This window comes from Rutidosis leptorrhynchoides, chromosome 7 (assembly GCF_046630445.1).
Source record: "Rutidosis leptorrhynchoides isolate AG116_Rl617_1_P2 chromosome 7, CSIRO_AGI_Rlap_v1, whole genome shotgun sequence".
Lineage (NCBI taxonomy): Eukaryota > Viridiplantae > Streptophyta > Magnoliopsida > Asterales > Asteraceae > Rutidosis > Rutidosis leptorrhynchoides.
The window spans coordinates 214211111-214283199 of NC_092339.1; the positions used below are offsets into that span (position 1 = coordinate 214211111).

General features: G+C 33.0%; 1 protein-coding gene across 1 annotated transcript; it reads right to left on the minus strand.

Moving 5' to 3' along the window:
* Positions 1 to 14916: 14916 nt before the first annotated feature.
* On the minus strand, positions 14917 to 53545 carry LOC139859872 (uncharacterized). Its single transcript, XM_071848642.1, has 2 exons — positions 53018 to 53545; positions 14917 to 15321 (listed from the first exon to the last, which is right to left on the minus strand). The coding sequence occupies exons 1-2, from the start codon at positions 53543 to 53545 to the stop codon at positions 14917 to 14919; spliced, it is 933 nt and encodes a 310-aa protein (XP_071704743.1).
* Between the last annotated feature and the right edge of the window lie 18544 nt (positions 53546 to 72089).

Sequence of the window (72089 nt, forward strand, 5' to 3'; positions counted from 1 at the left end):
GTAGTGGGGTGTGCATGTATGGTTATTTATATATCTTTATTGAAGGTGAATAAATTTGACTGAGATACAAAAATGTAGTCGAAATTGTCATAGAAATTGGCCCGCAATTTTTGCTTGTGATCCCCACATCTCAACAATTATTTGACTATAAGAAATAGAATATCAAGTGGGTGTATTATTAATGAAAAAAAAAACAACCACTAAATAATTAAATACAATTAAGTGAAGAAAACGTGTAGTTTGAATGAATTAAATAGTAAGCCATCGCACACTTGGATTTTTATTCAGTCAACATTTACATTGTACATGTATTATTTCGTGGTTCGTGGTTAATCAATAGAGGATAAAAGTCTTCGAAAAAATCCCAAATTTTTACAGTAATTATCTTAATTTATTTCAGTCATTATGGTATAAAATTTAATTATTAACTATTAAATAAAAATTACATTAATTATTCACTCCCAACCCCAAGTAAAATATAAAATTTTTTAAAATTAAACAATTAGTTCCTAATTATATTTTTTTATTAAGCCTAAAATTTATAGAACTTATTTTCGTATCACCGTTTATTTTAGAATTACATAAGTTTGAATTTAACTTGCTTAATATCAATCAAAACATCAAACGAGTATTACAATCATTTAATATTTATTTTTAATATACATTATTTATATATAGAGATATATTTTAAATAATAATTATTATAATATCCTTTTTTTATTTTATTAATTTTTAATAACAACAACATATAATACATCAAATTATATTTTGAATTATTATTTATATATACATACACACATATCTATTTACAATTAATTGTTCGTGAATCGTTGGGACGGGTCAAAGGTTAAATGAATATATGAACAAAGTTCAAAGTTTTTGAGACTTCACATTACAGACTTTGCTTATCGTGTCGAATTCATATAAAGATTAAGTTTAAATTTGGTCGGAAATTCCCGGGTCATCACATTGCATTCTGCGAAATGATCACTACGCGTGGCCACACATAGTGTTTTCGCTTTGTAAAGAAACAACTACTAACACTGAAATTAATTTTGCTTTATTCATTACTTTTTTGCGGTACAAAGTTCTAAAGATGAACGCGACATATTATGCATTAATGCCATTTGCCTTAGCATCTTATTACAACTTTTTCTGTAAATTTTTGCACTATTCTGCGTGAACTGAATGTCCTTCAATACCCATATTAGCATTTACCACAATCATAGCGCAGAATGGCTCTACTTCCACAGAAGCCAGTGTGCCAATTCCCTTATTAGAAGAAAATTTAAGCATGCCATGTATAGTAGAAGGGATTGCGCCAAACATGCGCAAAGCAGTGCGCCCAAGTATCATATTGAATAGCGACTGATTTCGCATTATGTACAGATTCAACAAAGCTTGGCGTCTTAGCGACTCATCGCGATCATCAACTAATTTCATTTGTAATTCCAACTGGCCAATAGGCCAAGTTGACTCCCCTGAGAATCCGGCAAGTGAAACCGTAGTAGGTCTCATCAAAGCCTGAATGTTTGCGGACAGTTTGCTAAAACATTGTTCATACATGACATCTACACTGCTACCAGTGTCCACATGTACCTTCATTACCATAATACCAGTGTTTGCAATGCGGCATGAAACCACTACTGGTTTGTCCACATCCACGGTCAAACTTGCAGGAGGAAAAGTAATGGAAAGACATTTCCAACTTACAAGCTGCTCGGATACTTGAAGTACCGACATTTCTCCCTGCACTTTTGTAGTGACCCGAACTTTTCCATGTTTATATATATTAATTGAGATTAATATTTACATGATTAAATGTTTCCAACATGTTAAGCAATCAAACTTGTTAAGACTTCATTAATTGAAATATGTTTCATATAGACAATTGACCACCCAAGTTGACCGGTGATTCACGAACGTTAAAACTTGTAAAAACTATATGATGACATATATATGGATATATATATATATATATAGTTAACATGATACTATGATAAGTAAACATTTCATTAAGTATATTAACAATGAACTACATATGTAAAAACAAGACTACTAACTTAATGATTTTTAAACGAGACATATATGTAACGATTATCGTTGTAAAGACATTTAATGGATATATATCATATTAAGAGATATTCATACATGATAATATCATGATAATATAATAATTTAAAATCTCATTTGATATTATAAACATTGGGTTAACAACATTTAACAAGATCGTTAACCTAAAGGTTTCAAAACAACACTTACATGTAACGACTAACGATGACTTAACGACTCAGTTAAAATGTATATACATATAGTGTTTTAATATGTATTTATACACTTTTGAAAGACTTCAATACACTTATCAAAATACTTCTACTTAACAAAAATGCTTACAATTACATCCTCGTTCAGTTTCATCAACAATTCTACTCGTATGCACCCGTATTCGTACTCGTACAATACACATTTTTTAGATGTATGTACTATTGGTATATACACTCCAATTATCAGCTCTTAGCAGCCCATGTGAGTCACCTAACACATGTGGGAACCATCATTTGGCAACTAGCATGAAATATCTCATAAAATTACAAAAATATGAGTAATCATTCATGACTTATTTACATGAAAACAAAATTACATATCCTTTATATTTAATCCATACACCAACGACCAAACACACCTACAAACACTTTCATTCTTCAATTTTCTTCATCTAATTGATCTCTCACAAGTTCTATCTTCAAGTTCTAAGTGTTCTTCATATATTCTACAAGTTCTAGTTACATAAAATCAAGAATACTTTCAAGTTTGCTAGCTCACTTCCAATCTTGTAAGGTGATCATCCAACCTCAAGAAATCTTTGTTTCTTACAGTAGGTTATCATTCTAATACAAGGTAATAATCATATTCAAACTTTGGTTCAATTTCTATAACTATAACAATCTTATTTCAAGTGACGATCTTACTTGAACTTGTTTTCGTGTCATGATTCTGCTTCAAGAACTTCGAGACATCCAAGGATCCGTTGAAGCTAGATCCATTTTTCTCTTTTCCAGTAGGTTTATCCAAGGAACTTAAGGTAGTAATGATGTTCATAACATCATTCGATTCATACATATAAAGCTATCTTATTCGAAGGTTTAAACTTGTAACCACTAGAACATAGTTTAGTTAATTCTAAACTTGTTCGCAAACAAAAGTTAATCCTTCTAACTTGACTTTTAAAATCAACTAAACACATGTTCTATATCTATATGATATGCTAACTTAATGATTTAAAACCTGGAAACACGAAAAACACCGTAAAACCGGATTTACGCCGTCGTAGTAACACCACGGGCTGTTTTGGGTTAGTTAATTAAAAACTATGATAAACTTTGATTTAAAAGTTGTTATTCTGAAAAAAATGATTTTTATTATGAACATGAAACTATATCCAAAAATTATGGTTAAACTCAAAGTGGAAGTATGTTTTCTAAAATGGTCATCTAGACGTCGTTCTTTCGACTGAAATGACTACCTTTACAAAAACGACTTGTAACTTATTTTTCCTACTATAAACCTATACTTTTTCTGTTTAGATTCATAAAATAGAGTTCAATATGAAACCATAGCAATTTGATTCACTCAAAACGGATTTAAAATAAAGAAGTTATGGGTAAAACAAGATTGGATAATTTTTCTCATTTTAGCTACGTGAAAATTGGTAACAAAATCTATTCCAACCATAACTTAATCAACTTGTATTGTATATTATGTAATCTTGAGATACCATAGACACGTATACAATGTTTCGACATATCATGTCGACACATCTATATATATTTCGGAACAACCATAGACACTCTATATGTGAATGTTGGAGTTAGCTATACAGGGTTGAGGTTGATTCCAAAATATATATAGTTTGAGTTGTGATCAATAATGAGATACGTATACACTGGGTCGTGAATTGATTCAAGATAATATTTATCGATTTATTTCTGTACATCTAACTATGGACAACTAGTTGTAGGTTACTAACGAGGACAGCTGACTTAATAAACTTAAAACATCAAAATATATTAAAAGTGTTGTAAATATATTTTGAACATACTTTGATATATATGTATATATTGTTATAGGTTCGTGAATCAACCAGTGGCCAAGTCTTACTTCCCGACGAAGTAAAAATCTGTGAAAGTGAGTTATAGTCCCACTTTTAAAATCTAATATTTTTGGGATGAGAATACATGCAGGTTTTATAAATGACTTACAAAATAGACACAAGTACGTGAAACTACATTCTATGGATGAATTATCGAAATCGAATATGCCCCTTTTTATTAAGTCTGGTAATCTAAGAATTAGGGAACAGACACCCTAATTGACGCGAATCCTAAAGATAGATCTATTGGGCCTAACAAACCCCATCCAAAGTACCGGATGCTTTAGTACTTCGAAATTTATATCATATCCGAAGGGTGTCCCGGAATGATGGGGATATTCTTATATATGCATCTTGTTAATGTCGGTTACCAGGTGTTCACCATATGAATGATTTTTATCTCTATGTATGGGATGTGTATTGAAATATGAAATCTTGTGGTCTATTATTATGATTTGATATATATAGGTTAAACCTATAACTCACCAACATTTTTGTTGACGTTTTAAGCATGTTTATTCTCAAGTGATTATTAAGAGCTTCCGCTGTCGCATACTTAAATAAGGACGAGATTTGGAGTCCATGCTTGTATGATATTGTGTAAAAACTGCATTCAAGAAACTTATTTTGTTGTAACATATTTGTATTGTAAACCATTATGTAATGGTCGTGTGTAAACAGGATATTTTAGATTATCATTATTTGATAATCTACGTAAAGCTTTTTAAACCTTTATTGATGAAATAAAGGTTATGGTTTGTTTTAAAATGAATGCAGTCTTTGAAAAACGTCTCATATAGAGGTCAAAACCTCGCAACGAAATCAATTAATATGGAACGTTTTTAATCAATAAGAACTGGACATTTCAGTTGGTATCCGAGCGTTGGTCTTAAGGAACCAGAATTTTGCATTAGTGTGTCTTATCGAGTTTGTAGGATGCATTAGTGAATCTGGACTTCGACCGTGTTTACTTGAAAAATGATTGCTTAACAAATTTTGTTGGAAACTATATATTTTTAACATGTGAATATTATGTGATATATTAATCTCTTAACGCGTTTGATATTATGTGATAGATGTCTACCTCTAGAACAAGTCCCATAGACTCACCTAATAATAATGAAGAGTCAAATGTAAATTGGAATGATTCGTGGACTGATTCACAAGTTCCCGAAGAGGAACCGGAAGAAGAGTCGGAACCGGAAGAAGAATCGGAACCGGAAGAAGAATCGGAACCGGATGAAGAAATAGAACCGGTGGGGGAAATAATAAAACGGTTAAGTAAAAGAAAATCCTCAACCAACCGACCAAGGTTAATTATGGTCAATGGTGTTTCCTCCAAGGAAGCAAAATATTGGGAGGATTACCAATTCTCCGATGAATCGGATTCCGACGAGAATTTCGATGATGTTATAGAAATTACCCTAACTGAATTTAAAAAGGCAAAAGAAAATAATAAGGGAAAGGGCATAAAAATAGAGAAATCTAATTCCAATCCCGATGAACTTTATATGTATCGTCAACCCCCGAAGTCCTTAAGTTGTAACAATGACCCGGGAACCTCTAAACCACCAGGTTTTTCTAAACCAATGGGGAAACTTGGCAAAACGAACCAAAACCGAAGAAGAAGAAGAAACAAGCGAGTCGGAATAAGATAGTTGTATTCGTGTGGTGTAATATATGTAATATAGTGTGCTTATGCTTTATGATATATGTAAAAATTGCTTGTATTAATAAGTATTTTTTTTTATGAATCTAACTCTTGTCTATTTTACAGTATAAAAACACAAAATGGATAGACAACCCAATATTTTAAGAGACCTACCCGGAGACATGATTGATGAAATCTTGTCTAGAGTCGGTCAGAATTCTTCGGCACAACTATTTAAGGCGAGATCAGTTTGTAAGACATTCGAAGAACGTTCCAAGAATGCCTTGGTTTATAAAAGGCTTTCGTTCGAAAGATGGGGGATATCACATTGGGAAATCCATAAGTTACGATGTGTTTACTTTGACGCATATATTGCGGGGAACCCAAATGCTATTTTACGCAATGGGTTAAGAAATTATTTTGACTCAATATATCCGAATATTGGACTTCGTGATTTAGAAAAAGCGGCTAACATGCAACATAAAGAAGCATGTTATGCTTACGGATTAGTAATGTTCGCTTCTCACCAAAGTGAGAACAAGAACGTCGGGCTACAACTATTAAACAAAACGTTCCCACAAGTGACGGAGTCGGTAATTGGGGTAAGAAATGAGGTTTTTAGAATGTTACGGGACTGTTGGACATTACGTAACCCTCGTCCCTTTGACGACGTTACAACACGCTGTCTTATCAACGGCCATAACGGTTATGTTCCACAAGACCAAGGATGGGAAGTAGTCCTAGTAAAATCAGAATGCATGACTTGTTTCTGGATGTATGAATTACGTGTCTTTATTGCCTTTGCTGAACGACTTGTGTACTAGCTAGAATTATCTTCACAACCATATTGTATCAAATTTATTGTGTGCTATATTTCATGCTATATGTAAAATAAGCGGTATTGTAAGTTTGTAAAATATTGTGTAAAAGTTTGAACGCGAAATATTATTATAATCAGTTTTTCATATAGAATTGTAGTAGTTGAATTGTATATTAGCTACTAAGTATGAACTTAACGGGTATGTACTACCCGAATTTAAACTTATAAAACGCTAATATGAAGAAAAAGCTTTTATAAATGAGTTCATATTATGCTACGAAATACTATTAACTACTCTTAATATTCTGTATGATTAACTTGTTCCATTTGACTATTTTGAAGGAAATGGCACCGACTACTCGACACACCGTGAATATGAATGAAGAGGAATTTCGTACTTTTCTAGCTTCAAACATAGCCGCGGTACAGGCTGCGCTACATACCAACAATAACCTTGGATCTAGCAGTACAGGAAATCGTGTAGGATGCACCTACAAAGAATTCACTGCCTGCAAACCTTTGGAATTTGATGGAACCAAAGGACCGATCGGATTGAAACGGTGGACCGAGAAGGTCGAATCGGTGTTTGCCATAAGTAAGTGTACTGAAGAGGACAAAGTGAAGTACGCTATGCATACCTTCACAGGTTCTGCGTTAACATGGTGGAATACCTATCTAGAGCAAGTGGGACAAGACGATGCGTACGCACTACCGTGGTCAGCATTCAAGCACTTGATGAACGAGAAGTACCGTCCCAGAACCGAGGTCAATAAGCTCAAGACAGAACTTAGAGGGTTACGAACCCAAGGATTTGATATTACCACGTACGAAAGACGATTCACAGAATTGTGCCTATTGTGTCCGGGAGCATTCGAAGATGAGGAAGAGAAGATCGACGCGTTTGTGAAAGGATTACCGGAAAGAATCCAAGAAGATATAAGTTCACACGAGCCCGCCTCCATACAACAGGCATGTAGAATGGCTCACAAACTAGTGAACCAGATTGAAGAAAGAATTAAAGAACAGACTGCTGAAGAGGCCAATGTGAAGCAAGTCAAAAGAAAGTGGGAGGAAAACGGTGATAAGAATCACCAATACAACAACAACAGCAATTACAACAATAATCGCAAAAATTATCCCAACAATCGCAACATCAATCGCAACTACAACAAACGGCCCAACAACAACAACAACAACAACAACAACAACAACAACAACAACAACAGCAACTACAACAATCATCCCAATAACAATAATAACCGCAACAACAACAAAAATCAGAAGCAGCTTTGCCAAAGGTGTGAAAAGTATCACTCGGGGTTCTGCACCAAATTTTGCAACAAGTGTAAAAGAAATGGTCATAGCGCGGCGAAGTGTGAGGTCTACGGACCAGGAGTTAATAGAACAAAAGGAACAAATGGTGTCGGAACGAGTAATGGCGGAGCAAGTAGTGTCGGAGCAAGTTATACCAATGTAGTTTGTTATAAATGTGGAAAACCGGGCCACATTATTAGAATTTACCCGAACCAGGAGAACACGAATGGACAAGGCCGCGGAAGAGTTTTCAATATTAATGCGGCAGAGGCACAGGAAGACCCGGAGCTTGTTACGGGTACGTTTCTTATTGATAATAAATCTGCTTACGTTTTATTTGATTCGGGTACGGATAGAAGCTATGAGTAGAGATTTTTGTGCTAAATTAAGTTGTCCATTGACGCCTTTGGATAGTAAATTTTTACTCGAATTAGCAAATGGTAAATTAATTTCAGCAGATAATATATGTCGCAATCGAGAAATTAAACTGGTTAGCGAAACATTTAAGATTGATTTGATACCAGTAGAGTTAGGGAGTTTTGATGTGATAATCGGTATGGACTGGTTGAAAGAAGTGAAAGCAGAGATCGTTTGTTACAAAAATGCAATTCGCATTATACGAGAAAAAGGAAAACCCTTAATGGTGTACGGAGAAAAGGGCAACACGAAGCTACATCTTATTAGTAATTTGAAGGCAAAAAAACTAATAAGAAAAGGTTGCTATGCTGTTCTAGCACATGTCGAGAAAGTACAAACTGAAAAAAAGAGCATCAATGATGTTCCCATTGCAAAAGAATTTCCCGATGTATTTCCGAAAGAATTACCGGGATTACCCCCACATCGATCCGTTGAATTTCAAATAGATCTTGTACCAGGAGCTGCACCAATAGCTCGTGCTCCTTACAGACTCGCACCCAGCGAGATGAAAGAACTGCAAAGCCAATTACAAGAACTTTTAGAGCGTGGTTTCATTCGACCAAGCACATCACCATGGGGAGCTCCTGTTTTGTTTGTCAAGAAGAAAGATGGTACATTCAGGTTGTGTATCGACTACCGAGAGTTGAACAAACTTACCATCAAGAACCGCTACCCACTACCGAGAATCGACGACTTATTTGATCAACTACAAGGCTCGTCTGTTTATTCAAAGATTGACTTACGTTCTGGGTATCATCAAATGCGGGTGAAAGAAGATGATATTCCAAAGACTGCTTTCAGAACATGTTACGGTCATTATGAGTTTATGGTCATGCCGTTTGGTTTAACTAATGCACCAGCTGTGTTCATGGACCATATGAACCGAGTGTGTGGACAATACCTTGACAAGTTTGTCATTGTTTTCATTGATGACATACTTATTTACTCAAAGAATGACCAAGAACACGGTGAACATTTGAGAAAGGTGTTAGAAGTATTGAGGAAGGAAGAATTGTACGCTAAGTTTTCAAAGTGTGCATTTTGGTTGGAAGACGTTCAATTCCTCGGTCACATAGTGAACAAAGAAGGTATTAAGGTGGATCCGGCAAAGATAGAAACTGTTGAAAAGTGGGAAACCCCGAAAACTCCAAAACACATACGCCAGTTTTTAGGACTAGCCGGTTACTACAGAAGGTTCATCCAAGACTTTTCCAGAATAGCAAAACCCTTGTCTGCATTAACGCATAAAGGGAAGAAATTTGAATGGAATGATGAACAAGAGAAAGCGTTTTAGTTATTGAAGAAAAAGCTAACTACGGCACCTATATTGTCATTGCCTGAAGGGAATGGTGATTTTGTGATTTATTGTGATGCATCAAAGCAAGGTCTCGGTTGTGTATAAATGCAACGAACGAAGGTGATTGCTTATGCGTCTAGACAACTGAAGATTCACGAACAAAATTATACGACGCATGATTTGGAATTAGGCGCGGTTGTTTTTGCATTAAAGACTTGGAGGCACTACTTATATGGGGTCAAAAGTATTATATATACAAAAGTCTTCAACACATATTTAATCAGAAACAACTATATATGAGGCAGCGTAGGTGGATTGAATTATTGAATGATTACGACTTTGAGATTCGTTACCACCCGGGGAAGGCAAATGTGGTAGCCGATGCCTTGAGCAGGAAGGACAGAGAACCCATTCGAGTAAAATCTATGAATATAATGATTCATAATAACCCTACTACTCAAATAAAGGAGGCGCAACAAGGAGTTTTAAAAGAGGGAAATTTAAAGGATGAAATACCCAAAGGATCGGAGAAGCATCTTAATATTCGGGAAGACGGAACCCGGTATAGGGCTGAAAGGATTTGGGTACCAAAATTTGGAGATATGAGAGAAATGGTACTTAGAGAAGCTCATAAAACCAGATACTCAATACATCCTGGAACGGGGAAGATGTACAAGGATCTCAAGAAACATTTTTGGTGGCCGGGTATGAAAGCCGATGTTGCTAAATACGTAGGAGAATGTTTGACGCGTTCTAAGGTCAAAGGTGAGCATCAGAAACCATCAGGTCTACTTCAACAACCCGAAATCCCGGAATGGAAATGGGAAAACATTACCATGGATTTCATCACTAAATTGCCAAGGACTGCAAGTGGTTTTGATACTATTTGGGTAATAGTTGATCGTCTCACTAAATCAGCACACTTCCTGCCAATAAGAGAAGATGACAAGATGGAGAAGTTAGCACGACTGTATTTGAAGGAAGTCGTCTCCAGACATGGAATACCAATCTCTATTATCTCTGATAGGGATGGCAGATTTATTTCAAGATTCTGGCAGACATTACAGCAAGCATTAGGAACTCGTCTAGACATGAGTACTACCTATCATCTACAAACTGATGGGCAGAGCGAAAGGACGATACAAACGCTTGAAGACATGCTACGAGCATGTGTTATTGATTTCGGAAACAGTTGGGATCGACATCTACCGTTAGCAGAATTTTCCTACAACAACAGCTACCATTCAAGCATTGAGATGGCACCGTTTGAAGCACTTTATGGTAGAAAGTGCAGGTTTCCGATTTGTTGGAGTGAAGTGGGGGATAGACAGATTACGGGTCCGGAGATTATACAAGAAACTACCGAGAAGATCATCCAAATTCAACAACGGTTGAAAACCGCCCAAAGTCGACAAAAGAGCTACGCTGACATTAAAAGAAAAGATATAGAATTTGAAATTGGAGAGATGGTCATGCTTAAAGTTGCACCTTGGAAAGGCTTTGTTCGATTTGGTAAACGAGGGAAATTAAATCCAAGGTATATTGGACCATTCAAGATTATTGATCGGGTCGGACCAGTAGCTTACCGACTTGAGTTACCTCAACAACTCGCGGCTGTACATAACACTTTCCACGTCTCGAATTTGAAGAAATGTTTTGCTAAAGAAGATCTCACTATTCCGTTAGATGAAATCCAAATCAACGAAAAACTTCAATTCATCGAAGAACCCGTCGAAATAATGGATCGTGAGGTTAAAAGACTTAAGCAAAACAAGATACCAATTGTTAAGGTTCGATGGAATGCTCGTAGAGGACCCGAGATCACCTGGGAGTGTGAAGATCAGATGAAGATGAAATACCCACATCTATTTCCAGAAGATTCGTCAACACCTTCAACAGCTTAAAATTTCGGGATGAAATTTATTTAACGGGTAGGTACTGTAGTGACCCGAACTTTTCCATGTTTATATATATTAATTGAGATTAATATTTACATGATTAAATGTTTCCAACATGTTAAGCAATCAAACTTGTTAAGACTTGATTAATTGAAATATGTTTCATATAGACAATTGACCACCCAAGTTGACCGGTGATTCACGAACGTTAAAACTTGTAAAAACTATATGATGACATATATATAGATATATAGATATATATATATATATATAGATATATATATATATATATATATATATATATATATATATATATATATATATATATATATATATATATATATATATATATATATAGTTAACATGATACTATGATAAGTAAACATTTCATTAAGTATATTAACAATGAACTACATATGTAAAAACAAGACTACTAACTTAATGATTTTTAAACGAGACATATATGTAACGATTATCGTTATAAAGACATTTAATGGATATATATCATATTAAGAGATATTCATACATGATAATATCATGATAATATAATAATTTGAAATCTCATTTGATATTATAAACATTGGGTTAACAACATTTAACAATATCGTTAACCTAAAGGTTTCAAAACAACACTTACATGTAACGACTAACGATGACTTAACGACTCAGTTAAAATGTATATACATGTAGTGTTTTAATATGTATTTATACACTTTTGAAAGACTTCAATACACTTATCAAAATACTTCTACTTAACAAAAATGCTTACAATTACATCCTCGTTCAGTTTCATCAACAATTCTACTCGTATGCACCCGTATTCGTACTCGTACAATACACAGCTTTTAGATGTATGTACTATTGGTATATACACTCCAATGATCAGCTCTTAGCAGCCCATGTGAGTCACCTAACACATGTGGGAACCATCATTTGGCAACTAGCATGAAATATCTCATAAAATTACAAAAATATGAGTAATCATTCATGACTTATTTACATGAAAACAAAATTACATATCCTTTATATCTAATCCATACACCAACGACCAAAAACACCTACAAACACTTTCATTCTTCAATTTTCTTCATCTAATTGATCTCTCTCAAGTTCTATCTTCAAGTTCTAAGTGTTCTTCATATATTCTACAAGTTCTAGTTACATAAAATCAAGAATACTTTCAAGTTTGCTAGCTCACTTCCAATCTTGTAAGGTGATCATCCAACCTCAAGAAATCTTTGTTTCTTACATTAGGTTATCATTCTAATACAAGGTAATAATCATATTCAAACTTTGGTTAAATTTCTATAAATATAACAATCTTATTTCAAGTGATGATCTTACTTGAACTTGTTTTCGTGTCATGATTCTGCTTCAAGAACTTCGAGCCATCCAAGGATCCGTTGAAGCTAGATCCATTTTTCTCTTTTCCAGTAGGTTTATCCAAGGAACTTAAGGTAGTAATGATGTTCATAACATCATTCGATTCATACATATAAAGCTATCTTATTCGAAGGTTTAAACTTTTAACCACTAGAACATAGTTTAGTTAATTCTAAACTTGTTCGCAAACAAAAGTTAATCCTTCTAACTTGACTTTTAAAATCAACTAAACACATGTTCTATATCTATATTATATGCTAACTTAATGATTTAAAACCTGGAAACACGAAAAACACCGTAAAACCGGATTTACGCCGTCGTAGTAACACCGCGGGCTGTTTTGGGTTAGTTAATTAAAAACTATGATAAACTTTGATTTAAAAGTTGTTATTCTGAGAAAATTATTTTTATTATGAACATGAAACTATATCCAAAAATTATGGTTAAACTCAAAGTGGAAGTATGTTTTCTAAAATGGTCATCTAAACGTCGTTCTTTCGACTGAAATGACTACCTTTACAAAAATGACTTGTAACTTATTTTTCCGACTATAAACCTATACTTTTTATGTTTAGATTCATAAAATAGAGTTCAATATGAAACCATAGCAATTTGATTCACTCAAAACGGATTTAAAATAAAGAAGTTATGGGTAAAACAAGATTGGATAATTTTTCTCATTTTAGCTACGTGAAAATTGGTAACAAAATCTATTCCAACCATAACTTAATCAACTTGTATTGTATATTATGTAATCTTGAGATACCATAGACACGTATACAATGTTTCGACCTATCATGTCGACACATCTATATATATTTCGGAACAACCATAGACACTCTATATGTGAATGTTGGAGTTAGCTATACAGGGTTGAGGTTGATTCCAAAATATATATAGTTTGAGTTGTGATCAATAATGAGATACGTATACACTGGGTCGTGGATTGATTCAAGATAATATTTATCGATTTATTTCTGTACATCTAACTGTGGACAACTAGTTGTAGGTTACTAACAAGGACAGCTGACTTAATAAACTTAAAACATCAAAATATATTAAAAGTGTTGTAAATATATTTTGAACATACTTTGATATATATGTATATATTGTTATAGGTTCGTGAATCAACCAGTGGCCAAGTCTTACTTCCCGACGAAGTAAAAATCTGTGAAAGTGAGTTATAGTCCCACTTTTAAAATCTAATATTTTTGGGATGAGATTACATGCAGGTTTTATAAATGACTTACAAAATAGACACAAGTACGTGAAACTACATTCTATGGTTGAATTATCGAAATCGAATATGCCCCTTTTTATTAAGTTTAGTAATCTAAGAATTAGGGAACAGACACCCTAATTGACGCGAATCCTAAAGATAGATCTATTGGGCCTAACAAACCCCATCCAAAGTACCGGATGCTTTAGTACTTTGAAATTTATATCATATCCGAAGGGTGTCCCGGAATGATGGGGATATTCTTATATATGCATCTTGTTAATGTCGGTTACCAGGTGTTCACCATATGAATGATTTTTATCTCTATGTATGGGATGTGTATTGAAATATGAAATCTTGTGGTCTATTATTATGATTTGATATATATAGGTTAAACCTATAACTCACCAACATTTTTGTTGACGTTTTAAGCATGTTTATTCTCAGGTGATTATTAAGAGCTTCCGCTGTCGCATATTTAAATAAGGACGAGATTTGGAGTCCATGCTTGTATGATATTGTGTAAAACTGCATTCAAGAAACTTATTTTGTTGTAACATATTTGTATTGTAAACCATTATGTAATGGTCGTGTGTAAACATGATATTTTAGATTATCATTATTTGATAATCTACGTAAAGCTTTTTAAACCTTTATTGATGAAATAAAGGTTATGGTTTGTTTTAAAATGAATGCAGTCTTTGAAAAACGTCTCATATAGAGGTCAAAAACTCGCAACGAAATCAATTAATATGGAACGTTTTTAATCAATAAGAACAGGACATTTCAACTTTTACCACAATAATGACCTGAATTCCTCGCTGATTTTCTTTCTTGTTCACCATCTTTACACCCAGATTTTTCACTGTGGGAGCCTTTCGCTCAACCAGGTTTGGCGCATTTGAGGTATTGGCTTCTGCAGGCATTATAATTGCATTCGCAGTACTCGCAGTGTTCTGCGCAATTAAATGGTCCAGCTTGCCTTGTTCAAATGCTTCCGCGATGAATTCCGCTAAATCCCTACAGCGATTAGTATCATGACCATAATCATCATGGAAAACACAAAACTTTGATCGATCGCGCCTGCTATTCTCTCCCAAAGGCTGTGGATAGGGGAAAGACTTAGCAACTCTCTCTTGTAACAAAATTTCCGTAGGCGTTTTTGTTAGCATCTGAATGATATTGAAAGATTCATTGTTCTACTTTCGCGTAGAATAGCGATCACGACGGCCATATCCATGGTTATCATTTTGCCCTTGAAACCAGTCATTTCGCGGGTATCCACCGCCGCTATTTTGAAATGTCCCGTTCATATTGATTATAAACGTTCCATATTAATTGATTTCGTTGCGAGGTTTTGACCTCTATATGAGACGTTTTTCAAAGACTACATTCATTTTTAAAACAACCATAACCTTTATTTTATCAATAAAGGTTTCAAAAGCATTATGTAGATTATCAAATAATGATAATCTAAAATATGCTGTTTACACACGACCATTACATAATGGTTTACAATAGAAATATATTACATCGACATATGTTTCTTGAATGCAGTTTTTACATAATATCATACAAACATGGACTCCAAATCTTGTCTTTATTTTAGTATGCAACAGCGGAAGCTCTTAATATTCACCTGAGAATAAACATGCTTTAAACGTCAACAAAAATGTTGGTGAGTTATAGGTTTAACCTATATATATCAAATCATAACAATAGACCACAAGATTTCATATTTCAATATACATCCCATACATAGAGATAAAAATCATTCATATGGTGAACACCTGATAACCAACATTAACAAGATGCATATATAAGAATATCCCCATCATTTCGGGACACCCTTCGGATATGATATAAATTTTGAAGTACTAAAGCATCCGGTACTTTGGATGGGGTTTGTTAGGCCCAATAGATCTATCTTTAGGATTCGCGTCAATTAGGGTGTCTGTTCCCTAATTCTTAGATTACCAGACTTAATAAAAAGGGGCATATTCGATTTCGATAATTCAACCATAGAATGTAGTTTCACGTACTTGTGTCTATTTTGTAAATCATTTATAAAACCTGCATGTATTCTCATCCCAAAAATATTAGATTTTAAAAGTGGGACTATAACTCACTTTCACAGATTTTTACTTCGTCAGAAAGTAAGACTTGGCCACTGGTTGATTCACGAACCTATAACAATATATACATATATATCAAAGTATGTTCAAAATATATTTACAACACTTTTAATACATTTTGATGTTTTAAGTTTATTAAGTCAGCTGTCCTCGTTAGTAACCTACAACTAGTTGTCCACAGTTAGATGTACAGAAATAAATCGATAAATATTATCTTGAATCAATCCACGACCCAGTGTATACGTATCTCAGTATTGATCACAACTCAAACTATATATATATATATATATATATATATATATATATATATATATATATATATATATATATATATATATATATATATATATATATATATATATATATATATATATATTTTGGAATCAACCTCAACCCTGTATAGCTAACTCCAACATTCACATATAGAGTGTCTATGGTTGTTCCGCAATATATATATAGATGGGTCGACATGATAGGTCGAAACATTGTATACGTGTCTATGGTATCTCAAGATTACATAATATACAATATAAGTTGATTAGGTTATGGTTGGAATAGATTTATTACTAACTTTCACGTAGGTAAAATGAGTAGTTTTTATCAATCTTGTTTTACTCGCCATTTCTTCGTTTCTAATCCGTTTTGAGTGATTCCAGTGGCCACGGTTTCGTATTGAACTTAACTTTATGAATCTAAACAGAAAAAGTATAAGTTTATAGTCGAAAATACAAGTCGTTTTTGAAAGAGGTAGTCATTTCCGTCGAAAGAACGACATCTTGATGACCATTTTAAAAAACATACTTTCACTTTGAGTTTAACCATGATTTTTGGATATAGTTTCATGTTCATAAGAAAAATCATTTTTCCAGAAGTATAGCTTTTAAATCAAAGTTCTTCTTAGCTTTTAATTATCCCAACCAAAACAGCCCCCGGTTTTACTACGACGGCGTATATCCAGTTTTATGGTGTTTATCGTGTTTCCGGGTTTTAAATCATTAAGTTAGCATATCATATAGATATAGAACATGTGTTTAGTTGATTTTAAAAGTCTAGTTAGAAGGATTAACTTTATTTGCAAACAAGTTTAGAATTAACTAAACTATGTTCTAGTGATTACAAGTTTATAACGTTGAATAAGATAGCTTTTTATGTATGAATCGAATGATGTTATGAACATCATTACTAACTCAAGTTCCTTGGATAAACCTACTGGAAATGAGAAAAATGGATCTAGCTTCAAAGGATCCTTGGATGGCTTGAAAGTTCTTGAAGCAGAATCATGACACGAAAACAATTTCAAGTAAGATTTCCACTCGAAATAAGATTGTTATAGTTATAGAAATTGAATTAAAGTTTGAATATGATTATTACCTTGTATTAGAAAGATAACCTACTGTAAGTAACAAAGGTTTCTTGATCTTGGATGATTACTTGGAATGGATTTAGAAAACTTGGAAGTAAACTTGCAATCTTGGAAGTATTCTTGATTTTATGAAACTAGAACTTTTGGAATTTATGAAGAACACTTAGAACTTGAAGATAGAACTTGAGAGAGATCAATTAGATGAAGAAAATTGAAGAATGAAAGTGTTTGTAGGTGTTTTTGGTCGTTGGTGTATGGATTAGATATAAAGGATATGTAATTTTGTTTTCATGCAAATAAGTCATGAATGATTACTCATATTTTTGTAATTTTATGAGATATTTCATGCTAGTTGCCAAATGATGGTTCCTACATGTGTTAGGTGACTCACATGGGCTGCTAAGAGCTGATCATTGGAGTGTATATACCGATAGTACATACATCTAAAATTTGTGTATTGTACGAGTACAAATACGGGTGCTTACTAGTAGAATTGCTGATAAAACTGAACGAGGATGTAATTGTAAGCATTTTTGTTAAGTAGAAGTATTTAGATAAGTGTCTTGAAGTCTTTCAAAAGTGTATGAATACATATTAAAACACTACATGTATATACATTTTAACTGGTCATCGTTTGTCGTTACATGTAAGTGTTGTTTTGAAACCTTTAGGTTAACGATCTTGTTAAATGTTGTTAACCCAATGTTTATAATATCAAAAGAGATTTTAAATTATTATATTATCATGATATTATGATGTACGAATATATCTTAATATGATATATATACATTATATGTCGTTACAACGATAATCATTACATATATGTCTCGTTTCAAAATCATTAAGTTAGTAGTCTTGTTTTTACATATGTAGTTCATTGTTAATATACTTAATGATATGTTTACTTATCATAATATCATGTTAACTATATATATAACCATATATATGTCATCATATAGTTTTTACAAGTTTTAACGTTCGTGAATCACCGGTCAACTTGGGTGGTCAATTGTCTATATGAAACCTATTTCAATTAATCAAGTCTTAATAAGTTTGATTGCTTAACATGTTGGAAACACTTAATCATGTAAAATAACAATTTCATTTAATATCTATATAAATATGGAAAAGTTCGGGTCACTACAGTACCTACCCGTTAAATAAATTTCGTCCCGAAATTTTAAGCAGTTGGAGGTGTTGACGTATCTTCTGGAAATAAATGCGGGTATTTATTCTTCATCTGATCTTCTCGTTCCCAGGTGAACTCGGGTCCTCTACGAGCATTCCATCGAACCTTAACAATTGGTATCTTGTTTTGCTTAAGTCTTTTAACCTCGCGATCCATTATTTCGACGGGTTCTTCGATGAATTGAAGTTTTTCGTTGATTTGGATTTCATCTAATGGAATAGTGAGATCTTCTTTAGCAAAACATTTCTTCAAATTCGAGACTTGGAAAGTGTTATGTACAGCCGCGAGTTGTTGAGGTAACTCAAGTCGGTAAGCTACTGGTCCGACACGATCAATAATCTTGAATGGTCCAATATACCTTGTGTGATGACCCGAGAATTTTTGACCAAATTTAAACTTAATCTTTATATGTTTCCGACACGATAAGCAAAGTCTGTAATGTTGAGTCTCGAAAACTTTGAACTTTGTTCATGTATATATTTAAACCTTTGGCCATGCCCAACGATTCACGAACCATTTTATCGTAAATAGAAATGTATATATATATAAATAGGTGTATATATTAATTTGAGTTAATGAAAATATGAAATAACTATTTGAATTAGGAATGTAAGTATTATACAAAGTAATTAAGCTATAAATATGTATGACTTATATAAATAATTAATATTATATGTATATTGTAATATGTATATATATAAATATTCAAATAAGGTTGTTATATAAAATAAATAATACATAACTAAAGGAATGTAAGGTTAGTATATTAAATCTAATTACAAGTTAAATTATAATTGTTATATTAATATTGCTATTATTACTTGTTAGTATCATTATCAATATTAGTAGTATTAATATAATATATAATATACAAATGTAGAAATTGAAACCTATAACTTGTTATTACTAACATTACTAAATATTAACATATATAATATAATTATTATTATTATAGATTATTATTAATATTATTATAAAAGTAATACAATTTATTGATATTATCATTAATTAACATTGTTACTAACAAATAATACTATAAATGTTATTAATATTATTATGATGGTGAGCAATACTAATGTTAACAGTATTATTATTTATTTATTATTTATTATTATTACAGTATTATTATTTATTATTATTATTAATATTACAATATTATTATTAGTTAATATATATATGTATTTATTAAAAATTATATACAAGGCAAGAAAATCAAATCAGATATCAATCACAATCAATCCAGTACTTTAACTGTTATATATTCATTTTCTAAATTAACTAGCAAACAATTTCTGTTAGAAGTATCGAACAGCTAAATAAATAAATACAGTTACATATAGAATACAGATATAACAAAATGCATAATCCCTTATCTATCACAATCAATCTATTTTAGTTCTGCTCATGATTGGTACGATATATATTCCATATTGAATTCACATCAGCTATGAAACAAATTCTGTTAGGGTCATTCTCCACTTTAATTTTTTTTTGTCTGCTTTTCCTTGTTTCAACTTAGATGCCGAATTCGTATGAAACAAAACCCACTCATTTAATTGATACCCTCACCACCATTTGGATTGCTTGAGCAAAGAACCATCATAATCAAAAACTCATCACCAACATCCATCACCTTCTGCACCTGCATGATTCATTTTTTTTTCCTGTCCAACAACAATAACAATAACCCACTTCTATATATAAATATATATACATATGGGTATCATTAAACCATAATCATAATCTAAACAACCAATTATGTTTATAGAAACTCACTTGATCACCACCATGGAAAGCCAAACCCATTAGTTGATAAAGGCTGCTGCTACTACGCCACTGTACCGTTCCAATGATGTGAAACCCAAACAGTCAACTACCACCTAACCAAAAATACCATCACAATCTATACACCACTAGCAAAACACTTTAAACCGCCTTCATCACTTGGTTGCTGCTATGCTTTCTTTCTGTCTGCTGTCTAAACGAACCACTAACCAAAACAACCAATATTTTCCACTGCTGCTACCTGCTGTGTAATATTATAACCTGTTCGTTTTATTTTTGTTCCGTTTGAAAACCCTAAATAACCACTGCAACCCTTCTTGTTTGAGATACACGAGTTGATGTTTTGACAGTTGAATCTCCACCACCTTTCAAAACCAACTTGAGTCACCCAAACAATCACCATCGGAGAACCACCTCACCCGAAACCACCATACGTGATTCTTGCGAATGTTTCATGTTTCTGTTTGCAACCAGCCGAACCCAATCATCATGATTAATAATCACCACAAATCATCATCAATACCACCTAAAAACTCCACCCCTTTAAACTGTTACGCTATTTTTTTTTGGCTGTCCGATATATGTGCTTCAAAAGAAGAAGAAAGAAGGGTGCACCACAAATTGGGTGAGGTTATGTCAACTTGATTATATGGGATATTTTGTTTATACAGCCTTTTAATATGCAAGTGGAACTAGATAAAGCAATATGGCCGACATTTTTTTTCAACAAATAACCCACTTGTTCGATTATTATTATTACAATTCCAATTATCTCTGTTTGCTTTATTTGGTCGAGTACTAACTCAAACCCATCAACTTTTCATTTTTTTTCTTTCGGTTTACCAATTGAACCTCACAACATCAAAACAAATTTAATATGAGGCTGCCATATTTCCTTTCCTTTTGCCGACATGCCATAAACAAATGGAGTATTCTAAGAGACGTGGGGTTCCAGCTCAATATACAAATATTGTTTTTTTTTTTTTTGCCGTTCAAATTATTTAGGATAAATGATCAAAACAGAAATCGGATCCTATGTTATTTATATTTGGGCCGTGGCCAAACATGTTTCTGTTATTGGACCGAAGTGTTTAAAGGTTGGGCTATGGACTTAGTTAAAATGTTGGGCTTGGACAATTGATTTGGGTCATTTGAAATTTTAGAAGAAGGAGGTGAAGATGGTGCAAACGAAAAACAGATTATATTAAGTGGGTTTGGGTTTGAATCAGAATAGAAGTCATGGAGCTGTAGTTAGGGTGTTGTTGGGTGTAACGAGAGGTCATGGGTTCGAGTCCTGGCAGGAGCAATTTTTTTTAAAAGGGCTTGTTACAAGAAGGTAGCCTTTCTAAATTATTATTATTATTATTATTATTATTATTATTATTATTATTATTATTATTATTATTATTATTATTATTATTATATAAAGATACAACCTTTTATTATTATTTTACCAAATAAATATTAGTTATATAAAAAGTTATTTAATGCATATAACACAACTATATAACATAACTATAATAATATTTTTATAATAAAGACTAATTATGCATCTAAAGTATATAGAATAAGAATAGTTAATTAAGTTATTAATGAAACACATAAGTTAATAAAATAACAAATAATATATAAATTTATCTGATTACAATTATGTGTGTTAATATATATACAAATGATATAGGTTCGTGAATCCGAGGTCAACCCTACACTTGTTAAATGATGTCATATGTATTTTTACTACAAAATACATTAGGTGAGTTCATTTGATCCCTTTTACTCTTTACATTTTTGGGGCTGAGAATACATGAAATGTTTAAATAACTGTTTTTGCAATATTTATATGCGTGAGTTTCATTATTCCCTTTTTATATATATTTTTGGGACTGAGAATACATGCGCTGTTTTTATAAATGCTTTATGAAATAGACACAAGTAATTCAAACTACATTATATGGTTGGATTATCTAATCGAATATGCCCTTTTTATTAAGTCTGGTAATCTAAGAATTAGGGAACAGACACCCTAATTGACGCGAACTCTAAAGATAGATCTATCGGGCCCAACAAGCCCCATCCAAAGTACCGGATGCTTTAGTACTTCGAAATTTATATCATGTCCGAAGGAGGATCCCGGAATGATAGGGATATTCTTATATGCATATTGTGAATGTCGGTTACCAGGTGTTCAATCCATATGAATGATATTTTGTCTCTATGCATGGGACGTATATTTATGAGAACTGGAAATGAAATTATTGTGGTCTATTAAAATGATGAAAATGATCGTTTATGATAAACTAATGAACTCACCAACCTTTTGGTTGACACTTTAAAGCATGTTTATTCTCAGGTATGAAAGAAGTCTTCCGCTGTGCAATTGCTCATTTTAAAGATATTACTTGGAGTCATTCATGACATATTTCAAAAGACGTTGGATTCGAGTCGTTGAGTTCATCAAGATTATTATTAAGTCAATTATAGTTAGATATATTATAAAATGGTATGCACTCCGTCAACTTTCGATGTAATGAAAGATTGTCTTTTCAAAAACGAATGCAATGTTTGTAAAATGTAACATATAGAGGTCAAGTACCTCGCGATGTAATCAACTGTTGTGAATTGTTTATAATCGATATGGACTTCGTCCGGATGGATTAGGACGGGTCTTCACAGTTGGTATCAGAGCGGTGGTCTTAGCGAACCGGGTCTTGCATTAGTGTGTCTAACTGATAGTCGTTAGGATGCATTAGTGAGTCTGGACTTCGACCGTGTCTGCATGTCAAAAGTTTTGCTTATCATTTCGTGTCAAAAATTACTTGCTTATCATTTTTAGAGAATCACTTGCCTATCATTCTTAGTCTAGACACGTTTTACTGCATTGACTGCATGAATAGTGTATAGACAAAATTTATATCTTAGCGTATCTGCTACTACATATCTTAGCGTATCTGTTACTGTAACTTTGCCTGACAACTTCCGTAGATTCCTCCGTAACTTATGGGATTTTAGTATTATATATGCATATTTAAGTTATGTATTGCAGAGTACTAATCTATATCCTATAATCTATTTCTTATCAAAAATTCTTCATCTGATCATATGAGATGAATCCTGCAACCAGTTTGAGTCCCTCATATTCTGATAGCTATTCCAATAGTTATTCCGACAGCTATTCCGACATAGATGTTCACTTAAGCTCCGAAAATAGCGTCATCGGCATGAATCAACCAATCAGCCATTATCAATTCATCTGATGGGTTCGTAGTCAACTTAATTAATGGAAACGTGCAGAAGGCAATCCCTTCCACCAACCGAATTCACCTCTTGACAATGAACCTGAAGCGTTTACCGGCGAACCTGTTCGAGACACCATTTTCAGTCTCATTTCTAGGGTAACTCGAGAAGATTATATTCTATCCACAATTCTGAATCTTATTCATCCACTCGTTCTGACCGACAATCATCCTGAAGTAATAAGTCAACGAACTTCGTGCTCGAATAATCAATTCGGAGAATATGGTGCAAAATGTACCAGCTTCAGCAACATCACCAGGCACCAACAGTACCATCAATAAAAGCACCAGTACCATCAACAATCCATGCTTCAATATCATCATCTGTACTTTGAGTATGATCTTCGTTCTACGTATCGTTCTATCTCATTTATCTTCGTTCGATATGACGAATTTGTAATCTCTAAAGTTTTAGAGATTATTTATTCTAGTTCCAACCGAAAAGCAAATGAGTTTGATATCATATTAACTCATTAAATCCATGATTACGCCTGAAGAAAATATATATGTATATATGTTTTCATAGAGATTGTAATTAAAAATTTTATTGTACAAACTGTTAATGGTGAAAATATTTTAACGGGTAGGTAATACCCGAGGAATATTTAGATTTCGCATTAATAAGTTACATTGTACATTCAACGAATCTGATTCAACTGTTATTTACTATCCTACTTATAACTACAGCTATACGAATCCGTTCACCACAAAATAACCATTTTCATTCAATTTTATATTTGAATTTTAACCTATCAGAATCCAACAAGTGGCATTATGAAGAAATAATGGACACAATAAAAATTGATTAGAAACAGACTAATTGACAATATGAAATTTTTTTAAGAAACCACGCTAACAAAATTCTAGCTAACTGTTCCTAGCTAACTGGTTACATTTTATTTTCTCGCAATTTAATTATCGCAATTTACATTCTCGCAATTTTATTTATCGTCATTTAATTTATGTTATTTACTTTACGCACTTTATTTATCGTTATTTAATTTCTGTTATTTAATTTATGCACTTTAAATATCGGGTCCCGTAGACAAGGTTTTGACATATCATATCGACCCATCTATATATATATATATATAGTTTGAGTTGTGACCGAGTCTGAGACGTATACGGGTCACGACACGTATTAATTAATTCGAATATTATATATTAAACTATATATATGAATTATTGGACTGTCAACTGTGGACTATCGACTGTGGACTAATAACATTAGACAATTAAAATGAATTAAAATATTGATTATAACATATGAAACTAAACAGTTCTTCAAGTTTGTCACTTGATTTCGTCTTAAACATCATTTGTATCTTCACGATTACATTCTGCGTTCAAACCTTTCATGATTCTTCAAAACACCTCAATCGAGAGGATGAACCAACCGCACTTCATTTACGGGAGAAAAGATTGATGCATATAGTTATGCACCTGAAAACACTCGGAACCTGAGTAAACGTTTAACACGTAGCTGTGCTAACTCCTTTAACGTTATTATTACCGAAAATAACTTTGCATCTGCTGTTCGAGATACCCAGTTTTGTCACAGCTCCAGCAAGACAACTTCGACTTTTCGTACAAAAAAAAAAAAACTTATTATAACGTTGATATATACACGTGCTCTTTTTATTGTTACCAGGGAACCTTTCATATTCCACCATATTACCATCAGCGTTTAAACATCTAAAAACACAATTGTCCTGAAACCACCTCGGATTAATAACCGATGATTCAGATATCATAGCATTAAATGCAGAGGAAACAAAAAAATGGTAGATGGTCTAAACGACCAAAAGTTTGATGATAAATTAGTGTTAGGAACGCTCGATAGAAAATCGGGTATTGAAAAACAGATTGAGCTACCCATGAAGGAGACCAATGACAAATACAAGGACCAAACCCTATATTCAAAGGATTCAGGTAATTCTGGATCCATTGAAATCTTTAGAGAATATCTTGCTCCTTACTCTATAGTATCTATCATCCTCTGATCTTAGATATTCTGAGATATTGTCGTATCTTTCATTATAAATATCCTCCATATTTCTGGAGATATTTTTATAACTATTCTTTTCTAAAATCATTAACCTCTTCGCGCTATCAGTATTACATCATATAGAAACTGTTAGTTTCTATATTCTGTAAACTTTCGAGCTTAAAATATGAATGTTATTGAAGTAATGTTGAGAACTGATGCATGAGCTAGTATAATATAATGACACTTGATCAACGTGATTATATTACAGTAAGTGATGCTGAGTTTCTAATGGAATGTGATGATTCACAGTACCATCATCATGTGCCATGTTACACGACTCGTTCATTCTACTTTACCTCCGAACATATCAAGAAAATATATTCTTGATAATTCTATTCTCAGTAATTCTGGTAATTTGACAAATCAAATCGTACCATTACGATTTCCTTCTTAGAACATTAACAATGTTCATTCCTATGTTTATATCTACGAATTCTATACCATTACAAGCGGTGTTTAATCACAAGAAGAAGAAACGAGAGGACAAAAACTCTGAAATAGAAATTAGAGTATAAATTACAGCAAATAGGAGAGAGCATTAACTGTGGATGACAATGATTATAAAAGACAGAAGCAAGGACATCAAAGTATAAGGGAAGATATAAAACCCAACAACCACCCAAAAATTATAAACCGTATATGTCAATGCGTATAGCAATATAAAGACACGGGAGGAGTAGAAACACTATAAACCCAAGAGTATAATAGAAGTAAATAGATTCTTATGGCGGTAGATGAAAGAGAAGAATGACAAATATGAAAGTTAAGAGCATATCAAGGATTAGAATGGGATGGAGCATATTGACAAATGCTTTAAAGTATGAAATGAGGGAGAAAGAATAGAAAGTGAGAGTTGTAAGGAAATGACGGGGGTAGATTTATAGTAAAATATCCGACAGAGCAATCAAAACAGATGATCGCATTTAAAGCGGATCCTAATTTCCTTGATTACCGAAGAATCAAATCTTATTACGAAGTTTTTCTCCAAATCTCTTGAACTTGAAAATCAATCCTATCTACGTCAAAAGATATGACGAATCTATACCTACTCATTTCACTCTTTGGTGATAACTTCATTCGTGCTCTTCGAATAATCGAATTGTTTTATCTATATTACTCAATGATGATAAAACTCTATTTATCAACTCATATTCATCATGAAAACATTTTTATTGTTAGCCATGACCACCTCACTCAAATTTCGGGACGAAATTTCTTTTAACGGGTAGGTACTGTGATGACCCGGGAATTTCTGACCAAATTTAAACTTAATCTTTATATGTTTCCGACACGATAAGCAAAGTCTGTAATCTTGAGTCTCGAAAACTTTGAACTTTGTTCATGTATATATTTAAACCTTTGGCCATGCCCAACGATTCACGAACCATTTTATCGTAAATAGAAATGTATATATTTATAAATAGGTGTATATATTAATTTGAGTTAATGAAAATACGAAATAACTATTTGAATTAGGAATGTAAGTATTATACAAAGTAATTAAGCTATAAATATGTATGACTTATATAAATAATTAATATTATATGTATATTGTAATATGTATATATATAAATATTCAAATAAGGTTGTTATATAAAATAAATAATACATAATTAAAGAAATGTAAGGTTAGTATATTAAATCTAATTACAAGTTAAATTATAATTGTTATATTAATATTGCTATTATTACTTGTTAGTATCATTATCAATATTAGTAGTATTAATATAATATATAATATACAAATGTAGAAATTGAAACCTATAACTTGTTATTACTAACATTACTAAATATTAACATATATAATATAATTATTATTATTATAGATTATTATTAATATTATTATAAAAGTAATACAATTTATTGATATTATCATTAATTTGAAAGGACCCGTCCTAATCCATCCGGACAAAGTCCACATCGATTATAAACGATTCACAATAGTTGATTACATCGCGAGGTACTTGACCTCTATATGATACATTTTACAAACATTGCATTCATTTTTGAAAAGACAAACTTTCATTACAACGTAAGTTGACGGCATGCATACCATTTTATAATATTTCTAACTATAACTGATTTAATAATAATCTTGATGATCTCAACGACTCAAATGCAACGTCTTTTGAAATATGTCATGAAAGACTCCAAGTAATATCTTTAAAATGAGCAATTACACAGCGGAAGATTTCTTTCGTACCTGAGAATAAACATGCTTTCAAGTGTCAACCAAAAGGTTGGTGAGTTCATTAGTTTAACATAAATAATCATTTCCATCATTTTAATAGACCACAAGATTTCCATTTCTCATAAACATACGTCCCATGCATAGAGACAAAAATATCATTCATATGGGTTGAACACCTGGTAACCGACATTCACAATATGCATATAATAATATCCCCATCATTCCGGGATCCTCCTTCGGACATGATATAAATTTCGAAGTACTAAAGCATCCGGTACTTTGGATGGGGCTTGTTGGGCCCGATAGATCTATCTTTAGAGTTCGCGTCAATTAGGGTGTCTGTTCCCTAATTCTTAGATTACCAGACTAAAAAGGGGCATATTCGGTTTAATAATCCAACCATAGAATGTAGTTTCGATCACTTGTGTCTATTTCGTAAAGCATTTATAAAAGCAGCGCATTTATTCTCAGTCCCAAAAATATATATTGCAAAAGCATTTAAAAAGGGAGCAAATGAAACTCACCATACTGTATTTCGTAGTAAAAATACATATAACATCATTGAACAAGTGTAAGGCTAGCCTCGGATCCACGAACCTATATTATTTATATATATATTAACACATGTGATTGTAATTGAACGAATTTATATTATTAGTAATATACTTGTTATTTTAATAAATAATATGTTATATGTTTTAAATATAGTGTTATGTACTAATTGTTATTTGGTAAAATACTACTAATACTAATAATTAAAAAGTTGTAGTTTCTTTATAATGATAATAATAATGATATCAATAATGTCAATTCAAATAAAAATTATAATGATAGTTATAATAATAAAAATGATAATTTTTATAAAAAATGATATGATAATTATAATAATGATAATGATAATAATAATAATAATAATAATAATAATAATAATAATAATAATAATAATAATAATAATAATTAACAATAACAATAATAATAATAACAATAATAATAATAATAATAATAATAATAATAATAATAATAATAATAATAATAATAATAAAAATAATTATATTGCTACCTTTAAGAAATCAGCAAAAAGATTGCCCAGACCCGGGCTCGAACCCGCGACCTCCCGCTAACCCTAACACCCTCACAACCATTCCTCCGTACTCGTTTATCTGAATAATACTTCCAACCGAATTTATTTACTCCGTAATTTATTATCATCATCTTCATGAATTAACATAAAATCATAACAATCATCATTTTTTTTAAACTCTTATTTCGTCATCATCATATCATATATCATCATTGTCACGTTATTACCAACATAATCATCATCTAATCAATTGTTCATCGCATACCAATAACTTAATCTCTATAACAGAAGTAAGATTGTGTTCGCTTGAAATGGAAACAGGAACACAGTAGCATGATTTCGGTTGGGCTTGTGATATGTTCATGGGCTTACAGTGGCTAGTACATGGCTATTATAATGTTGGCCCAAATTGTTTCTCAAGCCCATGATGGACAGTCCGTTACAGAAACAGATAAATGGGACAATTCAATATCAAACGGCCCAACAAGGAATTCTGTAATTAACATATAACCTATACGCGTTTTCTGTTGAGTGGCAGGTTTGAAAAGAAACAGATACACATGATATTAACCGACCATATTATACCCACAAGGCCCTACAATTTGACATCAATTTGGTTTCTTCCTTGCCACTTGCAATTCAACAAACAGGTATTGCTTTTCCCTTTTCTCTTTTGTCTCTTTTAAAAATTGATCGTAACATCAACGAAAAAAAAAATAAAATAAAGGCAATTGGTAAGGATCTTACGTTGCAACCGGAAACAGGTGCTAGCAGTAGCAGTAATTATGTAGTAATAGCAATAACAATGTAACAGTAATTGGGTTTGTGTGTTCTTCGAACCCAAACAGGAAAAGAAAAGGAACCGGTTGCAGTTTGAATAATAACGATGATGATTTTATGTGAGTTAATGGATTAAAGAGGAGAAAGTAATAAAAGTGATGGTGGTCATAAGGTGGTGGATAGGTAATAGGTTTTCGTGGTGGTGATTGAGTATGGTTGTGGTTGTTCAAGTGATGATCTCCGGTGGTTAATGAGAATTTGGGTTTGTTAAAGTTGGTGAGGTGTTTTCAATTTAAACAGGATCAAAGACAACGCATCCATCATAGTTGTTTGGCGATGGATGCTTACGTTGGGTGATGGGTGTTCATGGTGACGGGTTTTGATGAGGGTGATCGATCAAACATAGCTATATATATACAGTAGTACAGCAGTTGCGATCATATGGGGATGGTTGTTTGAAGTACAAAATAGAAAAATATGGCACTGTTGGTGACGGTTCTTCGAAGAAGGAACAAGGATTGAAGGTGGTTGTTCATATCGTACTGAAACAAAATGGAGTCGAAGGTATTAGTATTTGTTAGGGGTTCGTTGGGTGGTTTTGATGATCTTGAAAGATAGAACAAAAAGATGATGACAAATATTAGTTGGTGTTCGGTCAAAGAGAAGAAACAGAAAGAGATTTAGGTGAAGGAGATGGATAACGAGTTGGTGAACGAGAAAGAGGGAAATGGATATTTATCTATATGTAAATCTATCTATGTAAATACATGTATATGATGAAAGAAAAAAGAAAATAAGGAAAACAAATGTGGTAGTGGGTGTATCTCAGGGATTTAGATAGAAACAAAAATTCAACAAGTGGTGATAGTGTTGTTTTCAACTTCTATAACCATGTGTACGCATGTTATAGTAATAAAATGAATCATTTATCAATCAATAGCAGTAATTGATAATATGTTAATAATTATATTATAATAACAATTAGTTTTAAACGTGTGAGTTGAATAAAGATAGTAAAGCCATTTCAAATAATTTATTGAGCAGACAAATTGAATCAATTAGAAATAGTAATCAATCACTTTACCATTTCCATTCACGGATCAAATGAAACAAATGGATGTTTAATTTTTTTCAATCGAAATATATTTTATAATATTATATTAACATCACATTTTGGAATCAAAATGAAACAGCCTTATTGGAGTTTAGTTATCGACAGAGTGCTAAATCGTGCTCCGTTGATAATTAGTAGTGGATAAAAGTACACAGAAAAATCCCAAATTTTTATATTAAATTCCTTTGTTTATTCTAGTCATTATGATATAAAATTTGGTCATTAATTACTAAATAAAAATTACATCAACTGTCCCTCTCAATTTTGGATACAATATAAAAAGTATTAAAATTAAATAACTAGATCCTAAATACATTTTTAGTAAGCCTAAAATTTATAGAACTCATTTTCGGATCACTGTTTATTTTATGATCATATAAGTTCAAATTAAACTTTTCTAAATAATAATCGAAATGTCCAACGAGTATTACAATCATTAAATAATTATATTTAATATACACTATACATATATTTATACTTATTTTTATATGTATACACATTTATTTACAAATAATAGTTCGTGAATCGTCGAGAGCAGTCGAAGGTCAATTGAATATATGAACATCGTTTCAAAATTTTCTAGACTCAACATTACAGACTTTGCATATCGTATCGAAATCATATAAAGATTAAGTTTAAATTTGGTCGGAAATCTCTGGGTCATCACATAATTAACATTGTTACTAACAAATAATACTATAAATGTTATTAATATTATTATGATGGTGAGCAATACTAATGTTAACAGTATTATTATTTATTTATTATTATTACAGTATTATTATTTATTATTATTATTAATATTACAATATTATTATTAGTTAATATATATATATATGTATTTATTAAAAATTATATACAAGGCAAGAAAATCAAATCAGATATCAATCACAATCAATCCAGTACTTTAACTGTTATATATTCATTTTCTAAATTAACTAGCAAACAATTTCTGTTAGAAGTATCGAACAGCTAAATAAATAAATACAGTTACATATAGAATACAGATATAACAAAATGCATAATCCCTTATTTATCACAATCAATCTATTTTAGTTCTGCTCATGATTGGTACGATATATATTCCATATTGAATTCACATCAGCTATGAAACAAATTCTGTTAGGGTCATTGTCCACTTTAATTTTTTTTTTTGTCTGCTTTTCCTTGTTTCAACTTAGATGCCGAATTCGTATGAAACAAAACCCACTCATTTAATTGATACCCTCACCACCATTTGGATTGCTTGAGCAAAGAACCATCATAATCAAAAACTCATCACCAACATCCATCACCTTCTGCACCTGCATGATTCATTTTTTTTCCTGTCCAACAACAATAACAATAACCCACTTCTATATATAAATATATATACATATGGGTATCATTAAACCATAATCATAATCTAAATAATAAATTATGTTTATAGAAACTCACTTGATCACCACCATGGAAAGCCAAACCCATTAGTTGATAAAGGCTGCTGCTACTACGCCACTGTACCGTTCCAATGATGTGAAACCCAAACAGTCAACTACCACCTAACCAAAAATACCATCACAATCTATACACCACTAGCAAAACACTTTAAACCGCCTTCATCACTTGGTTGCTGCTATGCTTTCTTTCTGTCTACTGTCTAAACGAACCACTAACCAAAACAACCAATATTTTCCACTGCTGCTACCTGCTGTGTAATATTATAACCTGTTCGTTTTATTTTTGTTCCGTTTGAAAACCCTACACAACCACTGCAACCCTTCTTGTTTGAGATACACGAGTTGATGTTTTGACAGTTGAATCTCCACCACCTTTCGAAACCAACTTGAGTCACCCAAACAATCACCATCGGAGAACCACCTCACCCGAAACCACCATACGTGATTCTTGCGACTGTTTCATGTTTCTGTTTGCAACCAGCCGAACCCAATCATCATGATTAATAATCACCACAAATCATCATCAATACCACCTAAAAACTCCACCCCTTTAAACTGTTACGCTATTTTTTTTTTTGGCTGTCCGATATATATGCTTCAAAAGAAGAAGAAAGAAGGGTGCACCACAAATTGGGTGAGGTTATGTCAACTTGATTATATGGGATATTTTGTTTATACAGCCTTTTAATATGCAAGTGGAACTAGATAAAGCAATATGGCCGACATTTTTTTTCAACAAATAACCCACTTGTTCGATTATTATTATTACAATTCCAATGATCTCTGTTTTCTTTATTTGGTCGAGTACTAACTCAAACCCATCAACTTTTCATTTTTTTTCCGGTTTACCAATTGAACCTCACAACATCAAAAAAAATTTAATATGAGGCTGCCATATTTCCTTTCCTTTTGCCGACATGCCATAAACAAATGGAGTATTCTAAGAGACGTGGGGTTCCAACTCAATATACAAATATTGTTTATTTATTTATTTTGCCGTTCAAATTATTTAGGATAAATGATCAAAACAGAAATCGGATCCTATGTTATTTATATTTGGGCCGTGGCCAAACATGTTTCTGTTATTGGACCGGTGTTTAAAGGTTGAGCTATGGACTTAGTTAAAATGTTGGGCTTGGACAATTGATTTGGGTCATTTGAAATTTTAGAAGAAGGAGGTGAAGAAGGTGCAAACGAAAAACAGATTATATTAAGTGGGTTGGGGTTTGAATCAGAATAGAAGTCATGGAGCTATGGTTAGGGTGTTGTTGGGTGTAACGAGAGGTCATGGGTTCGAGTCCTGGCAGGAGCATTCTTTTTTTAAAAGGGCTTGTTACAAGAAGGTAGCCTTTCTAAATTATTATTATTATTATTATTATTATTATTATTATTATTATTATTATTATTATTATTATTATTATTATTATTATTATTATTATATAAAGATACAACCTTTTATTATTATTTTACCAAATAAATATTAGTTATATAAAAAGTTATTTAATGCATATAACACAACTATATAACATAACTATAATAATATTTTTATAATAAAGACTAATTATGCATCTAAAGTATATAGAATAAGAATAGTTAATTAAGTTATTAATAAAACACATAAGTTAATAAAATAACAAATAATATATAAATTTATCTGATTACAATTATGTGTGTTAATATATATACAAATGATATAGGTTCGTGAATCCGAGGTCAACCCTACACTTGTTAAATGACGTCATATGTATTTTTACTACAAAATACATTAGGTGAGTTCATTTGATCCCTTTTACTCTTTACATTTTTGGGGCTGAGAATACATGAAATGTTTAAATAACTGTTTTTGCAATATTTATATGCGTGAGTTTCATTATTCCCTTTTTATATATATTTTTGGGACTGAGAATACATTCGCTGTTTTTATAAATGCTTTACGAAATAGACACAAGTAATTGAAACTACATTATATGGTTGGATTATCTAATCGAATATGCCCTTTTTATTAAGTCTGGTAATCTAAGAATTAGGGAACAGACACCCTAATTGACGCGAACTCTAAAGATAGATCTATCGGGCCCAACAAGCCCCATCCAAAGTACCGGATGCTTTAGTACTTCGAAATTTATATCATGTCCGAAGGAGGATCCCGGAATGATAGGGATATTCTTATATGCATATTGTGAATGTCGGTTACCAGGTGTTCAATCCATATGAATGATATTTTGTCTCTATGCATGGGACGTATATTTATGAGAACTGGAAATGAAATTCTTGTGGTCTATTAAAATGATGAAAATGATCATTTATGATAAACTAATGAACTCACCAACCTTTTGGTTAACACTTTAAAGCATGTTTATTCTCATGTATGAAAGAAGTCTTCCGCTGTGCAATTGCTCATTTTAAAGATATTACTTGGAGTCATTCATGAAATATTTCAAAAGACGTTGCATTCGAGTCGTTGAGTTCATCAAGATTATTATTAAGTCAATTATAGTTAGATATATTATAAAATGGTATGCACTCCGTCAATGTAATGAAAGATTGTCTTTTCAAAAACGAATGCAATATTTGTAAAATGTAACATATAGAGGTCAAGTACCTCGCGATGTAATCAACTATTATGAATTGTTTATAATCAATATGGACTTCGTCCGGATGGATTAGGACGGGTCTTCACACCTTGGATTTAATTTCCCACGTTTACCAAATCGAACAACGCCTTTCCAAGGTGCAACTTTAAGCTTGACCATCTCTCCAATTTCAAATTCTATATCTTTTCATTTAATGTCAGCCTAGCTCTTTTGTCGACTTTGGGCGGTTTTCAACCGTTGTTGAATTTGGATGATCTTCTCGGTAGTTTCTTGTATTATCTCCGGACCCGTAATCTGTCTATCCCCCACTTCACTCCAACAAATCGAAGACCTACACTTTCTACCATAAAGTGCTTCAAACGGAGCCATCTCAATGGTTGAAAGGTAGCTGTTGTTGTAGGAAAATTCTGCTAACGGTAGATGCCGATCCCAACTATTTCCGAAATCAATAACACATGCTCTTAGCATGTCTTCAAGCGTTTGTATCGTCCTTTCGCTCTGCCCATCAGTTTGTGGATGATAGGCAGTACTAATGTCTAGACGAGTTCCTAATGCTTGCTGTAATGTCTGCCGGAATCTTGAAATAAATCTGCCATCCCTATAAGAGATAATAGAGATTGGTATTCCATGTCTGGAGACGACTTCCTTCAAATACAGTCGTGCTAACTTCTCCATCTTGTCATCTTCTCTTATTGGCAGGAAGTGTGCTTATTTGGTGAGACGATCAACTATTACCCAAATAGTATTAGAACCACTTGCAGTCCTTGGCAATTTAGTGATAAAATCCATGGTAATGTTTTCCCAGTTCCATTTCGGGATTTCGGGTTGTTGAAGTAGACCTGATGGTTTCTGATGCTCAGCTTTGACCTTAGAACATGTCAAACATTCTCCTACGTATTTAGCAACATCAGCTTTCATACCCGGCCACCAAAAATGTTTCTTGAGATCCTTGTACATCTTCCCCGTTCCAGGATGTATTGAGTATCTGGTTTTATGAGCTTCTCTAAGTACCATTTCTCTCATATCTCCAAATTTTGGTACCCAAATTCTTTCAGCCCTATACTGGGTTCTGTCTTCCCGAATATTAAGATGCTTCTCCGATCCTTTGGGTATTTCATCCTTTAAATTTCCCTCTTTTAAAACTCCTTGTTGCGCCTCCTTTATTTGAGTAGTAAGGTTAGTGTGAATCATTATATTCATAGATTTTACTCGAATGGGTTCTCTGTCCTTTCTGCTCAAGGCGTCGGCTACCACATTTGCCTTCCTCGGGTGGTAACGAATCTCAAAGTCGTAATCATTCAACAATTCAATCCACCTACGCTGCCTCATATTCAGTTGTTTCTGATTAAATATGTGTTGAAGACTTTTGTGGTCTGTATATATAATACTTTTGACCCATATAAGTAGTGCCTCCAAGTCTTTAATGCAAAAACAACCGCACCTAATTCTAAATCATGCGTCGTATAATTTTGTTCGTGGATCTTCAATTGTCTAGACGCATAAGCAATCACCTTCGTTTGTTGCATTAATACACAACCGAGACCTTGCTTTGATGCGTCATAATAAATCACAAAATCATCATTCCCTTCAGGCAATGACAATATAGGTGCCGTAGTTAGCTTTTTCTTCAATAACTGAAACGCTTTCTCTTGTTCATCCTTCCATTCAAATTTCTTCCCTTTATGCGTTAATGCAGTCAAGGGTTTTGCTATTCTGGAAAAGTCTTGGATGAACCTTCTGTAGTAACCAACTAGTCCTAAAAACTGGCGTATGTGTTTCGGAGTTTTCGGGGTTTCCCACTTTTCAACAGTTTCTATCTTTGTCGGATCCACCTTAATACCTTCTTTGTTCACTATGTGACCGAGGAATTGAACTTCTTCCAACCAAAATGCACACTTTGAAAACTTAGCGTATAATTCTTCCTTCCTCAATACTTCTAACACCTTTCTCAAATGTTCACCGTGTTCTTGGTCATTCTTTGAGTAAATAAGTATGTCATCAATGAAAACAATGACAAACCTGTCAAGGTATGGTCCACACACTCGGTTCATAAGGTCCATGAACACAGCTGGTGCATTAGTTAAACCAAACGGCATGACCATAAACTCGTAATGACCGTAACGTGTTCTGAAAGCAGTCTTTGGAATATCATCTTCTTTCACCCGCATTTGATGATACCCGGAACGTAAGTCAATCTTTGAATAAACAGACGAGCCTTGTAGTTGATCAAATAAGTCGTCGATTCTCGGTAGTGGGTAGCGGTTCTTGATGGTAAGTTTGTTCAACTCTCGGTAGTCGATACACAACCTGAATGTACCATCTTTCTTCTTGACAAACAAAACAGGAGCTCCCCACGGTGATGTGCTTGGTCGAATGAAACCACGCTCTAAAAGTTCTTGTAATTGGCTTTGTAGTTCTTTCATCTCGCTGGGTGCGAGTCTGTTAGGAGCACGAGCTATTGGTGCAGCTCCTGGTACAAGATCTATTTGAAATTCAACAGATCGATGTGGAGGTATTCCCGGTAATTCTTTCGGAAATACATCGGGAAATTCTTTTGCGACGGGAACATCATTGATGCTCTTTTCTTCAGTTTGTACTCTCTCGACGTGTGCTAGAACAGCATAGCAACCTTTTCTTATTAGTTTTTGTGCCTTCAAATTACTAATAAGATGTAGCTTCGTGTTGCCCTTTTCTCCGTACACCATTAAGGGTTCTCCTTCTTCTCGTACAATGCGAATTGCATTTTTATAACATACGATCTCTGCTTTCACCTTCTTTAGCCCGTCCATGCCAACTATTACATCAAAGCTCCCTAACTCTACGGGTATCAAATCAATCTTAAATATTTCGCTACCCAGTTTAATTTCTCGATTCCGGCATATATAATCTGCTGAAATTAATTTACCGTTTGCTAATTCGAGTAAAAATTTACTATCCAACGGCGTCAATGGACAACTTAATTTAGCACAAAAATCTCTACTCATATAGCTTCTATCCGCACCCGAATCAAATAAAACGTAAGCAGATTTATTGTCAATAAGAAACGTACCCGTAACAAGCTCTGGGTCTTCATGTGCCTCTGCCGCATTAATATTGAAAACTCTTCCGCGGCCTTGTCCATTCGTGTTCTCCTGGTTCGGGCAATTTCTAATAATGTGGCCCGGTTTTCCACATTTATAACAAACTACATTGGCATAACTTGCTCCGACACTACTTACTCCGCCATTACTCGTTCCGACACCATTTGTTCCTTTCGTTCTGTTAACCCCTGGTCCGTAGACCTCACACTACGCCGCGCTATGAGCATTTCTTTACACTTGTTGCAAAATTTGGTGCAGAACCCCGAGTGATACTTTTCACACCTTTGGCATAGCTGCTTCTGATTGTTGTTGTTGTTGTTGCGGTTATTATTATTGTTGGGATGATTGTTGTAGTTGCTGTTGTTGTTGTTGTTGTTGTTGTTGTTGTTGTTGGGACATTTGTTGTAGTTGCGATTGATGTTGCGATTGTTGGGATAGTTGTTGCGATTATTGTTGTAATTGCTGTTGTTGTTGTATTGGTGATTCTTATCACCGTTTTCCTCCCACTTTCTTTTGACTTGCTTCACATTGGCCTCTTCAGCAGTCTGTTCTTTAATTCTTTCTTCAATCTGGTTCACTAGTTTGTGAGCCATTCTAAATGCCTGTTGTATGGAGGCGGGCTCATGTAAACTTATATCTTCTTGGATTCTTTCCGGTAATCCTTTCACAAATGCGTCGATCTTCTCTTCCTCATCTTCGAACTCTCCCGGACACAATAGGCATAATTCTGTGAATCGTCTTTCGTACGTGGTAATATCAAATCCTTGGGTTCGTAACCCTCTAAGTTCTGTCTTGAGCTTATTGACCTCGGTTCTGGGACGATACTTCTCGTTCATCAAGTGCTTGAATGCTGACCACGGTAGTGCGTAAGCATCATCTTGTCCCACTTGCTCTAGATAGGTATTCCACCATGTTAACGCAGAACCTGTGAAGGTATGCGTAGCGTACTTTACTTTGTCCTCTTCAGTACACTTACTTATGGCAAACACCGATTCGACCTTCTCGTTCCAACGTTTCAATCCGATCGGTCCTTCGGTTCCATCAAATTCCAAAGGTTTGCAGGCAGTGAATTCTTTGTAGGTGCATCCCTACACGATTTCCTGTACTGCTAGATCCAAGGTTATTGTTGGTATGTAGCGCAGCCTGTACAGCGGCTATGTTTGAAGCAAGAAAGGCACGAAATTCCTCTTCGCTCATATTCAAGGTGTGTCGAGTAGTCGGTGCCATTTCCTTCAAAATAGTCAAATGAAACGAGTTAATCATATAGAATATCAAGAGTAGTCAATAGTATTTCGTAGCGTAATATGAACTTATTTATAAAAGCTCTTTCTTCATATTAGCGTTTTATACTCTTTAATTCGGGTAGTACCTACCCGTTAAGTTCATACTTAGTAGCTAACATACCATTTCAACTACTACAAATCTATATGAAAAACTAATCACAAAAAAAAATATATATATATCATATTCAAACCTTTATACAATAACTTGCAAACTTACAATACCGCTTTTTTTTACATATAGCATGAAATATAGCACATAAAACTTTCATACAAAGTAGTTGCGAAGATAATTCTAGTTAATAAATAAGGCGTTCAGCAAAGGCAATAAAGACACGTAATTCATACGTCCAGAAACAAGTCATGCATTCTGGTTTTACTAATACCACTTCCCATCCTTGGTTTTGTGGAACATAACCGTTGTGACCGATAGTAAGACAATGTGTTGTAACGTCGTCAAAAGGATGAAGGTTACGTAATGACCAACAGTCTCTTAATAACCTAAAAACCACATTTCTTATCCCAATTACCGACTCCGTCACTTGTGGGAACATTTTGTTTAATAGTTGTAGCCCGATGTTCTTGTTCTCACTTTAGTGAGAAGCGAACATTACTAACCCGTAAGCATAACATGCTTCTTTATGTTGCATGTTAGCCGCTTTTTCTAAATCACGAAGTCCTATATTCGGATATATTGAGTCAAAATAATTTCTTAACCCGTTGCGTAAAATAGCATTTGGGTTCCCCGCAATATATGCGTCAAAGTAAACACATCGTAACTTATGGATTTCCCAATGTGATATCCCCATCTTTAGAACGAAAGCCTTTTATAAATCAAGGCATTCTTGGAACGTTCTTCGAATGTCTTACAAACTGATCTCGCCTTAAATAGTTATGCCGAGGAATTCTGATCGACTCTAGACAAGATTTCATCAATCATGTCTCTGGGTAGGTCTCTTAAAATATTGGGTTGTCTATCCATTTTGTGTTTTTATACTGTAAAACAGACAAGAGTTAGATTCATAAAAAAAAATACTTATTAATACAAGCAATTTTTACATATATCATAAAGCATAAGCACACTATATTACATATATTACACCACACGAATACAACTATCTTATTCCGACTCGCTCGTTTCTTCTTCTTCGGTTTTGGTTCGTTTTGCCAAGTTTCTAGGGATATATGATGTTCCCCTAATACGAGCCGTCGTTTTCCACATTGGTTTAGAAAAACCTGGTGGTTTAGAGGTTCCCGGGTTATTGTCACAACTTAAGAAATACGGGTGTTGACGATACATATAAAGTTCATCGGGTTTGGAATCAAATTTCTCTATTTTTATGCCATTTCCCTTATTGTTCTCTTTTGCCTTATTAAATTGTGTTGGGGTAATTTCTATAACATTATCGGAATCCTTGTCGGGATCCGATTCATCCGAGAATTGGTAATCCTCCCAATACTTTGCTTCCTTGGCGGAAACACCATTGACCATAATTAACTTGGTCGGTTGGTTGAGGATTTTCTTCTACTTAACCGTTTTATTATTTCCCCCACTGGTTCTATTTCTTCTTCCGGTTTCAATTCTTCTTCCGGTTCCGATTCTTCTTCCGGTTCTGACTCTTCTTCCGGTTCCTCTTCGGGAACTTGTGAATCAGTCCACGAATCATTCCAATTTACATTTGACTCTTCATTATTATTAGGTGAGTCAATGGGACTTGTTCTAGAGGTAGACATCTATCACATAATATCAAACGCGTTAAGAGATTAATATATCACATAATATTCACATGTTAAAAATATATAGTTTCCAACAAAATTTGTTAAGCAATCATTTTTCAAGTAAACACGGTCGAAGTCCAGACTCACTAATGCATCCTAACAAACTCGATAAGACACACTAATGCAAAATTCTGGTTCTCTAAGACCAACGCTCGGATACCAACTGAAATGTCCCGTTCATATTGATTATAAACGTTCCATATTAATTGATTTCGTTGCGAGGTTTTGACCTCTATATGAGACGTTTTTCAAAGACTGCATTCATTTTTAATGAAGGATTTTCTTATGCCCGAGAGACATAATAAATTAATGTGGCTAAAATGTTATGATCCAAGTCGGGTCATACCCAATAACAAGCTATCAACACTTTTATGTATTTATTTTGATGATTGGATCTTAGAAATAAATACTCGACACATGGACTTTAGAAAATGGGTTTTCTAAAATAAAAATGCTTGAGTTTAATTATTTGGATAATTATATATGTATAAGTTTAATTGTTATTAAACTATTACATATAACTTTTATAAAAGGTTATGAAAGTATTAAAGTATGCAAGTAACAATTGGCTTCCACTTATTTAAAAGAAAAAAAAAAAAAAAAAAAAATAATAATAAAATGGGCATGGGGGTGGACGGTTTTTTGGGACTCCAAGGCATGTCCCCATGCTTGCCTTGTTACACTAAATTTGCATATATCAAGAGCATGCAAGATGCACTCCTTCTTGAATTTTTTACACACTCTTGCATTTCAAAATAACCAAGCAAAATATCCTCTCCATTCTTCCTCTTTTTGGGCCGATTTTGAAGAAGCAAGAACAAGGGTTCTTCACTTGATTTTGCTAGTTATTTTGGTGTCCAAATCCTAACCTAGTTCGTGGGTGTTGATACATAAAGCTTGTGGGTATATCTTGCTTGAGGTTTCAAGTTAGAAACTAAGATTCATCTTCATCATCTTTCTTAGTTCTTCACCCTCACTTTAAGAGGAGGTATAAATCTTTATCTAGCTCTATTTACATTTTAGTATAATTTCAAGACTAGATCTATGAAATGGAATACATTTTAAAAGGTTAAAATTCACATGCAAATTTAAAATGCTTCCGCTTAATCTATACATATATACACGAATATATTTACATACAAAATGGGTTTTGTGATTTTGTTTACATGAGGTATTCCATCAATGGTATCTAGAGCCAAGGTTTTGTTAATATACTTCTTGTTTTTGGCTAGAAAACTCATTTTTCTTACAATCTACTAACATGCATGAAAGTAGATTTGAAAAATCATGAGTTTTGGGTGGGTGTATGGTTTGGCCGAAAGTTTTGGGTCCCAAAAGTGGGTTTGGGACTTCAAGTTTGGCCAAGGTTTTTTGTTATGTTATTGTTCACAATCGAGCCTAGACCGTGTGCATGTTTGGTTGTATGATTTGGTTGATTATTCATTCTTGTGGTTTGTAATAATTATTCATTCATTTTGGTGTGTAATCAAGTTGTAATTATTCTTGTAATTTTATGTAATTTATTCTATTTGATTTGTAAAAATAGAATAGGTTGTTATTTCATTTTCTAGAAAAATTGTATTAGGATATAATTTTGTAAAAGAAAATGAAGATTCAAGATGGAGCTTATGGAGATTACAAAAGAAAGTGGGAGATTTTGTTTAAAATCTCTTACTTTGATTACCCTTAAAGGTGACATTTGTTTTTTGGCTAAACAAATGTCCACCAAAATGGCTCTTGATTGTGAACATTTTATTTTGCATGCTTGTATGATTATGTTTGTATGTTTGGATTACTACAACAATATCACATGTTAAAACTTGCATAATACAAATTATAAATGGTTATAATAAAACATAACAAAATGACACTAATAATTGGTTATTAGGACTAAATAAAATGGTTTATTTAAAATGATAATAAATTGGTTTATATCTAGTAACTGGTTTACTAAAAGGACATGAAAATAGTTTTTTTTATAAAGTGCTACACACCAAATGCATGATGGTGTATAGCTAATTGTTTTCTAAAACTAGAATGTAGAAAACTTAAAATCCCTTTAACTAAAACAAGGCAAACAAGTTAAACGCCATCCTTTTGTATGAACACTTAGACATATTAGGAAACTCTTGATGGGATAAAGGTCACCTAACCGTCATGAGCGAACTAATATGAATAAGGTACACTTCGCATACATGTGGGATAAAGGTCACCTAACCACTTGTATGTTAAGTCTACATGTTCACACAAGTAGGATGACTTGATTTGGGAATCATGAACTTAGGGTCACCGAAGCATGATGAACAAATAGGCGTTGATGGGATTAATATGCCATGTAAAAGGATTGCATGATCCCATAACTTAGAAGTTGCAAAAGGATTGCAATTGTCATTATGACTACCTAGCTAAATCAAATACCGGGATAAAGGTCACCTAACCGGAATTTGATTTACCGTTGGATTCTAAGATTTAATAAGACAATTAATATTAAAAGGGTATTGTTTATTAAATATAAAATTGATACTTAAATGAACTTTGTTAAACTTTGTAGATGGCCGCTAACAACAACAACAACTTGCAAAACGTACCTATTAACATGAACAACCTATCATTACGGTCTCTCCTCGAGAAAGACAAACTCAACCATACCAACTTTATGGATTGGTTCCGCAATCTTCGGATTGTCCTCAAGTATGAGGATAAAGCGTATGTGCTTGAGGACCCTATTCCCGATCAACCGGACGAAAATGATACGGAGGGCATGGCCTATTGGGAAGCCTATAGGCACGATTCCTTACAAGTCTCGTGCCTAATGCTTGGGACTATGATTCCGAAACTTCAAAAAGATTTCGAGCATCATAGTGCATATGACATGATTACGCAATTGAAGGAGATGTTCCTTCAACAAGCGCGTGTCGAGCGCTTCGAGACCGTTCGGGCGCTACATGCATGTCGTATGGATGACACCCAATCCGTTTCATCTTATGTCCTTAAGATGAAAAGCCTTATCGATCGCGCTAACCGTCTCAACCTAAACATATCCAATGAACTTGCCACCGATCTTATCCTAAACTCCCTTACAAAAAGGTTTGATCAATTTGTAGTTAACTACAATATGAATGGGATGGATAAAAGCATTGGTGAGCTTCATGGTATGCTTAGGACGGCGGAAACTAGCATGGGTAAAAGGGCTTTACCCGTGTTGGCGATTGAACAAGGTGGGTCCAAAGGTAACAACTCTAAGCCAAAGGTGGCTAAGAGAAAAGGACCCGCCTATCAAGGCAAAGGGAAGGGGAAGGTGGTTACCCCAACCATCAACAAGGCTAAGAAGCAAAAGGTAGCCGAAAAGGCAAACCCCAAGGAAGACCCATGTTTCGGTTGCGGTGAAATGGGTCACTGGAAGCGAAATTGCCCGGTCTACCTTAAGGAGTTGAAGGACAAGAGGGATGCGGGGCAAACCTCAGGTAATGTATATATGGTATATATTGAGCTTAATATTACTTCTTCTAATACATGGGTATTAGACACGGGATGTGGAACTCACATTTGCAATTCTTTGCAGGGGTTCAAAAGAAGTGATCATATGGCGGGAACATCAAGTCTCTATATGGGCAATGGTGCAAAGGTGCATGTTAAAGCTCACGGAGATTTTGTTTTGAAGCTTCCAAGCGGATTGGAGCTAATTTTAAATAATGTTTTGTATGCTCCCGATTTGTGTAGAAACATTATTTCTATTTCTCGCTTAAAACAATGTGGTTTCAATGTTAATTTTATTAATGATGATATCCATGTTTCTAAAGATAATGTATTCTATTTCAAGGCTTCGCCTTTAAATGGAATTTATGAATTGGTTCATGATGACGCATCATCTAGCTCTATATACCATACTAGCACCAAGAAACTCAAAAAGGATTTGAGTGATTCCTACTTATGGCATTGTCGCCTTGGCCATATAAACAAGAACCGAATGCATACACTTCATAAGAATGGACTTTTGAAGACAAATGAGATAGACTCATTCGATGTATGCGAATCTTGTTTACAAGGCAAGATGACTAAAGCACCTTTCAAAGGGACCTATGAAAGGGCTAAAGACTTATTGGGATTAATACATTCGGATGTATGTGGACCTTTTAAGCCCATGACTAGGAATGGTGAAAGATACTTTGTTACTTTCATTGATGACTTTAGTCGTTTCGGATATGTCTACTTATTAAGACATAAGGATGAAACTTTTGAAGCATTCAAAGAATATCAAAACGAAGTACAAAATCAACTCAACAAAACAATTAAGGTACTTCGTACCGATAGAGGAGGTGAATACCTAAGCGATGCTTTCCAAGATCATCTTAGGAGTTGTGGGATTATTTCACAACTTACTCCACCAGGAACACCCCAACTTAATGGAGTTTCCGAAAGGAGGAACCGAACCTTAATGGATATGGTTCGATCTATGATGGCAAGAAGCTCGTTACCTCTATCATTTTGGGGTTATTGTCTGTGCTCTGCGGCTCGTATTTTAAATATGGCCCCAACCAAGAAAGTGGAACGAACTCCTCATGAGATGTGGTTTGGAAAACCTCCTTCTCTTTCGTACTTGAAAGTATGGGGATGTGAAGCTTATCCTAAGCGCTTCGTCGCTAATAAGCTAAATGCTCGATCCACGAAGTGTATCTTCATAGGATATCCCAAGGACGATATGGGATACTATTTCTATGATCCGACCGAGCAAAATGTATTTGTTGCTCGAAAGGCGGAATTCCTTGAAACTAAGTTCTTATTGGAAGGAAATAGTGAAAGGAAGATAGATTTTGAAGAGGTTCAAGATCAAATAGATGATACACAATTGGTTGACACTAGCACTCAACATGAAAATGTTGAGGATGATCAAATGGATGATCAAAGTATACAAAACGTTCGTAGATCTGGTAGGATTAGTAACCCTCCTGAGAGATATGGGTTTCTCATAAATGGTTGCTATACGATTGATTTGGATGAACCAATCAACTACCAAGATGCTTTATCAAGGACTGATAAAGACAAGTGGCAGGAAGCCATGAACTCCGAGATGAAATCCATGTATGACAATCAAGTTTGGGAACTTGTTGTGCAACCTCCTAGCTCTAAGCTAGTTGATTGCAAATGGCTTTTCAAGATGAAAACCAACAAACATGGAAACTTGGATACATACAAAGCTAGACTTGTAGCAAGAGGTTTCACTCAAACTCAAGGGGTTGATTATGATGAAACTTTTTCACCTGTAGCAATGCTAAAGTCTATCAGGATATTATTTGCCATTGCTGCTCATTATGATTATGAAATATGGCAAATGGATGTCAAAACCGCTTTCCTAAATGGATATCTTGAGGAAGATATCTACATGGTTCAGCCTGAAGGTTTTGTTGATCCTAAACATCCTGACAAAGTATGTAAATTAAAGAAGTCAATCTACGGACTAAAGCAAGCATCTAGAATGTGGAATCATCGTTTTAATGAGGAAGCCAAGAAATTTGGCTTCATTAAAAATGGTGATGAAGCTTGTGTATACAAGAAAGCTAGTGGGAGTACTGTCATGTTCCTTGTACTATATGTGGATGATATATTATTATTTGGGAATGATATTCCCACAATGGAAGGAGTCAAAACATGGCTAAGAAGTTGCTTCTCCATTAAAGATCTTGGAGAAGCGCAACACATATTGGGGATTGGGATCTATAGGGATAGATCCAAGAAATTGATAGGTTTAAGCCAAAGTACATACATTGACAAAGTCTTGAAAAGGTTCAAGATGGAGGACTCTAAGAGAGGTTTGGTACCTATTCAAAGAGGAACCATTCTCAGTACATCTCAGTGTCCTACCACGAAAGATGAACAGGAGAGAATGAAGAAAGTCCCATACGCGTCTGCTATTGGGTCAATCATGTATGCAATGATATGTACTAGACCGGATGTGTCATGCGCTTTGAGCTTGACAAGTAGATACCAGAATAACCCAGGTAACAGTCATTGGATTGCGGTTAAAAGTATATTGAAATACCTTAGAAGGACTAAGGACATGTTTCTAATATACGGATCTGGTGAGGATGAACTCGTAGTAAAAGGTTACGTGGATGCGAGTTTCCAAACTGATCAAGATGATTCTCGATCACAATCCGGTTATGTCTTCATGTTAAATGGAGGTGCAGTCTCTTGGAAGAGTTCGAAACAGGGAGTTGTTGCATTATCCACTACAGAGTCAGAATACATTGCCGCCTCATTGGCAGCTCAGGAAGCTGCATGGATAAAGAAATTTGTTGACGACTTAGGAGTGGTCCCTACCATTCAAGACCCTCTTGAGATCTTTTGTGACAACGAGGGAGCAATAGCTCAAATCAAAGAACCTCGTGATCACCAAAAGACACGTCACATTAAACGGCGATTCAACTACATAAGGGATGAAGTTGAGAATGGAATGATATGTATTCGCAAAGTTCACACAGATCTAAATATTGCGGATCCACTCACGAAGCTCCTACATAATCCAAAGCACGAAAGACATGTTAGTGCAATGGGACTTCGATATTCTAGTGATTGGTTATGATCTGTTTTATGTATTGTACCGGAACGAATTGTTCAAACTCATTAATATAATTATGGTTTAATTTATTTTGAGTTAAGTTCCTATTTAGCATATTTTATCCATGAATAAATTATTATTCTAAATTCCGTAGTTGATCACATCTGTGGGAACAAATGTGAGGTTTAGACTATTATGAACTTGGATTGGTCAACATTCAAATGGTGAATGTGAAGCAAGGTTGCAACCAAGGTTCATAGATATTTGTGGGATACAAATATTGGAAGACCCGCTCTCAAGACTTACTGTATGGAGCCTTTGTGGTTGATCACATGTAATCTTGAGTAAAGGCGAATATCATTGTATCCTCTGACCTGAGATACATATTGGGTTCAGATATTCACTATGTATTATGCCTTGATTCTTTCCTTCGCTATTCTGAAATATGGCAGCTCATAAGGAAGAACTCAAGTATAATGCAAAGCGTATATTTAGGACGTATGTAGTCAAGATGGAATTTGTCCCTCTTATTCGTTGAGAGTCAGATGTCTAAGGCCTGATAAAGTTAAATCTATAAGAGAGTGATCATTCTATGTCTCTTGGATTTAACATGACATCTAGGATGAAAGGATATAATGTAAGATTCACCTAATCATATTCGAGATGGGAACTCGAAAGGGATGATGTTATTGAATGGCACAAAGTCATAACATATTAGGGGTGATGGACGGTGTGTTAGGCTGTATCCATCACTTGCATTAATTCCTTATGTTTCTCGTGCAAGTGGGAGATTGAAGGATTTTCTTATGCCCGAGAGACATAATAAATTAATGTGGCTAAAATGTTATGATCCAAGTCGGGTCATACCCAATAACAAGCTATCAACACTTTTATGTATTTATTTTGATGATTGGATCTTAGAAATAAATACTCGACACATGGACTTTAGAAAATGGGTTTTCTAAAATAAAAATGCTTGAGTTTAATTATTTGGATAATTAAATATGTATAAGTTTAATTGTTATTAAACTATTACATATAACTTTTATAAAAGGTTATGAAAGTATTAAAGTATGCAAGTAACAATTGGCTTCCACTTATTTAAAAGAAAAAAAAAAAAAATAATAATAATAAAATGGGCATGGGGGTGGACGGTTTTTTGGGACTCCAAGGCATGTCCCCATGCTTGCCTTGTTACACTAAATTTGCATATATCAAGAGCATGCAAGATGCACTCCTTCTTGAATTTTTTACACACTCTTGCATTTCAAAATAACCAAGCAAAATATCCTCTCCATTCTTCCTCTTTTTGGGCCGATTTTGAAGAAGCAAAAACAAGGGTTCTTCACTTGATTTTGCTAGTTATTTTGGTGTCCAAATCCTAACCTAGTTCGTGGGTGTTGATACATAAAGCTTGTGGGTATATCTTGCTTGAGGTTTCAAGTTAGAAACTAAGATTCATCTTCATCATCTTTCTTAGTTCTTCACCCTCACTTTAAGAGGAGGTATAAATCTTTATCTAGCTCTATTTACATTTTAGTATAATTTCAAGACTAGATCTATGAAATGGAATACATTTTAAAAGGTTAAAATTCACATGCAAATTTAAAATGCTTCCGCTTAATCTATACATATATACACGAATATATTTACATACAAAATGGGTTTTGTGATTTTGTTTACATGAGGTATTCCATCATTTAAAACAACCATAACCTTTATTTTATCAATAAAGGTTTCAAAAGCATTACGTAGATTATCAAATAATGATAATCTAAAATATACTGTTTACACACGACCATTACATAATGGTTTACAATAGAAATATATTACATCGACATATGTTTCTTGAATGCAGTTTTTACATAATATCATACAAACATGGACTCCAAATCTTGTCCTTATTTTAGTATGCAACAGCGGAAGCTCTTAATATTCACCTGAGAATAAACATGCTTTAAACGTCAACAAAAATGTTGGTGAGTTATAGGTTTAACCTATATATATCAAATCGTAACAATAGACCACAAGATTTCATATTTCAATATACATCCCATTCATAGAGATAAAAATCATTCATATGGTGAACACCTGGTAACCGACATTAACAAGATGCATATATAAGAATATCCCCGTCATTCCGGGACACCCTTCGGATATGATATAAATTTCGAAGTACTAAAGCATCCGGTACTTTGGATGGGGTTTGTTAGGCCCAATAGATCTATCTTTAGGATTCGCATCAATTAGGGTGTCTGTTCCCTAATTCTTAGATCACCAGACTTAATAAAAAGGGGCATATTCGATTTCGATAATTCAACCATAGAATGTAGTTTCACGTACTTGTGTCTATTTTGTAAATCATTTATAAAACCTGCATGTATTCTCATCCCAAAAATATTAGATTTTAAAAGTGGGAATATAACTCACTTTCACAGATTTTTACTTAGTCGGGAAGTAAGACTTGGCCACTAGTTGATTCACGAACCTATAACAATATATACATATATATCAAAGTATGTTCAAAATATATTTACAACACTTTTAATACATTTTGATGTTTTAAGTTTATTAAGTCAGCTGTCCTCGTTAGTTACCTACAACTAGTTGTCCACAGTTAGATGTAGAGAAATAAATCGATAAATATTATCTTGAATCAATCCACGACCCAGTGTATACGTATCTCAGTATTGATCACAACTCAAACTATATATATATATATATATATATATATATATATATATATATATATATATATATATATATATATATATATATATATATATATATATATATATATATATATATATATTGGAATCAACCTCAACCCTGTATAGCTAACTCCAACATTCACATATAGAGTGTCTATGGTTGTTCCGCAATATATATATAGATGGGTCGACATGATAGGTCGAAACATTGTATACGTGTCTATGGTATCTCAAGATTACATAATATACAATATAAGTTGATTAAGTTATGGTTGGAATAGATTTATTACTAACTTTCACGTAGGTAAAATGAGTAGTTTTTATCAATCTTGTTTTACTCGCCATTTCTTCGTTTCTAATCCGTTTTGAGTGATTGCAGTGGCCACGGTTTCGTATTGAACTTAAATTTATGAATCTAAATATAAAAAGTATAAGTTTATAGTCGAAAATACAAGTTACAAGTCATTTTTGAAAGAAGTAGTCATTTCCGTCGAAAGAACGACATCTTGATAACCATTTTGAAAAACATACTTTCACTTTGAGTTTAACCATGATTTTTGGATATAGTTTCATGTTCATAAGAAAAATCATTTTTCCAGAAGTATAGCTTCTAAATCAAAGTTCTTCTTAGCTTTTAATTATCCCAACCAAAACACCCCCCGGTTTTACTACGACGACGTATATCCAGTTTTATGGTGTTTATCGTGTTTCCGGGTTTTAAATCATTAAGTTAGCATATCATATAGATATAGAACATGTGTTTAGTTGATTTTAAAAGTCTAGTTAGAAGGATTAACTTTATTTGCGAACAAGTTTAGAATTAACTAAACTATGTTCTAGTGATTACAAGTTTATAACGTTGAATAAGACAGCTTTTTATGTATGAATCGAATGATGTTATGAACATCATTACTACCTCAAGTTCCTTGGATAAACCTACTGGAAATGAGAAAAATGGATCTAGCTTCAAAGGATCCTTGGATGGCTTGAAAGTTCTTGAAGCAGAATCATGACACGAAAACAATTTCAAGTAAGATTTCCACTCGAAATAAGATTGTTATAGTTATAGAAATTGAATTAAAGTTTGAATATGATTATTATCTTGTATTAGAAAGATAACCTACTGTAAGTAACAAAGGTTTCTTGATCTTGGATGATTACATGGAATGGATTTAGAAAACTTGGAAGTAAACTTGCAATCTTGGAAGTATTCTTGATTTTATGAAACTAGAACGTTTGGAATTTATGAAGAACACTTAGAACTTGAAGATAGAACTTGAGAGAGATCAATTAGATGAAGAAAATTGAAGAATGAAAGTGTTTGTAGGTATTTTTGGTCGTTGGTGTATGGATTAGATATAAAGGATATGTAATTTTATTTTCATGTAAATAAGTCATGAATGATTACTCATATTTTTGTAATTTTATGAGATATTTCATGCTAGTTGCCAAATGATGGTTCCCACATGTGTTAGGTGACTCACATGGGCTACTAAGAGCTGATCATTGGAGTGTATATACCAATAGTACATACATCTAAAAGCTGTGTATTGTACGAGTACAAATATGGGTGCATACGAGTAGAATTATTGATGAAACTGAACGAGGATGTAATTGTAAGATTTTTGTTAAGTAGAAGTATTTTGATAAGTGTCTTGAAGTCTTTCAAAAGTGTATGAATACATATTAAAACACTACATGTATATACATTTTAACTGAGTCGTTAAGTCATCGTTAGTCGTTACATGTAAGTGTTGTTTTGAAACCTTTAGGTTAACGATCTTGTTAAATATTGTTAACCCAATGTTTATAATATCAAAAGAGATTTTAAATTATTATATTATCATGATATTATGATGTACGAATATATCTTAATATTATATATATACATTAAATGTCGTTACAACGATAATCGTTACATATATGTCTCGTTTCAAAATCATTAAGTTAGCAGTCTTGTTTTTACATATGTAGTTCATTGTTAATATACTTAATGATATGTTTACTTCTCATAATATTATGTTAACTATATATATAACCATATATATGTCATCAAATAGTTTTTACAAGTTTTAACGTTCGTGAATCACCGGTCAACTTGGGTGGTCAATTGTCTATATGAAACCTATTTCAATTAATCAAGTCTTAACAAGTTTGATTGCTTAACATGTTGGAAACACTTAATCATGTAAAATAACAATTTCATTTAATATATATATAAACATGGAAAAGTTCGGGTCACTACATATTTCTCCGCGGAAAACTTGGTCCGCGATAATTGTCACTGTTTCCATCAAGAAAAGAATGATTGTCATCTCGCCAACTTTTGTCTCTACCCCATCCACATGAAGGGGTTATAGTGCTATCCTCTCCACCGCGGAGATAATCATATGTTTCCTGTTGAACTTTAGCAAAAGTCTGCGGGACATCTCTTCGCAGCCTTCTCACCAGAGTTGGATGTCGCTGCGGATTAATAGCATGCAAAAATCCAGAGATTTTTTGGTCTTCATGCAAGCTTGGAATCTTCTGACATTCGTAGATGTACCGTGTAAGTAACGCATTCAAGGTTTCCTTGTTGCCTTGTTTAATATCGTGACATTCGAAATGCATCTTTTTCTGCTGCAGTAGATTCTGGAACTGTAACAAGAATTTTTTGCGAAGATCAACAAAGCCTATAATACTGTGAGATTGCAGACTATGAAACCACTCCCTTGCTGAGCCTTGCAAAGCCATGGGGAACACTCTACACGCGACTGGTTCATCCCAGTTATAGGTGCTCACCACCCTTTCAAAGTGCTGCAGAAAATCTAAAGGATCGGTTAAACCCGAATAAACTCCCAGAGTTGCTGGCACAATTGGCGGAGAAACAATTGGATAATCATAAATATGTTGGACAAACTTGTCCGCGGCAGTAGTGATTTCAGTTGCCTTTTTTGTGCGAGTGTCTGTATTCTCCGCACAAAACTTGGCAATCATATCTTGCAGAAAATTTAGTTGTTCAAACTTATGTTGCATTGACTTTGGCGCAATGCTTCTGAAAGCATCCGCCAAAAAATTTTGAGCATTTTCTCTGCGGGCAGCATCATAACATTCTGCGAATCGCCAGGCAGTGCATCAGTGTTCGCAGAAACACCTATTTGCTTTGCGTTTGTCATCACGACAATCAAGCAGATCAACTAATTACACCTTCAAAAAGCACCTGTAAATCACCACAACAAAAACACGATCGAAATTAAACTAAAGAATTAATCGTTTGACAGCGCAAAACAAATAATTTTCAGTTTAATTCGTAAAACGCGTCCCACGGATGGCGCCAATTGATCAATCCCTAATTAATGATGTTACTTAATTACGGATTGAGTGCAATAAGTTTACGATGGAGGATGGAATGTTTGATGATTAAGTGATCAACCACCCTGACCCGGTCTTGATTGTTAATTAGCATAATTCACCTTTACGCAATGTAAAAATCCCTTGGGCAAGGTCACAAGTGGAAATCACAAAGGCTTAGGCAAAATGGCAGAGAATCAACAACCCATAAATGAGAGGCCAAGCCTCCTATTTATAGTATTCGAGATATCCGCGGTCTGCGAATCACCCAACCGTTCACGGAAACTCAGCGGATTAAACCACGGTCCCTTATTAAAGCGGAAACATAACCGCTGTGCTTTATTTTCAGCGAATATTGCATAGCTTTGCTTTAAAGTTCGCGTAATTCTGCTTTTGACCTTTAGCAAATAAAACACACATATACAATGCCATGTATATGATCAAGTGATGAAGCCATCGTGCTAACTTCTGAAATGTTAGCAGTATTTGACGAAGAAGGCTTTGCGTGTTCTTGGCCAGTACTCAGTATAGAATCCATAATAATATAGTAAAAAGATATCAACAAGAAGAAAATAGTAGAAGGATGAAGTATAACTGACCTTGGAAGATGCTAAACCTTAAAAAGTTGAAAATTGAAGAATGCGATGAAGATTTAGGGAGAAATGTGCTTTTTAGATCTTGGCAAAGGTAAAAAAGTGAAGATAAAAGCGTTATGACGGTTTATATAGGAGTTCATCGATGCAATTTTTATGGCCAAGATTGAGACACGTGTACGGGCGAGTTTAAATGTGGGGTACGAAATAACACTTTTATAGTTGGAGGCGCGTGGAGGATCTCAACCGTGCAAAATTCATCATAACAGCGTCAGTAAAATTCGTCTGCGTTTAATGCCTGTAATGTTTTCCCCGATGAAAATGGGCAATGAGCAGGCTAGTTTGGCATGCGTTATCAAAAGTTTAATAACTTAAACATTTTTCAAATGCTTAAGTCATTAAACTGGGGGAAATTAATGGTGTATCCTATCGTATACACGCATAAAAGGCGTAATGGTTGCATAAAAGTAGCATCAGGTGAAAGGACCTGTCCTAATCCATCCTGACGAAGTCCATATCGATTATAAACGATTCACAACAGTTGATTACATCGCGAGGTACTTGATCTCTATATGATACATTTTACAAACATTGCATTCGTTTTTAAAAGACAAACTTTCATTTACATCGGCAGTTGACAGACATGCATACCATTTCATAATATATCCAAATATAATTGACTTAATAATAATCTTGATGAACTCAACGACTCGAATGCAACGTCTTTTGTATTATGTCATGAATGACTCCAAGTAATATCTTTTAAATGATCAAATGCACAGCGGAAGATTTCTTTCGTACCTGAGAATAAACATGCTTTAAAGTGTCAACCAAAAGGTTGGTAAGTTCATTAGTTTAACATAAATAATCATTTCATAATTTTAATAGACCACAAGATTTCATATTTCCATTTCTCATAAACATACGTCCCATGCATAGAGACAAAAATATCATTCATATGGATTGAACACCTGGTAACCGACATTCACAATATACATATAAGAATATCCCCATCATTCCGGGATCCTCCTTCGGACATGATATAAATTTCGAAGTACTAAAGCATCCGGTACTTTGGATGGGGCTTGTTGGGCCCGATAGATCTATCTTTAGGATTCGCGTCAATTAGGGTGTCTGTTCCCTAATTCTTAGATTACCAGACTAAAAGGGGCATATTCGATTTCGATCATTCAACCATATAATGTAGTTTCGATTACTTGTGTCTATTTCGTAAAACATTTATAAAAGCAGCACATGTATTCTCAGTCCCAAAAATATATATTGCAAAAGCATTTAAAAAGGGAGTAATGAAACTCACGAATATAAATATTGTAAAACAGTTAATAAAGCATTTGCATGTATTCTCAGCCCAAAAATGTAAAGAGTAAAAAGGGCAAATGAAACTCACACATATAATTATTGTAAAACAGTTAATAAAGCATTTGCATGTATTCTCAGCCCAAAAATGTAAAGAGTAAAAGGGAGCAAATGAAACTCACCATACTGTATTTTGTAGTAAAAATACATATAACGTCATTGAACAAGTATAGGGTTGGCCTCAGATTCACGAAACTCAAAGAGTAGCCCTTAAAAATACGCCCAAGTCCGGGTTTGAACCCGTGACGTCCCGCTAACCCGATAATGCCTTTAACTATTCCTTTGTCACCTCACTTCTGATTTAATGGATACACCAACTCTATTTGTCCTAATACAATTGTTTGTCTTCTTCTTCTTCTTAAAAAAAATGCCATAACTTAGACTCGAACCCGAGACCTCTCGTTAAACCCCAGCATTCCATAACTATTCTTCTATTACTTCTTTTTTAATTAGATTGCCATATTGATTTTATTTAACTCATCTTTTTATGTTTTCATCTTCTTTATACTTTCACTACCACTATCGTTTTCCATCATAATCAACTATCATCATTATAATTCACAACATCATACATCATTAACATGATATGATAACCTTTTCTTTTTGATCACCATCATACATCACTACCATTATCATTATCAATATCATCTATGCATCATTATGCTTCTCATATTTGTTTGCGTTTAATCTTAACAGAATTATATATATATCGATTTCCTGTATCCAAGTACAATTAACAGCAACATCCCATCATACTCTCATTTGGCCCAACGGGAACAAAAAGTTGGAACAGGCTTCGTGCCTTAACAGCCCAACAGAGGTAGAACTGGAACAGGCCTCGTAGGAGATCATAAGCCCAACAGAAAGAAAAGGTTACGGCCCAGCAGGAGAAAAATTACGGCCCAATTTAATGGTTAGCCCAATTACTCAACTTGCAAGAGGCTATGGCGGTTTTAAAAAAATAAAGGAGGCAGCGATTTAACAGCTTACACGATTTTAATTCCTTTTCTATTGCTCCTTTACAGCTCATCAACCACTCCCAGTTTTTGTTATACCTACCCTAACTCATATTACCTAATCCCACTACTTCCTTGTTTTAATTTAATGGATCGGTTAAAAAATATATCAAAAGGTACCCGTGATTTGTCTTGGTCGGCCTAAATTTTGTGACTAGTCCCACATGTATTGTTTTTGGGAAAGTTGATGAAGTATTGGTATAATAATATCAATATTATCATGTTTCATCATCAATATTCCATCTTTGCTGTAAAGTTAAACTTTTGTGTGGGATTTGATGTAGCTGGTAACATAAATACAAACGCATCCTCATCATGACATCATAATTACTTCCTCTTCCACTAATATCATTGTAGGCTTATAACTAAAAGAGTCTAGTGGGTGTCGGGTGTAATTTGCATAAAGTAACAATAACAACAAGTGGGTTTTCGAATACATTGATTTCTGGGTTTGTGGTTCGTGATTTATCATCCAGAAAACAGAAATATAGCAGCACTATTAAACGAAAAAGATGATGATGGTTTAGGTTGTCTTTTGGTCTGATGAATTTCTTTTGCAAAATCTTAGTTAAAGAACAAAGGTTACACTTAAATATAGTATCAACAAACCTTAAAGTTTCTTCTTCTTTTACATGGTACCATCCTCTCCGCGTTTAACTCAAACAGATACAGCAGCAGTTTGGCTAAATGATGTATTGGTGAATTAAAGAGTGATGTGTAGGTGTCGATGGTGGTAGTTTATGGTGGTAGCAGGTGGTTGTTTGATGACCGAAGGAAATAGCAGTGGTTTGATGGGGTTGAGGTTATGATGTTGATTAAATGTTGATAATGGTTCGATGGTGATCAAGGTAAGGTGGTGACGGTTATGGTAAAGTGGTGGTGATCTCATCATGTCTCGGCTTTTATGAAGATGGTGATTATAGGTGTGGTGTGTGGTGACGGAGAACTGTGTTGGTGATATAAAAGTGGCCGATGTTCTTAAGAAGGAGAAAGTGTTTGGTGCTTGTTGTTTGGCGATAGTTAGTAATATGCATTGCATATCATTCTATGAATATGTAAATTGTATATTAGGTGATTAGGAAGTCAAAAGGCAAAAGTAAAAACAGTATCCATAATTTAACTCTTGTGATATATATATTTGATAGATATTGATAGATGGTGATATGAAACAGAAACTAAAATAAGCACAAAAGACCTCAAACAAAATTATCTATTTAGCACAGTGTAGGAAAATGATGGGTGTTTGATTCATATATGGGTTATGTATGTGAGTAGGTATCAAATATATTCATTTATCGATTTGAATTCAAAAAGGAAATAAGAATTGAATAATAATAATCAATCAATAATAACAATAATTCTTAATAATAATAATAATAATATTAGGTAATAATACTAATATTACTCATATTAGTTAAAATTATAATTTTACTATTAGTTATAATAACGATGATATTAACAATAATAACAATAATATTAGTAACAATCAAATGTATCAAGTTTCATATATACAACATTATTAATAATACTTATATTAATATTATTGATAATGAAAGTATTAATATCAATACATTAACTATATTTTAACTTGTTATTAATTTATTATTAATTATGTAATATTATATAATACATTTTATGATAATTTTTATTGATTCTTTATTATTTAAAAATTGTATATATATATATATATACATATTGATTTATAAGCAATCGTTCGTGAATCGTCGGTAATAGTCAAAGGTCCAATGGATATATAAAATAGTTCAAAGTTTTTGAGACTCAACATTACAGACTTTGCTTATCGTGTTAGAAACATATAAAGATTAAAGTTTAAATTTGATCAGAAATTTTCGGGTCGTCACAGTACCTACCCGTTAAAGAAATTTCGTCCCGAAATTTGAGTGAGGTGGTCATGGCTAACAATAAAAATGTTTTCATGACGAATATGTATTGATAAATAGAGTTTTACCATCATTGAGTAATATGGATAAAACAATTCGATTATTCGAAGAGTACGAATGAAGCTATCACAAAAGAATGAAATGAGAAAATGCAAGTTCGTCTTAACCGGTGACGTAGTCACGGTTGATTTCCGGAATTCAAGGGATTTAAAGAAAATCTTCAAAATCTAAAAGATTTGATTCTTCGGCGAATAAGGAAATTAAGATCTCTAAAATTAAATACGGTGATCCGCCTCGATTACTCTGTCTGATTTTTCCATTATAAATTGAGCTCTTCCGTTCCCTTATTCTCACCGTTCCCATCCTTTCTTATTTAATTCATACATCCAAAAGATTGTGAAAATGCTTGATCCCGTTCAAATCCTTGATATTTTCCTAATTATCATTTCTGTCACCCTTCTTTTCAATATTCCACTAGAAAAATTTGTTTACTTTTAATATTACCTTGGGTTGATACTATTCTTAATTCTACCGTGTCTTTATATTGCTATTCGTATTAATATTCATGATTTGTAACCTCCGTGTTCTTATTGGACTTTACATTTTCTCTTATATTTTGGAGCTCTTTGCCTTTTTATTCTCTTCTCGACCTTTAGTAATGCGAGTAATGGTCCAGAATTCGTAAGTATTGAGTTTCAAATGAACTTTATGTTCTAAACAAGAAAGAACGTAATAGCACGATTTGATTTGTCAAATTACCTGAGTCACTGAGAATAGAACTATCAAGAACATACTTTCTTGATATGTTCAGAAGTTAAGAAGAATGAAAGAGTTATGTAACATGGCACGTGATGACGTTATGGTTTGTGAATCATCACGTCTCATAAGAAACTCAGCATGACTTACTGTAATATAATCACGTTAATCAAGTGTCATTATATTATACTAACTCATGCTTCAATTCCTTTACATTTCTCCAGAATTCATTCATAATTTAAACTTAAATTTTACAGAAGTTTCCAATATAATGAAACACAGGAAGCACGAAGAGGTATATAATTTCGGATGAGAATATTTATGAAAATATCCTCAGAAATATCGAAGATATTTATGATGATATTTTAGAATTTCCAAGATCGAAGGTTGATGAAGAAAAATTTTACGCAAGATTTTAACATGACTTCGGAACAAGATATTCTCTAAAGATTTCAACGGATCCAGAATTACCTGGATTCTTTGAATATAGGGTATGGTCCTTGTATTTGTCCTTGGTCTCCTTCGTGGTTAGCTCAATCCGTTTTCCAGTTCCAACTCTTCTGAGCTTTTCCAGCATACTATTCTTTATCATCAACTTACGATGATTAAGGTCATTTACAGTTGTCTACAGTTTCTGCTGCTTCATTCAGCTTTTTTTTTTTTAACATTCCGAGTAGTAATTCGCAGACTAGGTGCTTTTCAGAATGGAAGATCATGATTTTTAGAGATAAGTGTTAGATGTATACATATAACTGTTGATGTAGACATGCTGTGAGATTTCAAAATACTGATTGTTGATTTCTGGTAATTGGTATGCCAATTCTCGTTACAGGATGCGGACGAGTATATGATAGGGTTTCAATGAATAAATATAATGATTTATCAGAGAGATTTATGCCAAGAAGCAACGAGGTTGCTGGTACGTCCGCTGGTAATATGGTGGAATATAAAAGAATTCTCTGGTATCAAAAAGATAATCGTATATATCAGGATTATAGTAAGGCTACTTCGAATGAAAAGTCGAAGTTGACTTGCTGGAGCTGTGACAAAATTGGCTACTTTGAAAAGGGATCGCAAAGTTATTTTTGCTAATAAATGTCAAAGGATCTGACGCGGCTACTTGTTAAACTTTTACTCAGTTGCCGAGAGTTTCTCAGGTGCAATACTATATACATAAATCTTTCCTTCCGTAGATGAAGTGCGGTTGGTTCATCCTCTCAATTGAGGTGTTTTCAAGAATCATGAAAGGTTTGAACGCAAATTGTAATCGTCAAGATACAAATAAGGTTTAGGATGAGATCAAGTGGCAAACTTGAAGAAATATTTAGTTTCATATGTTATAATCAATATTTTAATTCATTTTAATTGTCTAATGTTATTAGTCCACAGTCGATAGTCTACAGTTGACAGTGCAATCATTCATATATAGTTTAATATATAATATTCGAATTAATTAATACATGTCGTGACCCGTATACGTCTCAGACTCGATCACAACTCAAACTATACATATTATTGTAGAATCAACCTCAACCCTGTTGTAGTGACCCGGCAATTTCCGACCAAATTTAAACTTAATCTTTATATAATTTCGGCACGATAAGCAAAATCTGTAATGTTGAGCCTCGAAAGTTATGAAATTTATATTCTTGTAATCAATTACCCATTGACTATTTCTGACGATTCACGAACCTTTAATTGTAAATGAAAATGTTTATATAAATAACTATACATGTAAATAACTATATTATAAATTAAAATAAATTAATAAACTATTAGATGATTAGATATTATAAAAGAAAACTTAAAACACAATTAAAATATGTAGTAGTTGAAATATATATGTATATATGATTGATATACATCATTAGTGATTGTATGCATAGTATAATATATAACATATATAAATGTTAAACATTCAATAGGTGTAAATATTTAATATATATCATATAAGTATTTGATATGTATAGTTAACAATATTTAATATTTATACATACTTACAAATTAAAATATAGTTGTTATAATAAGATTATTAGTACTTTTATTATCATTATCAATACTAATAACAATATTAGTATTATTGATATAATTATTATAAATTTAAATATTAAAAATTCTAATAATAAAAATAATAATTTTCGATACAAATATTATTAGGAGATTAATTAAAATTATAATTTACATTTAAAATAAATTATTAACTATTAGTAAACTTATTATTATGAAAATAATACAAAATATCATTATTACTTATTATTATTAATATAATATTATTATTTTTATTAGTAATATATTTATTAATTATTAATATTAATTTAATTATATAAATTATATAAAAATAGGGAACTGGTACGCTTTCTGTTTCCAGTCACTTTCTTGGGTTGAAAATTATGGTACTGATTGATTTTCCTTGTCTACCAGTCGTATTAAAAGACAATCACAAATTCATTCGGTTATATGAAATAAAAAAAATATAAAAAAAATGAAGAAGAAGAACCCGTTCTCTGTTTTTCTTTTTTTCTTCATTTTTCCAAATCTTTGAATTCGAATAAAATTCCAAAAAGTAATAATGCAGTTTTGTTAAAAATTATTTACTTAAACTACCTGTGAAGTTTCGGAATCCAATTCCTTGAATTGATTTCTAATTTTCGAGTCAAACCTTTGGAGTAAAAAGTCAACCAAATTATTCTTCAATCAAATTCGTATTATCTGTTACGATTCAAGCTAAATTAACGATTTGTAAAGTTTCCACAATTGTTTTCTAACCTATTTCGTGTTATAACTTTTATCTATATCGATACCATTTGCAAAATCATTATATTTTTTTTTAAAACTCACGTCGAGCAGCAGCAAGGTTTAAACTTTTTTTTTTATTTTTTTTATCAATTAATCACAAACTATAATTTCTGTATTTGATGTTAAGTCCTAAATTCCAATCTCTATTGATTGTTGATATGATTTTGCTTATGTTGATTTTAAATGTATATGAAAAAGATGAAGAGCAATAAATAACAGTTATATTTATTTACGGGGTAGATAAATCAGAAAAGAAACAGGCGGATCATTGGTAAGGAGTGTTTATGCGTTAACGAGAGGTCTGGGGTTCGAGCCACACATGGGCTGTTTTGTTTGTGGGATTCATTTTTGAGGTAGTCTTTATCTATTTACTTATTATTGATATTCTTATTACTCATTTATATTAATTATTACTACTACTACTACTACTACTACTACTACTACTACTACTACTACTACTACTACTACTACTACTATTAGTATTATTATTATTATTATTATTATTATTATTATTATTATTATTATTATTATTATTATTATTATTATTATTATTATTATTATTATTATTATTATTATTATTATTATCATTATTATTATTATTATTATTATTATTATTATTATTATTATTATTATTATTATTATTATTATTATTATTATTATTATTATTATTATTATTATTATTATTATTTATAGTTATTATTATTGTTATTCTAAATATTATTAATTATAGATATTGTGTTAGTTATTATTAACTATATGATATGATTTGTAACATTAGTTTCATTAATACAAATTACGTTATTATCATTATTGTTATTAGTATTATCATTTAGAAAATTAGTAGTATTATCATTATTAATATTATTAATATTAGTATTAGTATTATCGAACTATTGCTAGTGATACTATTATGATTACAAATTAATGTTAAAAGAAACTATCGTCATTAGCTTTCAAATTAAACGCGAAGATTATAATTATTATAACTATGAATATCCCGGTGTTAATAATATTGATAAGATAATAAATATAGCAATTTTGGATATAAATATTATTATGGAAATGATTAAAATTTAATTAAAGTATGTTTTAAAAAGAATTATTAAAAGTTTTATAATTATTGTTATATAACATAGTATTATTATCATTATTATCATTCTTACTAAAATTATTATTTTGTTATCACTAAAACTATCAATATTATTATAAATAAATATTTCTATATAACAAATAATTTAACAGGTATATCATTAAAAATAATATATAGATTTATTCGAATACGAGTATATGTTTTAATATATATACAAATGATATAGGTTCGTGAATCCGAGGCCAACCCTGCATTGTTCAATATTGTCATATGTATTTTTACTACAAAATACATTAGGTGAGTTTCATTTGCTCCCTTTTTTAAATGCTTTTGCAATATATGTTTTTGGGACTGAGAATACATGCGCTGTGTTTATAACTGTTTTATGAAATAGACACAAGTAATTGAAACTACATTATATAGTTGAATGATCGAAATCGAATATGCCCCTTTTTATTAAGTCTGGTAATCTAAGAATCAGGGAACAGACACCCTAATTGACGCGAACTCTAAAGATAGATCTATCGGGCCCAACAAGCCCCATCCAAAGTACTGGATGCTTTAGTACTTCGAAATTTATATCATGTTCGAAGGAGGATCCCGGAATGATGGGGATATTCTTATATGCATATTGTGAATGTCGGTTACCAGGTGTTCAATCCATATGAATGATTTTTATCTCTATACATGGGACGTATGTTTATGAGAAATGGAAATATGAAATCTTGTGGTCTATTAAAGTTATGAAATGATTATTTATGATAAACTAATGAACTCACCAACCTTTTGGTTGACACTTTAAAGCATGTTTATTCTCAGGTACGAAAGAAATCTTCCGCTGTGTAATTGCTCATTTTAAAGATATTACTTGGAGTCATTCATGACATATTTCAAAAGACGTTACATTCGAGTCGTTGAGTTCATCAAGATTATTATTAAGTCAATTATAGTTAGATATATTATAAAATGGTATGCACGCCGTCAACTTTCGATGTAATGAAAGATTGTCTTTTCAAAAACGAATGCAATGTTTGTAAAATATATCATATAGAGGTCAAGTACCTCGCGATGTAATCAACTGTTGTGAATCGTTTATAATCGATATGGACTTCGTCCGGATGGATTAGGACGGGTCCTTTCACCTGTATAGAGAACTCGATCATTACTGCATATAGAGTGTCTATGGTGATTCCAAATAATATATATAGATGCGTCGATATGATATGTCAAAACCTTGTATACGTGTCCCGATATTTAAAGTGCTTAAAATAAATAACAGAAATTAAATAACAATAAATTAAATTTGCGATAATTAAATTGCGATAAATAAACCGCGATAACTAAAATGTAATCGGTTAGCTAGGAACAGTTAGCTAGGAACAGTTAGCGTGGATTCTTAACAAAATTTCAATTAGTTAATTCGTTTGTTTCTAACAATTTTTATTTTGTCAAATGTTTTCTTCATTATGTCACTTGTTGGATTCTGATAGGTAAAAATCCAAATATGAAATTGAATGAAAATGGTTATTCTGTGATGAACGGATTCGTATAGCTGTGGTTGCAAGTAGGATAGTAAATGACTGTTGAATCAGATTCGAAGAACGTACAGTGTAACTTATTAATGTGAAATCTAAATATTCCTTGGGTATTACCTACCCGTTAAAATGTTTTCACCATTAACAGTTTGTACAAAAGAATTTTTAATTACAATCTTTATGAAAACATATATATATTTTCTTCAGATGTAATCATGGATTTAATGAGTTAATATGATATTAAACTCATTTGGTTTACCGTTAGAACAAGAATATATAATCTCTAAAACATTAGAGATTACATGATCGCCACGTCGAATGAAAATAAATGATGTAGAACGATACGTAGAACGAAGATCATACTCAAAGTACAGATGAAGATATTGAAGCATGGATTGTTGATGGTACTGTTGGTGCCGGTGATGTTGCTGGAGCTGGTACATTTTGCACCATATTCTCCGAATTGATTATTCGAGCGTGAAGTTCGTTGACTTATTACTCCAGGATGATTGTCGGTCGGAACGAGCGGATGAATAAGGTTTAGAATTGTGGATTGAATATAATCTTGTCGAGTTACCCTGGAAATGAGACTGAAAATGGTGTCTCGAACAGGTTCGCCAGTAAACGCTTCAGGTTCATTGTCAAGAGGTGAATTCGGTTGGTGGAAGGGATTACCTTCTGCGCGTTTCCATTAATTACGTCAACTACGAACCCATCAGATGAATTGATAATGGCTGATTAGTTGATTCATGCCGATGACGCTGTTTTCAGAGCTTAGGTGAACATCTATGTTGGAATGGCTGTCGAAATAACTATCGGAATAGCTATCAGAATCTGAGGGACTCGAACTGGTTGCAGGATTCATCTCGTACTACCAGATGAAGGATTTTTGATAAGAAATAGATTATAGGATGTAGATTAGTACCCTGCAATACATAATTTACATATGCATATATAATACTAAAATCCCATAAGTTACGGAGGAATCTACGGAAGTTGTCAGGCAAAGTTACAGTAACAGATACGCTAAGATATGAAGTAGCAGATACGCTAAGATATGAATTTTGTCTATAAACTATTCATGCAGTCAATGCAGTAAAACTTGTCTAGACTAAGAATAATAAACAGGTGATTCTCTAAGAATGATAAGCAGGTAATTTTTGATACCAAATGATAAGCAAAACTTTTGACATGCAGACACGGTCGAAGTCCAGACTCACTAATGCATCCTAACGACTTATCAGTTAGACACACTAATGCAGACATGGTTCGCTAAGACCACCGATCTGATACCAACTGAAAGGACCCGTCCTAATCCATCCGAACGAAGTCCATATCGATTATAAATGATTCACAACAGTTGATTACATCGCGAGGTACTTGACCTCTATATGATACATTTTACAAACATTGCATTCGTTTTTAAAAGACAAACTTTCATTTACATCGGTAGTTGACAGACATGCATACCATTTCATAATATATCAAAATATAATTGACTTAATTATAATCTTGATGAACTCAACGACTCGAATGCAACGTCTTTTGTATTATGTCATGAATGACTCCAAGTAATATCTTTTAAATGATCAAATGCACAGCGGAAGATTTCTTTCGTACCTGAGAATAAACATGCTTTAAAGTGTTAACCAAAAGGTTGGTGAGTTCATTAGTTTAACATAAATAATCATTTCATAATTTTAATAGACCACAAGATTTCATATTTCCATTTCTCATAAACATACGTCCCATGCATAGAGACAAAAATATCATTCATATGGATTGAACACCTGGTAACCGACATTCACAATATACATATAAGAATATCCCCATCATTCCGGGATCCTCCTTCGGACATGATATAAATTTTGAAGTACTAAAGCATCCGGTACTTTGGATGGGGCTTGTTGGGCCCGATAGATCTATCTTTAGGATTCGCGTCAATTAGGGTGTCTGTTCCCTAATTCTTAGATTACCAGACTAAAAGAGGCATATTCGATTTCGATCATTCAACCATATAATGTAGTTTCGATTACTTGTGTCTATTTCGTAAAACATTTATAAAAGCAGCGCATGTATTCTCAGTCCCAAAAATATATATTGCAAAAGCATTTAAAAAGGGAGTAATGAAACTCACGCATATAAATATTGTAAAACAGTTAATAAAGCATTTGCATGTATTCTCAGCCCAAAAATGTAAAGAGTAAAAAGGGCAAATGAAACTCACACATATAATTATTGTAAAACAGTTAATAAAGCATTTGCATGTATTCTCAGCCCAAAAATGTAAAGAGTAAAAGGGAGCAAATGAAACTCACCATACTGTCTTTTGTAGTAAAAATACATATAGGGTTGGCCTCAGATTTACGAACCTCAAAGAGTAGCCCTTAAAAATATGCTCAAGTCCGGGTTTGAACCCGCGACGTCCCGCTAACCCGATAATGCCTTTAACTATTCCTTTGTCACCTCACTTCTGATTTAATGGATACACCAACTCTATTTGTCCTAATACAATTGTCTGTCTTCTTCTTCTTCTTAAAAAAAATGCCATAACTTAGACTCGAACCCGAGACCTCTCGTTAAACCCCAACATTCCTTAACTATTCTTCTATTACTTCTTTTCTAATTAGATTGCCATATTGATTTTATTTAACTCATCTTTTTATGTTTTCATCTTCTTTATACTTTCACTACCACTATCGTTTTCCATCATAATCAACTATCATCATTATAATTCACAACATCATACATCATTAACATGATATGATATCCTTTTCTTTTTGATCACCATCATACATCACTACCATTATCATTATCAATATTATTTATGCATCATTATGCTTCTTATCTTTGTTTGCGTTTAATCTTAACAGAATTATATATATATCGATTTCCTGTATCCAAGTACAATTAACAGCAACATCCCATCATACTCTCATTTGGCCCAACGGGAACAAAAAGTTGGAACAGGCTTCGTGCCTTAACAGCCCAACAGAGGCAGAACTGGAACAGGCCTCGTAGGAGATCATAAGCCCAACAGAAAGAAAAGGTTACGGCCCAGCAGGAGAAAAATTACAGCCCAATTTAATGGTTAGCCCAATTACTCAACTTGCAAGAGGCTGTGGCAGTTTTAAAAAAAATAAAGGAGGCAGCGATTTAACAGCTTACACGATTTTAATTCCTTTTCTATTGCTCCTTTACAGCTCATCAACCACTCCCAGTTTTTGTTATACCTACCCTAAATCATATTACCTAATCCCACTACTTCCTTGTTTTAATTTAATGGATCGGTTAAAAAATATATCAAAAGGTACCCGTGATTTGTCTTGGTCGGCCTAAATTTTGTGACTAGTCCCACATGTATTGTTTGTTGGGAAAGTTGATGAAGTATTGGTATAATAATATCAATATTATCATGTTTCATCATCAATATTCCATCTTTGCTGTAAAGTTAAACTTTTGTGTGGGATTTGATGTAGCTGGTAACATAAATACAAACGCATCCTCATCATGACATCATAATTACTTCCTCTTCCACTAATATCATTGTAGGCTTATAACTAAAAGAGTCTAGTGGGTGTCGGGTGTAATTTGCATAAAGTAACAATAACAACAAGTGGGTTTTCGAATACATTGATTTCTGGGTTTGTGGTTCGTGATTTATCATCCAGAAAACAGAAATATAGCAGCACTATTAAACGAAAAAGATGATGATGGTTTAGGTTGTCTTTTGGTCTGATGAATTTCTTTTGCGAAATCTTAGTTAAAGAACAAAGGTTACACTTAACTATAGTATCAACAAACCTTAAAGTTTCTTCTTCTTTTACATGGTACCATCCTCTCTGCGTTTAACTCAAACAGATACAGCAGCAGTTTGGCTTAATTATGTATTGGTGAATTAAAGAGTGATGTGTAGGTGTCGATGGTGGTAGTTTATGGTGGTAGCAGGCGGCTGTTTGATGACCGAAGGCAATAGCAGTGGTTTGATGGGGTTGAGGTTATGATGGTGATTAAATGTTGATAATGGTTCGATGGTGATCAAGGTAAGGTGGTGACGGTTATGGTAAAGTGGTGGTGATCTCATCATGTCTCGGCTTTTATGAAGATGGTGATTATAGGTGTGGTGTGTGGTGACGGAGAACTGTGTTGGTGATATAAAAGTGGCCGATGTTCTTAAGAAGGAGAAAGTGTTTGGTACTTGTTGTTTGGCGATAGTTAGTAATATGCATTGCACTTGCATATCTGTGTATATATCATTCTATGAATATGTAAATTGTATATTAGGTGATTAGGAAGTCAAAAGGCAAAAGTAAAAACAGTATCCATAATTTAACTCTTGTGATATATATATTTGATAGATATTGATAGATGGTGATATGAAACAGAAACTAAAATAAGCACAAAAGACCTCAAACAAAATTATCAATTTAGCACAGTGTAGGAAAATGATGGGTGTTTGATTCATATATGGGTTATGTATGTGAGTAGGTATCAAATATATTCATTTATCGAATTGAATTCAAAAAGGAAATAAGAATCGAATAATAGTAATCAATCAATAATAACAATAATTCTTAATAATAATAATAATAATAATATTAGGTAATAATACTAATATTACTCATATTAGTTAAAATTATAATTTTACTATTAGTTATAATAATGATGATATTAACAATAATAGCAAGAATATTAGTAACAATCAAATGTATCAAGTTTCATATATACAACATTATTAATAATACTCATATTAATATTATTGATAATGAAAGTATTAATATCAATATATTAACGATATTTTAACTTGTTATTAATTTATTATTAATTATGTAATATTATATAATACAATTTATGATAATTTTTATTGATTCTTTATTATTTAAAAATTGTATATATATATATATATATATATATATATATATATATATATATATATACATATTGATTTATAAGCAATCGTTCGTGAATCGTCGAGAATAGTCGAAGGTCCAATGGATATATAAAATAGTTCAAAGTTTTTGAGACTCAACATTACAGACTTTGCTTATCGTGTTGGAAACATATAAAGATTAAAGTTTAAATTTGATCGGAAATTTCCGGTTCGTCACCTCAGGAAGGCTGGAAACAACAGTTTTGTGGAGTTATCCGTGCATCGTTTTCCGCTGTACAAGTAGCTCCGTCGTGCGTAAGCCCTGAAGGCCTCCTAGCACGTAAGCCCTGGCCAGAGAACGCCACCTTCAGCGTAATTTTCGGATCACAAGTAACAGAACGTATCATCATCTGACACGTGTCCCCGAGCAATCTGGTGGATCTGACGCTATAAATAGACCCCTTGGGTCGTCATTTTACACAGTTCAGATATTCTGATAAATTCGAGAGCTGAGACTTCACCTCTCTCTCTAGCACTTTCTCTCACTAGAAGTCATCCGGCTAGCACTTTACGCTCTACGGATGACAGATTGATTAAGCCACCCCACAAGTTTCTACACTTGTGAACCGGGTCTGCAGGGATTATTTCCCAAGAGCAAACATCAATCGGCAACACTCACCCACTTAAAGCTAGATTACTTCTAGTATCGTGTTGACATACTAAGCCTTACCTCATAAGGAAATAGGTGTTAACATATATATATATATATATATATATATATATATATATATATATATATATATATATATAAATTTGTTTGATTACGATTACATGTATTAATATATATATACCTGATATAGGTTCGTGAATCCGAGGCTAACCCTACATTGTTCAGTTCCGTTGTATGCATATTTTTACTACAAAATATCGTATCGTGAGTTTCATTACTCCCTTTTTAAATGCTTTTGCAATATATATTTTTGGGACTGAGAATACATGCGCTGTTTTTATAACTGTTTCATTAAATGCTTTTGAGATATATTTTTGAACTGAGAATACATGAACTATTTTTATAAATGATTGACGAAATAAACACAAGTATTCAAAACTACATTCTATAATAGAATTATTTGGATTCATAGGTTCGATTTCTATAAAGATTGTATTATCGACCATCGGTGAGATGATTTTGGATTGCACTACGCACTAGCTACCTAAATGGTTCGATTTAGTAGTTAGTAACGGTGAGATGATTTTGCATTGCACTACGCACTAGCAACCGTTTTAGCTACCCTCGGTGAGATGATTTTGCATTGCACTACGCATTAGCTACCGTTGTAAAATTATTGTTCGATTTCTATATGATTGTATTATCGACCATCGGTGAGATGATTTTGCATTGCACTATGCACTAGCTACCGAAATGGTTCGATTTAGTAGTTAGTAACGGTGAGATGATTTTGCATTGCACTACGCACTAGCTACCATTTTAGCTACCCTCGGTGGGATGATTTTGCATTGCACGACGCATTAGCTACCGTTGTAAAGTTTATTTTGAAAGGTTCCGGTGTTCTTCATATGAATGATTTTATAGCAGGAGTAGACTTGCACAGATTGTTTTCTAAATATGAGTATCTTGTGGTCTATTAAATAATTGGAAATGATTGTTTATGATATAAACTAATGAACTCACCAACCTTTTGGTTGACACTTTTAAGCATGTTTATTCTCAGGTATGAAAGAAATCTTCCGCTGTGTATTAATTCATTTTAAGGATATTACTTGGAGTCATTCATGGCATATTTCGAAAGACGTTGCATTCGAGTCGTTGAGTTCATTAAGATTATTATTAAATCAATTATAGTTGGATGTATTATGAAATGGTATGCATGCCGTCAACTTTCGATCTAAAGAAAGTTTGTCTTTTAAAAACGAATGCAATAGTTGTAAAATGTATCATATAGAGGTCAAATACCTCGCGATGTAATCAACTATTGTGAATCGTTTATAATGTATATGAACGGGTCCTTTCATAACATGTAAGCATAACATGCTTCTTTATGTTGCATGTTAGAAGCTCTTTCTAAAGAACAGAGTCCTATGTTGGGATATGTTGAGTCAAAATAGGTTCTTAACCCGTAGCGTAAAATTGCATCTAGGTTTCCCGCACTAAATGCCTTAAAGAAAACTCGGCGTAACTTAAAGTCTCCCCAATGTGATATACCCCATCTTTCAAAGGAAAGCCTTTTATAAACT

Bases quoted from the DNA above. Each gene is read 5' to 3' on its own strand.
- LOC139859872 (XM_071848642.1), bottom strand. From the start codon at position 53,545: ATGATTGCCAAGTTTTGTGCGGAGAATACAGACACTCGCACAAAAAAG. The intron at 15,322-53,017 runs GTGAGAAGGCTG...AATATCATTCAG, and splicing joins CGCAGCGACATCCAACTCTG to ATGCTAACAAAAACGCCTAC.